General features: G+C 43.7%; 1 protein-coding gene across 2 annotated transcripts; it reads right to left on the reverse strand.

Moving 5' to 3' along the window:
• Positions 1-297: 297 nt before the first annotated feature.
• On the reverse strand, positions 298-46992 carry runx3 (RUNX family transcription factor 3). Of its 2 annotated transcripts, XM_071471156.1 has the most exons (8): positions 46752-46992; positions 46295-46405; positions 27647-27888; positions 26719-26875; positions 25008-25112; positions 12358-12504; positions 6343-6417; positions 298-914 (listed from the first exon to the last, which is right to left on the reverse strand). In XM_071471156.1, exons 2-8 carry the CDS (start codon positions 46350-46352, stop codon positions 433-435), a joined length of 1266 nt encoding a protein of 421 aa, XP_071327257.1. In that variant the 5' UTR covers positions 46353-46405; positions 46752-46992; the 3' UTR covers positions 298-432. The 2 variants fall into 2 exon arrangements, with proteins under 2 accessions (XP_071327257.1, XP_071327258.1); XM_071471157.1 differs by lacking the exon at positions 12358-12504 and having other exon boundaries at positions 46752-46889.
• Between the last annotated feature and the right edge of the window lie 25097 nt (positions 46993-72089).

Here is a 72089-nt window from a genome sequence, read left to right on the forward strand (position 1 = left end):
CTTGCATTGATTAGACCTCCACTGTTCTTTGTTCTTTTGTCTCTGGTGAGTACCTGTTCACATCAGACAAATGATCCTGAAACATTACTATGGCTTCTCTGGTTTTGCTCTCACGTCTATTTACAGTCTCAGCTGAACATCATCTCAATTTATATGGCTTTAATAGTCCCTTAAGAGTACATGTTTTCGCACAGTGCAGGAGTTCACTCAAAATTTACAAAAAACATGGAAGTCTTGGGAGAGCCGGTAAAACACAAAAGTCTTTAAAGCGAGTGCTTGAGAAATAAAAGACAAACATGCAGCATTTCTCTTTTTTTGTTTGTTTTTTTTCTTTCAGTGTTCAGCTTTTTTTTCTTTTTTTTTGTTCATCCTCCTCTTTACTTTTCCTCCCTCACTTCTCCCACACCCTCTGATTGTCTAGCTGTCAGTCAGTCAGTAAGGCCTCCAGACGGACTCATCCAAGCGGCCTGAAGCGCTCATGGCCGTGGGTGAGTTGCTGTGGCTGCCGTCGGCCTCCACGCCCTCGCTCTGGGTGTTCAACCCAGGGTTCATCAGGCTGTTGGTCCCTCCGGTGCCCCCGGCCCCCGAGCAGGACAGCAGACGGGTGGGGGAACGCTCGCCCCCGGTGTTCCCTGGCGCCACCATGGAGAACTGGTAGGATCCAGAGCCTGTGCCGTAATACAGGTAGGAGTTGGACTGGAAGTTCTGGGTCTGGTTGTTTGAGTAGGGTGGCGGCAGGTAGGTGTGGTATCTAGAAGAGGCTGACATGCTGAGGCCACTGATGCCAGTGCTGGAGGTGTTGGCGGAGTAAGGGAAGGCCCCGGGGTAATGCATGCGGGGGTCTGAGAAGCGAGGGTCAGTCAGCGGCGACAGAGATGGGAAGGTGGTTCTCTGTTGGAAGAGATCTGTAGTCCCTGTTGGCAGAAACAAAGACACAAAAGGTTGGAGAAAGTCAACAAACATTCAGCCATGAATGAAAACTGCTGTTATGATTATGAAACAAGGGGTTCAGAGATTTCTCATTTTCTGTTAGTCCAAAAAACAACCCACATCTCAACAAGAGCAAGCGTCTCCAAAACCCCAATTCTGAGCTCAGATTTCTTGCGATATGCCTGTCCATGGAAATGTTTGCTCAAAGTAATGAACTGAGACATTTTTTTGCTTAATAACAGTCATCAAGCACTGACAGCACATCATCCCACAGCCCCGTGCACAAGACTGAAGTTATGAGAAGGCCCCCTCACCCCAGCCCTCCTACCACTCCTTCAAAAAAGAGAGCAATGCACAGTATTCTGTCTCTCTCAGAGCAATGAAAAGAAGCATTGTCAGTGGTGAGGGGTGCTTTGTATAAACACCGATGGCTTTCTGCGCCGTTGTGCAACTCATCATAAATCATACTTGGGCGACAGAGACGGACTGTCACAATCACAGACAGAAAAGGACAATGAAAGGAAAGAGGTATGGAAAGGAAGAGAGAGAAAAGTGTGTTTCTGTGTGAATATCCTCTAATGTGTATCACAGTCCAGGACCTGTCAGAATTAACTGCTAAGTGTAATCTCACAGGTAACAGAGTACAGTTGGACCCAGCTGTTAGGACTTCAGTTTCACTGCACACTCTCTAATTTATTCAGCTGACAAAAGGGAAATAGAAATATTGCTCGAAGGTTTGACTTGGCAGTTTGCTTCTCTGAGATTTGGGGCCGCTACTGTCACCAACTTAGTTCCTTAAGTCAAACACCATATTGCCCCTCTCACTTAGCTGAAGAGTATTATTGGCTGATCTCACATCCTGAGCTTCGGATATGAACACGTTCACAGTCCTGCAGTCATGTAGGACTTCTGAGCACTGCCTGCTTGGACTGTGGTGCAGGGACAGTTATGTTCCATGTTTCTGCTGTATTATACAGTATAGGTTGGTGCAATGGTGCTGGCAGGTTTATATTTCATTGTACGCACAAGGACCACCTGTCCGCTTGTAGGCTACCTTTAGGTTTCCCACCCCTCCCGTGTCATTCCATATTTGAAGTTAAAATGCTGCGTCCCTATTGTAATGTTGAGTAAAACCAAACTAGTCACAGCTTACAAGTGGATTGGAGAAGTCCATCAGTTAGCAGTAGACTGACAAGCTTTGAGAAAATACATGTGTGGTTGCTTTTTATACGTAAAAGTAACATCACAGTGTGGTGCACCAACGGCTCACTTGGTAGCAAACAGTTCTTAAAGACTTATGTTTAACTGCAATGGACTGGGATTGAGTCTAACCTGAGGCCCTTTTCTGCACGTTCTCTACTTTCCTAAATCAGCAGTACACTGCATTTTTTGTTACCCTTGATATTTTTGGGGTATAAGCACATGAAAGAGTGTGTATGGGCATTTTAAAATCTCCAAATCTCCGTTAGATTCATTTAGCAAAATAAACAAACAAAATCATAACATAAATGTATGCACAGTGCGTACAGGATTACAGCTGCTGGCGCCACTGGGTTGGGATTAGTAGAAGGTCTCATATCAGTTTTATATGTATTAAGCCATTTAGGTTGTGCTTAGCAAACCTCTAAGATATTTACCCTCCCCAATGAAGCTTCTGTAGCTTATACACATGTCACCAAAGAGCAACAGTCAGGGAAATCACACACTAACATCATAGTTGTTTTGCCTCCACAAACGTTGCATTATAATGCTCAGGTAGAAGTCTTGGCTCACGGGTTAAGCATGTTGAGTCTTTGCGCTCATGACACTCAGATATTTTGGAAAAAGCTAAGGTGGCTAACGGCCAGACTGAAGTATTCTCCAACTGTAAACGCCCTTTAATCTGGTTGTTCTCTGCAATGATTAGGCAGACTTCCTCATACCTGGTGTCAGCATACAGTATGCTCCATCCACACCTGCCACTTGTACACACACTCATACACCCACACACACCTCAGTCCATGGTTATTTGTTTGTCCGCATGTGGCTTTCATGGGTCCAATGTGCCCACATGACTGCAAGTGTAAAATGTGGATTTGGATGGCAGAGAAAAGAGAGCTTGTATTTGTGAAATAGCAAGCGGTTGCACGCCACAGCCCTGAGGGGGGAGAATGCCAAACTTGCGTGCCACGGTCTTGTTCAAATGTCTTTTCCCTATGTCTGGAGAACCGGGTCCATTTTCAGCTACAAAATCTGTTCCTTTGCAATTTCCATGGCCCCTGCAAGACTCTCGTTTTTTTTTCAACAACACATTTCTGCAGTTGAATTTCCTCTTCTTTTTGGGATGAGGGAGTTTGGTGGTGGGGGGGCTGTTTCTTTTTCCAGAGTCTACCAGGCACTGGAGTCAGGCTCCATATCTGATTTCACGCGAGGAAAATCCAAGCCTTCAGCTGCTGTTGATTCGGGTGAAGTGGAGTCGGCCCACTAATTCCTACCGGACTCCCAAAAAGCCTTTGCTCTCTCTCTCTCTCTCTCTCACAATCTCTTCCTCTCTCTCTCTCTCTCTCTCTCTCTCTCTCTCTCTCTCATTCTGTCTCTGTCCCTTCTTCTCTCTGTCTGTGCTAAATTTAGGCTTCAGGGTGAAGCAGGGGAGGGGATGTGTGGCGTGGGCACTTGATGTCTCTGGCTGCTGCGGCCCACCCCGCTCATGATCTGCATTTAATTGGAGTCGGTGGAAACGTGTTGGCTAAACTGCGGTGGGGATCGACTCCTGTGTTCTGTCAGCGGAAACTGGACTGGACACTTATCACAACACCTTAATGGGCTTGTGCAGTACCAGCCTCTTGGCTGTGAGCCAGAGGAAGCCTGCTACCACCATCACCTCTCTACAGTACAGTAGCTCCCTCTGGAGGAGAGGGCTAAACAAACTGTTCTGTAATTGAGAAGTAAAGTTTTGCAGTCTGCTTTTTCTCCCTCTTAACCATGTTGCATACCTTACTGCATCCCCACCCTCCCCCACCCAGTATAAGTACAGGCTTCACTGTTGTGGCTGTGGTAACAGTGGTGTATCTTTGGCAGAGAGGGTCTTCCTAACTGAGCCTAGTAGTAGCTGCCTGTAACCTCTGCGGCCTAAAACCACACATGATCTCCATTAGTCTCATCTGAAACGTGTTGGTTAAATTGCAGGGACAGGAGAGGGGATGGACCCCAGAGGGCTAGCTGGCACAGTCTGCCGTCTGTGATGTTCCCAGTCTATGAAGCGGGTAGCTGGGAATCAGGGTTTTTATAGAGAACATAGTGTTCCCGTACTCTCTCTTTCTCCTTTCTCCTCTAGCTCTGAAGCCTAGCGCCACACACTTAATTCTGCGGCACCAAGGGTGGAGTCCTCCTCCTCCTTTTTGCTTAGCTCAAGCAGTCCACTAGTCCACAGTCAAGCGTGTAACCCAGATATGACGGGAGGTTTGCCTCATTTGCTTATGGGAGAAACTGATTTTGGTTGTTAACATAAGGGCAAGTTTGAGGCGGCCACGTCTGTGTGTGTAATTGTGCGCAGAGCTATGTGTGTGTGTATGCGTGTGTGTCCACATGTGGTGGCTGGCAATGGGGAGATGCAAATCCAGGCGCTCACCTGTGAAATGTTTACTCAGGCTTGATGCAAACTGTGACGGCCAGCGCCCAGGGAATGGTGTCTCAGGCAAATAAGTGGAGGGAAGGAAAAAGGAGAGAGCAAGCCCCAGGCTCATCCAGCTACACGTAAAAACAAACTGTGCTGTGCAGTGAGATTGTTTTCTAATCTTCTCCCTCATAACATCCCCAAAGAGACTCTGCTGTGCCGTGCTATGGATTTTATAACTGCTGTCAGAGGTAGAGTGTGTCTGTTTGATTTGCTGACTGGTTTGGGTGGTTTGAACGGATGTCATGGGATGCCATGAGGATGAGTTGTCACTGTTGATAACAGGGTGATGATGACGAGGCAGCTTAATACCAGGGCAGAGCTGCTGCTGCTGCACAATCCAAAGAACAGGAGACCCAAATGAACACAAATGATCTCCAGGTGTTTATTTAAGCACAGAGGCTTTGGGGCCGGAACATCATGTCGAATGCAAATGATAATCACCTCTGTTCTGTGGCACCATGGTCAACAGCCCCAAAGCCTCATCCATGTTCGGCACTTTATCATGTGAGCGCGGAGGATTTTGCATGTTCCAAACTTGTGACGTGCAATACAAGCAAGGCTGAAGGAGGTTTGTGATTACAAAAAACCTGAGATTTTCCTAATGCATCAACAAAGGTGACATGATTAATAAGTTTGTTAAGTAAATCCTCGTCTATGAGAGATTTGGTACTTCCTTGTAAAGCCACTGATGGGATGTGTTTTGCTGACCATAGAGCATGTTATTGTTATTGTAAGGCTAAAGGTAAATGAATACAAGTATCATTATCAGTCATTGTGCTTTTTCCCATCTCTTTTTATTGTTGCAATGGACTGGAATTTCAAGTTTAGGCTTTAAGATCTCAAACATGTTCCCTTATTAACGATCACTGTCACTCACATCATCTTGAATGTCTTGTGCTGCAGTAAATCACTGGCTAGAAAAGGCCTTACTCACTACTCAGACATTTCTGTTCTTCAGCTTCAGGCATCATATCCTATCTGATGAATTGTAGAAAAGAGAGCAAGATCAGCGAGCCAGATCTAAGTCTTTTCTTCTTTCTTCTCTGTGTGTGTGTGTCCTCATCACAGTGTGAGTGGATGACTCAGCGTGTCTGGTGTGGTGTGGTGGTTTCTGGGTAGGGGATGGGTAGGAGACTGTGGGGGCTGTTAGACAGCAGCAAAGATCCAAATCACCAAGAAACAAATGAAAGAAAGAGGGAGAGGGAGGGACAGAAGAAGAGGAAGAAGAAGGCAGGCAGAGTGGTGGCGTCCTAGGAATGTTCTGGGATGTAGTAGGGCCCTACGGGCAAAACGAAACAGACTCCAAAATTGTCACAGCGAATGGCACACCCTGAGTTATGCCTGCCTTTCCAGCTTCTCCACTTCAACATTGTTTGGTTCAAAGGCTGTTGGCATGTCTATTAATTAAAATAAATGTGTTTGCGAATCTTCAGTTTGTTCTGAGAAGTTATTAAAGATGTATCATATGATACAGGTGTGAACTATCTTTGGCAGTCCAAACTACTTCAATTATCTCCCCTGTATTTTTCATACCTGTATCTAACTCCATTAATTACTAGTGACCTCACCCATCATGCTGCTTGTTGATTGGGCCTCACATTGTGATTACGTCTTGACAACTAACAAACACCCTTAGAAACTATTTTTTAATTCTCATTTACATCAAATTAATTCACATGAAATTTAAAGTGAAAGCACAGTTACAAAGAACACCATGGCACAGTAAAGGTAAGAGGAAGGACATTGAAATGTCTCACCTGGCCATGGTCTCAGATCCTCCTCCACCTTGCATGTCTTCAGAGCGGGGGTGTCCATTTGCTCCGGCCACAGGGCTGTTGCAAGACAAAATGTGAACAGCAGGTGAGCACTTGGATCTACATATTTTAAAGAAGTCACTGGAGATGTGCAGGAGAGTGCAGGAATGCAAAATTTTGTTCAATGCAGAGAAACGTGTGGGTTGTGTATGTGTACGAGTGAGGTGAAATCTAAAGTTGGCTCCAAAAAAATCCCTCCACGACAGACTTGTCAAAACTGTCTTGACATCTGGCGGTTTGGAGATGTGTCTTCCTGTCACAGGTTGGCCTCTGCTGACTGAGCAGTGAAGACTGGGAAGAGGAGGGGTGGGTTTCTCACCACAGTGAGACCAGGCTTGGAAAAACATGCTTGATGGGTGCATGGGAGATATTTTTGGGTCTTTCAGGCGAGACACCGGAGAGGCAGCGGAGACCTGTGAAGCACAGGACACTCACTAGCCTGTCCAACCAAGCTGTCAGGAAGTGAGGGAGGGTCAAGGACCTACTGGCCCAACGCGTGGGACCCTGCTTCACACTCAACGGCCACACCACAGGAGGCCTGACACAAACAGAGGCTGTTTGCTCTAGGTCTGAGACGGGGCAGTTGTTACAAGACAACTTGCACGGAGCCCTGTGGACACGGGCAGTCTCAGTACATGGGTTGTACAGTGTTACATATCCTTAAAAGTTTTTTTTTCCTCAAATGCATGTAAATATTTTCATTATAAAGACAGAACCCTGCGTAGCATTTAACTCATGGTGCTCTACTTTTAATGACAGCAGCAGTCAGCCATGTGTTATCACTATGACTCTACCTACCGCTGTTGAGATACCGCAATATAGTAAACTCCTAACCTCCTGTAGAGGCAATTAGGATGGAGAAGGATGCCAGGAGCAGAGAGGGGGGTGGTGCCGGGCTGTTCACCTATAGCCGAACTGGTCTCAGCATGTGTAACATCTTTGCTTCCCCTGGAGCTCCTCCACTTCCTTTGCAAAGGCCCAAATCAGCACTCAGTCAACGAGAGGTCCCGCACTATGCCTCACAATGGCAAATTCTTACACATAAATGGCCTTATTCAGAAAGGCTTGCAAGCAGCTGGTACGATTCGCTCAAAAAAATAAACATTTCCTTCAAATATTTTGATTGGCCAGCAGACAACGTCAATACCAGAGGCACAGATTACCCCTGTTAATAAGAGGACCAACCCCCTGGGTGGAGCTGAGGAGTGGGGAAGGAAGGGGCTGAGATGGGAAGAAGTGGCGACTGCGTCACTAATAAGTAGCTTTGGGGTGGTGCCAGTGCAGTTTTGGGGAGGACACAAATAAACACATGCACTGCTTTGAAAGTGCATGTGTAGATGAAAGGGATGGCTGAGAAGATGTTTGAGCCAAAATGGCGTCCATCCTCGTGACCGGATCCAGCAACGCCTCTGAGACATGTAACGCGCCTGCCGTAATGAAGCGTGTCATTGAGACACAGTGAATGCCGGTCCTTGTGCTGGCTTCCTGCTCCGCTCAGGCCTTAGGCGTCGCAACGGGGAGAGAATGTGAGAGAGCAAGCAAGAGAGAAAGAAAGACGCCAGCAAAGGAAGGAGAGAGAAAGAGAGCGTGTTAGAGAGGGGAGGAACACGGCCTTGGCTCAGCTATGTGGGACATTTGATATGTCTTTTGAGCCCTCACTTATAACGTGAGCAAAAACAAACACATGGGCTGAAAAATCCTATGTTCTCTTTGAGAGCTTGTCGTCCTCCCACCCTTCCCCTCTCTCCAGACTCAATAGAGACTGTTCATGGCACACATGTAGTTTCTGTAATTGCTGAAATGTAAAACTCAGCCTGACTCTGATGTGAAATTATAACTTACACAAACAGTTGAGTCTGGTAAAAAACTTGCTCTCACTTCTCTTTTTTTTTTTTCTTTTTTTCCACTAAGGAGGCGGCTTCAAAAAGATTCTTTTTTTTGTTGGAGAACAGAAACATTTTCAGTTTGAATTATTCATCTCAGGGTCACAAAAAGAGAGTAACCACAAGTGAAGCTTTCAGGCACCATAACAAATAAACTCTGTGGCAGCCATTGACATATTATGTAAATAGTGGAGTGAAGAAGTAAAACAGAGTGTCTAAAGGACTGGTCCAGATTCCTGCTCGTTTTGGTTGTATTGGCCTCAGAGGGCCAGCTTCCTGCTTGGGTTTGGCAGAAATCAGCATGAAACCCAACTAGCGTGACGGCTATACTCAAAAGTCCACACCACAGCTACCTGACGGTGCTAATTTCCTGTCTTACTCTCGCTTCTAATTGGCTGATCATGTCATCCTGGATGTGTGAATTAGTGTGAGCGGCAGTAGCAGCGCGCTGCCTCGAACCTGGGGGGCCGGCCCGCTTGTTTATGTGGAGTAAACAGTGTGGTCACTGTGGACGAGGCAGGAGGGGCATGGCTGCGTTGGGCTGGTCCTCCATCAAACAGGACTTTCTCACGTTAAAGTCCAGTCCAGAGGCCGCAGCCTGAACATACTGAACAAGAGGGCCACAGCTGCAGCAGATGTGTGCCAGTTGTGCAGGAGGAAGCCAGAGATACCAACATTTGTGTTGCTGTCATCAACAGTAAAAGTTTGCTCCTGTTTGAATAGAATTTGCAAGATAAATGTTGAGTACATTTAAAAATGAGGTGTGATTTATTATATCTGCAAGATTCTACTCGTGTTTTTTACTAACATCACCACACAGGTCACACATTCAGACAGACAGACAGACAGGCACATGTGCACACACACATTCACAAAGACACACACACACGCACACACAGTTTTGGGCCCTCATCAAAGCGTTGAGCACTTGACTTGATGGCGGAACGTTATGCTAGTATCTGATATTCATCTTCAGAGAGGAACACACAGGTGTTGGAACAAATAACATGTTAAATGATACCACCTCAAAAGTGCCAGGACTTTCTTTTTGGATGATTAAATTGCTGCTGGATTTCTCTCCCCCCTCCCCATCTCTCTCACTGTTAAAACACATTTAAGTTAAAAGGGCCGCTTTCGTCTCGGCTGTCTGTTAGAGGCTGTGCCAGGGGCTTGTTGAGTTTTGTCTGCATTTAAAATGGAGCAAGGTAAAACTGGAATCTGTTTTCCGCTTTACACTTTGAGGGAAATCTAATTTTCTATCAGCTGTTTGCTTTTCTTAAAGCTGGGGAGAAGTATGTATAGATTATAAGTGCAATGGCACAGTTAGATGTTAGAGGATGAACTACAATCTGTATCAGAGAAAGGAAAAAAAAAACTGCCACCCACAGATACATATAGTGTACACATGTACCTCACTTGAGGTTTTGAAAACCTGAATAACAATTTAGTACTTGATTGTTTAAGTGTCATATTTGCTTGACTGCACTAGTTCAACCACGCATTTTCAACCACACACACACACACACACACACACACACATACACACATCACTCCCTCCGCCCTCTCTGAAAATCATTCCACATGTCTAGCAGGCTTACCTGTGGCCACTGAAGAACAAAAACAAGCTGCAAATGCAGCGTCTGCCAGCGTGCAGGAATCCTGTCACTGCATGCACTGTAATGAGCTCTTAATTACCCTGTCTGTCTGGGCCACTAACACAGAACTTGCAACGCTAGCACGGAATTGTGTATGTGTCTGTGTGTATGTTTTGTGTTTTCAATGTGCCTGTGTTGCAATCGTCTGTGTGTGTGTGTGTGTGTTTGTGTGTGTGTGTGTGTGCATGTGTGTGTGTGTGTGTGTGTGATTTAAGAATCCAGGGTAGCGTTGAGCAGACGTCTTAAGAGGTGTCCTGTTGACAACAGGACTGAGACAGTGTTTCATGGCTCAGACAAACACAATGAAGCAAGGCGGCTTTAGGAGGAGATGACACTGTATTTTCTTATTTAGCCGTCTTCAGGGGGAAATGCAAGGTTCCAGCCCTGGATAATGGAAAACATCTTTTGTAACAGTGAGACGGGAATCCACTTAATTATAACGTGTTGATGGGCGATCTATCACCCGGCAATTCCCAAACAAACAGGCCCTGGGATTTAAAGTATCTGCAAAATACAACAGTGTCTGGCATGGCTGCCAGAAGCAGATACGTGTGTGCTGTTGATATGTAAACATCTCGCTGTGTCTCTGAACGGGATTTATTACAACAAAGTCTATTTTTGTTTGGGCTTTGCTTGTAATACTGCTGTGTTGTTGTCTGTGCATGATTCATACACATACAGGAGCGCTCTGTGTGATCTGCGCACTGACATACATCTCCAGTCTGACACTCAGACACTCCAACAGATAGATGAGGAGGGAGGGAGACAGGCCCTCTGCTCTGTTATTTAATTATTTTACCACTCTTGCCCTGCGGTATGCCGTCATGATGGTAATACCACAGATTAAGGTGTGTGGTTTTTACAGCCTTTCCCCTCCTCTTTCTCACTCACACACACTTCTTATAGACGGCCTCCAGTCACTGGCAGCTGTAACGTGAAGCTCAAGGCCTCCACAGCCGCTGACAGTTCCAACTGATGTTAATATGTTGTGTCTGCTCACAGTGCATATACTGTACGTGTGTGAGTTGCAACATCGCAGCCCTTTGAAGCCTGACAAGCCTATGACGCTCTAATTCCTGCCCTAATCCTGTGCGAGGCAGACGAGAGCAGAGCAAAGAGCTGCTCTTCATCTGCTGTCTGGACCAAGTCTGTACACCTCACCCCCCCCCTGTTTTCAAGTCAGGCCTCAGAAACCTAAAGCTCCCAGTAAAAGCTTAGCTGCAGGGGGCTTTTTATTGGCAGACAACGTACAGAGCTCATGCCAAACTCTAAACCATCAGAAAATTATCATCACAGTGGCTGTATTGTGTTGAAGCTCCACACTGTTTATTTTCAGCGTAACCAGTCGATGGTGTTTCTAAAATGGCTGACATGTTTTCTGCTCAGTACAGGCTGTGCGAGGGAACAGAATCAACGTCAACACTAAGTAAGGACGTGGGGGAGCAGGCTGAAAGACCCCGTGTTCTCCACAGTCAGCTGTTAGATAGGACTATACTGGTGACTCAGCGCTGGCTAAGCTAAGCACAAGGCCAAACACTGGTGTATGACTGTGATACGCACTGATAGAGTTCCACCCACACACGGCCCAGCGCTCCCAAACAAGCCCTCCTGTACACAGCAACATGCTGATACAAAGGTAATGAGGTTCATTAGCTAGCATGAGAACTAGAGAGTAGGCGGGAGAGGTGTGTGTGTGCATGTGTGTGCGCATGTGCGTGTGTATGTGTGTGTGTTTAGTCTGCATGCAGACATGGCATCCTGTTAAAGAGGCTCTGACATATGATGAAGAGTGAACACTCATCCTCACTCCAACCGTCACCCACGCAGATGTCCACAGCACACACATATGCTTGAAACAACCCCCTCCCCTCCATCGCACCACCTCAGTCTGAGTCTCAGTCTGAGAGTGACGTGATTGCCAAGGTAGCGGGCGGCTGTTACATTCCTGAGGCTGTAGTGTGCGGTGTGCGGAGGCCAGCTTCAGCACCCAGGCCAAGCTTGGTTGGCAGCACCCGCCATGCCACCTGGCCACAGAATCAACCCTGCACTCTGTGGGGCCTGGACCCACCAAGGCAGGGCATCCGGGGACAGAGCTGACATGAGCTTCCCTTCGGACGGCCAACACATATAACAGCTCGCAGATTAGTGGAACAGAACTCAAAAGCCCCCCGTGGAGGAAACGCACATGAAGGGCACTTGGCTTAGTTTAATGCTGGGCGAATGGCATGTGGTGTGTTGATGTGCAACAGATTTGTGTTACAGATTACTTACCCACTGGCCAAATAAAACTAAGTATGTTTGTTTTGTTAAAGTAGGTATTTATTCCTAAGTGATGGCAAATAATGTGAGTTGAATTTACACTGTTGTGGTGATTGTGTGGATGTTGGTTGTTTGCGGTTGTGTGGGTCAGTGGTCCTCACCTTGTGTGGTGCTGAGGTGGGATTGGTGGATGGGGCGGGGATTATTGTTCACTGGGCCTATTCGCATAGTCCGCTGGTAGCGCTCGATCTCTGACAGCCTGTCCGAGAACTGCATCTTCTGGGGGTCTTCTATCTTCACTCTGTGCCCTGAAACAAGCGACATGAGGAGGACGGGTAAGAGAGAAATCAAGGTCTTGCCAATTTACCACCTACACAACCAGGAAAATGGCACAAAATGGCACTTTATATTTCCAGAGTTGTACAAAAACAGCAAAAACAACAAGAGTCCTTTTGGAAAGTCTCTCCTTTTCCCTAATTTAATTAATGGAGCTGGGCAGTTAGACATGTTGTGGCAAAACAACATCTCTTTGCTTGTCTGAAGTGTAATTAATGTGAAATTAACTTGGACTGTGAAGCCCATCAATATCCTCCGCTGTAATTCAAACACACTCACACAGGATGAAATTATATAAGGGAAGAGAGAGACACTGTCGCCATGTTTTCAGCTTCCAAATACAAAAATATTATTAGAATGTCAGCAGACCTTGAAATACATTGGCTAGACGCTAAGTGTTACCAAAGCTGCACCTGCTGCCGCGTCACCCACAGATAACGACGGCGTAAGTGGTTGAAAATAATTGCTTGAGGAATGTTGTTTTCCCCGAACTGAAAGTCTAGGAAATAATCAACTATAAATTGTTAAATAAGGCATTTCTGTGAACTGATGGAGTTAAGTGTTATCTTGCTTGAAAAAACAAGAATTTATGAGTAGATCTACCCCCATCACACACACCCACACATATTCAGGTCTGACTGACAGAGCACTTAGTCAGAAGGAAACACCCAGACAAGGCTACCAAACCATATAGTCATCAGTGCTAAACACAACAGAGAGAAAGCGAAAGACTGAAACAACTTCTGTAGGTGTGTTTGTGCGTGTTGATGTGTGTGCAGGCGGTGAGAATTAACTGTGAAGCAGATCTGCTGCATCTCATTTATCCAGGCTCAGAAAACGAACAAACGCACTTAGAGCCCTGATCACATCTCCCTGATGTCCCGTTCAAGGAGACGGTTAAAAAAAAGAAAAACCTCTGATCATTCCTTTTATGCAGACACTCACATGTACAAATACACATGTTCACATGCACACATATGTGCACACGCTCCACATGTGAACACACCTTAAATGTCAGCAGTGAGTCCGGATGAGGGCTTTGCCTCTAATGGGAGGAAGAGATTTTAATGTAACTATCAATGCACCAAAACTGTGTGTGAACCAGCATGTATACATTCTGTGGTTTTCTCCCTGGCATCTCTACAGAGTAGCCTAATGTGAAGTAATGGCTGGATTTGAATATTTTATCACTATATAAAGGGGGCAAGGCAGACGGACCAATATGGATTTTGCCCGTCCTTTCTCTCCACTGACCCATGGGCAATATATCTTCCCTCAGAGGCTGACCCATGGGTAAACTTTCCTCTCGTTTACCGCTCTGTCCATTTGTTTGTGCCCACCACCACCTCCCCTCCATCCACTCTTTACAAACTATATAGAAATATCCAGCTTCAACACGCCCAACACACAGATACAAACAGGCTATGCAGGCGCACATAGATAAACAGATAATGTCTGAACACAGGCAGGCACTGAAATCAAACTCCCTACTGTTCAAAGTCAACGTGCAGCACTGAATACTTAGACCCTTTTTTTTAAAATTCACACACACTGATCAACCGTTACGTTGCACTTTACTTGTGTGAGAAAGAAAGAGACTCAGTCATGACTAATACGTCTGAGCAGAGACAGCAGCTCTGTTGCTGCTCCCCAGCTGTTTGTTTTCCCGAGCATTAGGACGTGGGACGAGGTGTGTGTGTGTGATTCCACCCACTGGCCCACCAGTTTGCTCCGTGCTGTTGCTCAGGAACATGTCCTGGGCAGACACACACCCCCTCACACACTCTGTAATATCTTTTTTATTCACACTCACATGCACGCGGCCAGTCTGCCTTCTCTTTAAACCGTGATGGAAGGAATGAAGGCCAGCGTTTTTACGCTCACACACACACACACACACACACACACACACACACAGACAGAGCGCCAGGTCCCGGCTCCATCAGCCACATAGACACTGTGGCTACTGTCTGTTCCAGGCCAGAGCAGGGGCGGCCAGGGGAAGCAGCCCTCCAAATATAGCCCCTATATGTGTCCTTGTGTAGTTATTAAGAGATTTACACCACCTCAAACGGCTGAGGTCAGGGAAATGATACATCCCACTGCTCTCTGGTTGGAAAAAAAGACAGACAGGCAGGAAAAAAATGATAATTGGTCAGTTTTTCTGTGGCCAGTGGTGGTCTAAGATGAATTGGCTGGCTCTTTAGGGATGAAAGTGATCATTCAACTGCCCACAAACACACACACACACACACACACACACACGCAAGCCTAACTGTGGATCCCGTGGCCTAGGTCCAGCTGGCAAGGACACGCTGCGTTTGGCGACACACTGTTCATAGCGTCCAGTAGGGGGTTTAGTGGCCTGTGAGAAGGTGATTTTTAGGGTAGCAGAGGCTTCATTAGAACAAGGCCTGGAGCTCATTAACCCGGGACCCACAGTCACTGAGAGGTACCTAAAAAAAACAACAACAAAAAAAAAACTTTCTTTTCTTCTTCTCCTCTCTTTTTCCCTCTGCCTTCTACCACTGCTGCACACTCACACTTAATCCCATTCTTTTGTTTTGATTTGTAACAGTAGCTCCTAAAGAAGTCAACTTTTTTTCTTTTAACTTGCATCTGTGTCAATTTTGCAAGTCACTTTTTTCTTTTAAAACTGTGTGGCTACAATAGGAATAGTGAGAAGAAAGTTAAGAAGCTTGTTATAGTCATACTGAATGAAAAGGGAGCTATTATTTTTCCTATTTAAAAAAATTAAAATTCCTGTTTAGTGTCACTCTCACTTGGATATTGGCCATACTGAGTTAAACTGTTTATTTACCATGAACATATACCTTAACCTTTCTGTGTGTGGTTTAAATCATGTGATAGTCCTACTTTAAACGTGATTTCTGCTCTGCACTGAAAGAAAACAATTCCTCACAGAAAAAAGTTTTAATGACAGTTTAAATCATCAGTCAGAGCCAGGGAAACAGGACCTGTATCCTCCGGTTAAACCTTGTATTAATATGCTCTGTTTGGCCAGTTGACCCTGGCTGTAGCCGCAGTGTGTCCGCTCAGACCGCCAACATTTGACTTCTATCTACTCTACAGGGCCGGGGGCCAGAGGGGTGCGAGCGCTCCACACCAGCCCCTTTTCAGAGGGGTTTCTGTGGTCAGATGAATATTTAATGTGTCAGGGTGCACTTAGGAGAGAATGCCCTTGTTTTTCTCCCTATGATATCATAACCACAAGATAGAGCTGGGAGATGGGGGCCAATGCACACATGAGGCCTAAACAGCAGCGCTCAATACGCACCCAGACTCGAAATGGATGCTAAAGGTTGTAGATTTACTAGCCTCCTCTCAGAGTAGCGGTCGCATCATCTGAAAGCATTATGGAAGTCTGTGAAGAACGAATAAAATGCTTGATATAAAATGTCTGGTATTAACGATGTACTGAAAGGCGATGGCTGTGTTTTGAAGAAATGGGTGTGCCGTTCTCAGCCCTGCTTTGTTTTCTGCAAGTGTGTGTGTGTGCGTGTCTTTTTATTTCCTGATAATGTTTTATCTCTGCTGCAGAATAACTTGAGTTGTTGCTTTGCTCTTTTGCCCCAATGCTTTGAAGCACATGGAAATGGGTTCAAGTGTAAGTGATTTGAAAAGCATGAAGTTTTTTTTTTTTTTTTTTTTTTCACGATTGCACCCGCTCTAAAGCCAGACCACATAAACAACAAACTACACTGAGCCTTGCCCAGCCTTCCATCCACAAAGCCCGTATCAGGTCAACACAGAGACAGTGTTTGCTCAGTAAGGTGACAGCCAGGCCTTAAACACCGACGCCACAGCTAAATGATCACACAGTATGACCTGGTGCCTTCCTTCATCCCACACTTTTTCTCTACTTCTTTCATTCTCAGTCTGTTTGTCTCTGTCTCTAAGAAAGAAACATATGTTCCCGTCCAAAGGGAGACACATTAGACACAAGCTCTTTTTAGTGAAGGGCTGGGTGCTTTTTCAGGGGCAAAGTGAAACTCTATCTGGATGGCAAAGGGCAATACGTGCTTTGGCCGCGGCCCAAGTCTGCTCTGAATATATTTGAAGTGTAAATATTTGTATTTGACGTATAAATGGACTTGATAGGCCCCTGATAACAGACCAGAATTGATTTGGAGTGCATGTATCGCACTTAACACTGAAAACTATGTCTGGACTGTAAAGTCTGTGTAAGTATGGTATAGAATTACATACAAAAAATGTCTGGGCAGAGTAAGGAACATTTCTGACTCTAATATGAGGGCTACAAAACAGCAGCTGATTCTGATATTTTTCTTTTCACTTTTAGCTTCTTTGCTGTGCTGTTTTAATTCAGTTACCACAACCTTTCCCTTCAGTTCAGGGAAACCCATGCTGCATGTGTTCACATAGTGAAAGCTAAGTGTTGAAAAGATGTGAACTCAAGAGTGACATCCTCCTAAAACACAGTGCGATATGGGGCGACAGTTGAACATATGTTGCAGCGAGGCCTACTTGCCTACATGCAAACTTCCTGCCCCTAACAGACACTGAGGACGTTTCAACATCTGTTGAGCAAAGCCTTGTACACCTGTCTTCCTCTTCCTCCTCTCTAGCGGACCTGAACCCCCTGTGTTTTTGTTCCCACCCTGATTCTTTCCACCATGCTCTCTTATACTTCCCTTTTCAGTCTATTACTGGCATCACTGCACATCTCAAAAAGCATCTCTGCAGCAAATGTATTTGGCACAGTGTTTCCCATGGCCACCAATCACATAGTTGGGTATTTACAGTGGGGCAAATCAAAGTTCTTGTTTTGAGGCTGACCCTGAAGGATGTGGGTTTTACCCTTGGCTGGTGATTGTGGCTGTCTCGTCTGGGCCTACTTGAGTGGATGCTAGCCACACACAGACATTACACTACTTTACACTCATTTACATAACACTCGTAATACTTTCAGTATGAATGCATTCCTTTTTACAACTATATCATTACCATGAATTGGATGCACAAACTGTTTATTTCTTTGTAAATAAACCAGGTGTGAGTTAAAGTGTTATTCATCAATATGGCATTTTTTTAATTTTTTTTTTCTTCTGTGGAAACAATATTTATATCTAAGCTTTCAGGAGGAGGTCACCAAAAGTTTTGGCAGTCTTTATCTGTAGTACACCCTCTGTGGCAACAGCTGCGGGATCATCTGGTCCCTCAGGCACATGCATCAGCCTCTCTGGGGACATCAGCAGTGTGAAAATCCCCCTCTGAGGCCTGAAAACAAGCTGCTCACAGCGGAAGTTGCTACATGAGACTGTTTGAGCAAAGAGCACAGCCTTCCTTTTCTGATAAGGGGATAAAGCTATTTGCGTGTCTGTTTGTGTGTGTGTGTGTGTGTGTGTGTGTGTGTGTGGAACAGAAGTAGTGGCACACAAGGGCAGCCCTACAGCCAGGCAGGTTGAGACAGGCAAGGAGAAGGAAGGGGTGCCAAAACGAGGCCCAATGCACCCGGATTCTCTAACAATACATCAAGGCCCGTAGAACGTTAAGAGCAATCATCTCTCCTTTGTCCCACCATTTCTATACTCTGTGTGTGTGTGTATGTGTGTATGTGTGCGTAACTGTGTAACTCGGGAGTTGAGGCATGTTGGGGGTGATATGAGCAGGGCTGTTTTCAGGCCGTTTTGGCTGCTTGCCTGCAGACTTCGTAGATTTCCCAGTGCTGCTGCTTCTGCTTTGGCCTTGTTGAGCATAGAAGTCTATTTGGCTGCAGTGACAGATCATATTAAAGCAATAAGCTGCTTTGAGTGTGTTATTTTAGGTCTAATGCTGAATGGGGTTGTTGTGCATGTCTCTTTCTCTGTGTGTGTGTGTGTATACGTGGTAGTCAGGTTTTTCTAAGCAGCGAGATGCTGGGGGAAAGGTGGGGGCCCTAACAAGGCTGTGGGAAAGGAAAGCAAGCTGCCGCTGTCACATACATCAATGCAGCACCAGCAGATGTGTTAAACGGCTTCGTGTTCACACCTCTGTGCACACTATCTCACTCACAATAATGTGCAACAAGCATACATTTGCCCCTAAACACGCACACACAGTTCCACAGAATAACAATTGATATTCCAGGTGGGTCAAAATAAATGTGTGAAATGTCAAATGTGTGAATTTTCCACTGTGTAGACATGCAAATATTTCACTTTCAGTAGCTTCTCTAAGGTTATCAAGCTGTTAGTGGACTGCTGCAGTTATGTTGAGCGTTACAAAGACTGACCTCCTCTTTTCTGTGATGTTTCCAGCCTATTTTGAAGAGCCAAGGTTTCCCTCTGTGTTTACCCACAGGATTACAACCTTCTCTGCTTCTGGAAGCAAAAGAAAGATTTTGCTACACCTATTATTTGCTCACTGTTCCTAACCATTAAGGCCTGAAGAAATAAATATCCAAACCGCATGGTGGTGGTACACAGCGTCTTTTCCAGTAACCAGCAGGTGCCTTCTTCCCACAAACCGCCCCCCACTCCGCCCCTGTCCCCACTGCCCAAACACAGAAAACGGTTTATTGTCATAATGCAGCGGGGGAGAAAACATTCCTCCACTCATGGGCCATTTATTTTTCTAAATGCAGATCGGAACTTTTATTGAATTACGGCTGAAAGGTTGTAATGGCTCCCTCCTGTATGGGTCAGTGTAAATAAGGAAGAGTGAGCACATACAGAGTGGGCATTTTACTTCCCTTCATAGGTAGGTAAACAGGAAAGACGCTTGGCTGGTGAATTTAGAGGGGAGTGGGTAGGCAGAAGGTGGAGAGACAGAGCAGGGGAGAGCTGAGTAGCGACATTGGCCGAGCCTCTCAGTTGATTCTTAAACAATGTTTTCTCCTTACATCATCAGAGTGAATTAAAAGCGCTGTCTGGGGCGTCTGTAAATGATTCGGTAATTCCTACTGTGTCTTGCTGTCCTATTTGGCGTCAGCAAATATAGGGTGGAAATTTTTGTCTGAGTGAGAAAAGAAAGGGCATTTCACCCCGAGGCTATTGTGCGCCTGTCTCCAACAGTCATCAGCTGGCCCGAGGAGACGACGTCGCACTGTTTCAAAATGTGAGACAATGTTCTTCTTTTTTCCTGTTTTTAGCAGAAACTTGTGCAGTGACGCTGCAGCAACATGCCGAAGAGCAAACAGGCAATGAGAAGAGAGAAAAAGTGCCTGTATTAGACTAATGGCTATATTTTCTTTGTTTATATCTCAGTTTAGTCGTGGTATTTAGACTCATTAGCTCTGCCTTCACAGGAAAGCTTAAGTAAAAGAGCCTAAGCAGGATTACCAACAGCTGTGTGCATGTGTGTGTCTGTCTCTGTTTGTGTGTGTGTATGTGTGTGTGTGTGTGTGTGGCTCTCAAAGGGAGTTGGCCTCAAAGCTTCTAGATGTGGTTAAGGTGGCAACAGTGGTCAAAGAGCTTCCATGTAAGTCCTTTATTTACCTCCCACGGCAAAATTTGATTATGTTACAGATGCTTTCATGTCTGTGCTATCACACTTTAATGACTCTGACAGCAGCTGACCTGCAGTCCCTCACTCCAACACAAAATCATCAAAACATCTTACAGAATAATTAACAGTGGAGTGATTTTGGCTGTGTGTAATGCGTAGACCATGATCCTGCATGTCTACTGGAGGACGCTGTCCTCATCTGTCACAAATCACAAGCCTCAGACCTCAGAATGTGGTAAATGTTTTGTCCCAACACCCAAGTTCCTCTCTGAAATCAGTCCAGTCCCATTCAGTTTGCACTGCTGCATTCCAGTGGATTTATCAGTTGACCAATATTTGCTCTACTTCTAATCAATGGAGGCAAAAGTGACGCGTCTGGAGTTACCCCAGGGAGGAGGAACGTCACAGTCGGCAGCCTCCAGTCCCTGCAGACGCCAAAGACTGTCATTTCTCCAGAGAAGACATAAAATCTCGCCTTTATCTGTTCCCATCTGTCTGTGAGGGGTACTGAGGCGACTGTCTTCTCTGCTACATCATAAAGTAGGTGGTCATGAGTTTGATTGTTGAGGCTAGCCACAATTTGTGTGTGAGTGTGATTATGTGCGTAGGCCACTATGTCTCCAGGTTATACATCTGGGAGTCATGGTGAGCCATTAGCAGTCAGGAAAGCACCCAGTGTCAGACATGCCACTGTTATTCCCCTCCCCTGGCACTGATACACCTGTAGGCCTTTCTTTCAAAGACACCCATCTCCATTTTCAAACATCAAAGTTGCCTTTGAGAAGAGCAATTCGCACCGAGGGTGAGCCTTTCATGTGATTTGTGGAGCATGGGCGTGGCCCGTGGGGCCGACTTAAAGAGATGGACGCACCTGGCAGGTGCATGAGCCGAGCACCCACACACGCAAATATATACACAACAACGTGCATGCTATCTTTTTGTTTACTTTACAGAGAGACTGCAATATCACAGGAAAAATAACACAGCAAATGTCATTGTTTGTCTATTTGCATACTTTGTACAGTCTGTGTGCCAAATGCAAATAGACTCAACCCGCCAACTCCAACAAGCACCCCCATTGCTATGACGCCCCCCCCCCTCCTCCTCCCCACCTCCCCCTCCACGCCTGCCATTCTCCTCCTGGAGCTCTGTGAACACACCCAGTCGAGCAAATAGAAGCAACAAAACACGACAGCACTTGTGTGATTTTTGGTGGATGCGTGGGCCTATTGGTGGGAAAGTGTGTGAGCTCTATCTGAATGTATGCAATTATTAGATGTGCCCTCTTAACTGAATTAAAAATGTAGTTTTCTGATTGGCTGGTCAGTCTGTCCACAGGTATTCCCAAAAATCACTTTATTCCCTCAATATCATTCATGCACAAATTATATTTTAAGTCTTAATCTTTTATTTTTAATTTTCATATATTTTCTGCAGACCTGCATAAATTCTATCTGTTGGTAGAAATATTATTTTTATATATTCACAGAATTGACTTTGAGTGAATTTTTTTTATTTACTTGTTCACACATTCAAATACTGTCATCCTCCCCATGCTGTACAAATTATTTCTGAACAGTATTTCCAAGCTCAAAATATTTCCGACCCTTTTTCGATCTGTGCGATGAGTTCATCTGTTCTTCCTGGCGACCGATTTGTTTCAGGTCAAGAGATACAGAAATACAAATGGCCCCTCCCTCATGGGTAAATAGGCAGCGGCTGATGTCATTTATAAGTGAGAGAGTGAGAAGGGCACCAAAAATAAAGTTGTGGGATTAATTGAGAATAACCCTGCGGGGTGCATCAAGTGTGTGAGCGGTGTTGCAGAGGCATCTGATACCAGCAACAAACAGGGAGGGTCTTGACACTTAAGTCATCTGCTCTCCTTTTTTATTTCTTCTTTCTTTTTTTCTTTTTTCTATGCATTTCTAACTCGGCATGCTCTCTCTTGCTGTTAGATGTGGCATATTGTTAAAGCTTCTGCTCAGACAGAAGTTAGATGGTTTTCATGACCGTTGTAACAGTTGTGCTTCCAGTTCGGCCTTGACAGAAGTTTAATAATAAAGAATGATAGACAGAACGGGGGGTGGGGGTGGAAGGGGTATTGTGACGAATGCCGGATGTGTGATGAGGAAATCAGCAGCAAGGGAGACAAAAATACTTAGCTGAACATTTAGCCTACTTTCTGTTTAGGGACAGAATGCTGTCAGAGAGTGTTATGTCCATTTATGTGTGTGTGTGTGTGTGTGTGTGTGTGTGTGTGTGTGTGTGTGTGTTTGTGTGTGTGTGTGTGTGTGTGTGGGCATGTAAAAAGTGTACAGGTGCTTGCTCATCTATATGTCTTTGTTTATGACTCAGATGTTTTCAGAAAGCACTGTGTTCTTTGTTACATTGCCGTAGGCGAGCCATCGCTGCAGTCCTGTCCATCAGGTTCTCCTGACTGGATCAGTAAACATTAATAAAACCTCCTCCCCGTCAGTGCCAGCTCCTGCCGCTGCTCGGCTGGCAGCCATGCAAATGCAGGCCCTGCACAAACAGCCTGTAAAGCCCTGTGCAGGCCAGCCCAGCAGCCTGCCAGCCTGCGGACAGGTGAACACAGCACAGCCAAGTCTGGCTTCAGGCTGTCTGCACTCTATGAATGCTAAAGCTGAGATGTTCAGGCATCATTGTGTGGCATTGTTCATGTAAAATAGGAGGGGATCAAAGCAGTTTTGGAATATATAACTGTCTCTGAGGATGAGATTGCTAATGAAAAAATGCTGTTAGTTTTATGTGTTGGCAAAAGTGCCTCTGTGCTTTGGCTCCAAACCTACAGCCGATATAATGTGGTGCCTTGTGGTTAGAGAAGAATCTGATTATTTTTATGGTCCTAATAATGTCTGAATGGTAGTGTGTGTTCCTGTGCTTTGACTGTGCCGCGTCATGACTGATATTATGCTCTTAGAATGTGCCTCTTGTTAAAATATGAGAGGTCCTTTATCTCATCTCAAGCAGGACTATATCTCAAGTGATTTCTATTTTGGGTCCTTCAAGACACTAAATTGGCCTGAAAACTAATCTCAGTCTCAGATCTGACAACTCATTCAAACCAATTTAATGAGCAATATAAATATGCTGTTTCAAAATGATTCATTTAATTAATTGTCATTATCTGTTTGAATTTCCTGGTTGATGCTGGATTTGTTTTCGCCACAGAGTAACTGGATGTGTTATTCATGCTTCAGATAAGCTTTGACTCAGTATTTCAACCATTTCAACATTAAAAGGAGGTTAATCTGAAGGAGCCTCTAGTTAGTTCACACTGAAATCATATTGAGATCTGTTCTTTAAAATCAAGCTTTGCAGAAGTTTATTTTCTGTCATTCTACGAGTTCCCTCTCAGCACTGTGTAATAGAGTTTAATGGAGCCCTAAATTCCTCCTGCCCTATATTAAACAGTGTCACTTTATAGCACCCAGCACGCAGCGCCAGTGTAAAAGTAGCACGGCCACTCTGACGCCTCAGCTGAAGCTGTAACATGTTGACAGACAGACAGGAGACAGTCTTAATGTACACAGTTATTTCCAGCAGATGCACATGAGAACGCATTAATACACAGGCACACACTTTTTTTTTCTTTAAGCAATCAAATTAAAACTGTTCACACACAGAGACGTGTACAGTGTTTATTATCTAGTTCCTCACTCCTTTGCAGTCACTGTTCTCTTTTATACCTCTGCAAATAGCCTGGCCGAGGGGGGGGGTTGTGCCCCTTTCTCTGTGCCCCTCTGCTCCCTCTCTGCCAACCATTCCCTCCTCGTGTGGCACTTGCTACCACTCTCTCTTTCCCTGCTGTGGTCTGTTTTGACTGGGTTAAATCCTCCCTGTCCCAAATATCCCCCTCCACCACCAGCTACCCACCCATTCAGAGACCTCTAAAACCCTGCACTCTACAACCATTATAAACACCATCCCTCCATAGGTAGGCCATGAAATCTTATCCATCTCATCTATCCCACCTTGAGCTCACAAAAAAGATTCATGCATGTGCGCAGCACTCAGCGACTGACTCTTCTTGAGTAACACTACTCTTCGCCGTCTCTCACACCAGCAGCTTTAAACCACATGAGAATAGAGCTGCGGCTGGATGGTGGCGCTAACGGCTTCAGCACGCGAGCCTCCATGCCAGGGCTAACAGTGGCCAGAGTCTGCCCTGTGTTAAATCAATGAGCCACTTATGTGGTCGGGCAGGTAGGACCCCTCTGACCAGCACTGGGGAAGGTAGGGGTAAGGGGTGGGTGAGGAGGAGGAGGACTCCACTGAGCCGAGCCACCTGCGGCTTGGAGACTCACTCAGCTCCTCTTAGTGGTCTAGGGTTATGCCTTAATATGCTTTTCAATTTCCTCTGACTAGGCCCATCTCTGTGCCCACGCTGCACACGCACATACACACGCACACATACATGCACAAACTTGCACCACTGTACTTGTGAGGACAATATACTGCACTCCATTCAATCTCTAAAGGCTTACCATAACCACTGCATGCCTAACCCCTGTCTTCATCTAGTCTTAATTCTAATCTTAACACCAAAACCAAATCTTAACCTCAATATAAATCTAGTGGAAACCTTATTTTTGCACATGTGATCTTGTGAACAGATTTTTACCCCCACAATGTGATGGATAAATCGCCCACATACACACACACACACACACACACACACACACACGGATCAGACTTTTTCACACTGTTACATTTTAAAATGTCACTTGCATATACGACAGTTGTTGTAGCTTGTGGAGATACTGTCACCCCCGCTTTCACAACCAGGAATAGCTGCTCTGACTGGGTGGCTCTGCAGCGCTCACACCACACTACAATGCATTTTAGCAAAAACAAGAGTAATGTTGGTGTGTGTGTGTGTGTGTGTGTGTGTGTGTGTGAGAGAGAGAGAGAGTGAGAAAGGTGTGTGTGTGTGTGTGTGTGTGTGTGTGTGTGTGTGTGTGTGTGTGCATCTACTTACTGCGCGGTTCCCTGGGTCCGTCCACGGTGACTTTGATTGCGCGGTGGTAGGTGGCCACTTGCGGCGGACCCGTGAAGACGGTGATGGTCAGGGTGAAGCTCTTTCCTGCAGCACAGCAACATGTCCATGAGATTTATGGAGGACATTTCTCTCTATGAGTGGGCCTTTTCGAATTATCTGTGAAACATTTTTCTTCTTTTTGTTTGTAACAATACCTCACTTGTTCAAGCTCAAATCATCACCGGCTTTTGTCCCGCTCCAGCCTTTGATTTAAAAAAAAAAAAAAAAAAAAAAAGAGGCTGGAGACCACCTCTTTTGATGGCCTGACTGCGGGTATGATTTAGATTATTGAGAGAATGTGTTCCAGATTATTCGAAAGGGCTTACAGCAATAGTTTATTGTTCAACAAGACAGGATCTTGCTCCCATCTGCATCAAAGTCCGTGCAGGGGAAGGAAGGCTGCATCAAGCAGCGGGTCCGGTGCTCGTCCCCAGCAGCTCTGAGAAAGGCACCGCTTGTTCAAAAGAGACTGCGTGGGAAGAGACGGGGGAAAAAAAGAGGAGGAATCCTCGGGTGGGGTAATTGACTACAGAAATGAAAGGTACGGGCTACTTTTTAATTCTAAGACGAGACCAATTTTCCATTCATCAGGTCACAGCTTAATTTAACATTAAAAGGGAAATAAGAAAAAGCCGGGGAAAGGCCACAAAAGGCACTGAAGGGAATGACCGAAATGTCTCTTCTAGATGATGATGCCTGTGAGTAATCAGGCGTTATAGTTATTTTTAGTTAAGGATATTTGGTTATTGTTGAAAAAACGAGCAGTTTTGATTTACTTAATATAGTACAATAATGCAACAGGCCCATCCATTAACCACAACATCCTGCAAACAGGCCTGTGCTCTGTGATTTTTTTTTATTTTCTTTTTCATTTATTTATTTATTTTTTACAGCAATTATACGCAATGCATATAAGAAAATAGTGCGTTTTAGGCTGCGAGCTTTCTGGTGGCGGGGATTGCTTTTGACAGATTGCCCCCGGGGAATGAATTATAGAAGGCGGCTTTTCATCCACCCCTCACATTCACACCACGTGGATAATTATTTGTAGACTTATTTCCTTGGATTGGGAAAGTTAAACTACACACATCGAAACCGTGCGCCGTGACGCAGGCCAGATGTTTCGGATGACACCCATGGACGTCGGTTGGCAAAGTGTGGGCACTCACCGAACCCACACCTAAGTGATTCCACATTTGTGGTTTTTATGTTTGTAACAGGCAAAAGAGATCAGACAAAAACTGACAGAAAACTATTTGAAAGCTGCATTTTAAGGAACATAATGGAGACCACTTTCCTGTGTGTGCGTCTGTGCAATATATCTGGTGACCTAGATGTTTAACAATATTTCACATTCACTGAAACATAATTATACGCAGCCAGTTGTCACTTAAACCCACAAATACGAATTATTATTATTATTATTGTTATTGTTGTTGTTGTTGTTGTTGTTATTATTATTATTATAAACGTGTTTCCATGTTGCTGACATCACAAACAGAGACTTTGCCTTTCTCTTATTGTGCACGCGCGCGCGCGTGTGTGCAAGCTTGTACATGTGTGTAAAGTTTGTGTGTAATGTTCGTGATTAGTGTTTGTGTGTAATGCTTGTGTGTATGTGGTGAGAAAGAGGCAGAGAGCTTCAGCTCACCTCGTCCGCTCCTGCCCACGAAGCGCAGGTCGTTGAAGCGGGCCACCTGGTTCTTCATGACGGCCGAGGCGTTCCTCAGCTCGGCCGAGTAGTTCTCGTCGTTCCCGGCCATCACGGTGACCAGAGTCCCGTCGGGAACATCACCGAGAGCCACGACCTGTGCCCGGGAGACAGCGAGCGGTCACTTCGGGTCACCAAACCAAATGTACACAACTGCGCGCGTAAAACCGCATCCTGCTGCCATAATGTTAAACACGAATATAGTTACAGTTTCACCACAAAGTCAACAATAAAGCAAATTATACAGCTGGGAGATTACCTAAAGCAGGCACCTCTATCGTAGCTTGTGAACATTTAAATCTAAACCTGACAAACACTGGTGTGACATAGCCTACAGTTCATTTCCTCCTCTGTTACTGTTATTTATTTTCCTTATGTTCTCATCGGATCTGACCCAAACACATGATTTACCCCAAACGAGGCTTAATGTTGACAAAAGACACAAATATTTACCTATAAAGCATCCAGATAAAATATAGTTCAGAAAAATCTAATAATAAAAAACTATTTGCTGAGACCTCTTATTATTTCAGACCTCTTCTCTGTGATCATTTCTGGTCCGATTTAGGATGTTCTTATTCTGGATAGTGCACTTTAAAGCTAAGAACATCCAAGCTTATCTGTGTGTTTTTAATAATTTAATTTCCTACACATCTGCACTATGCACAAAGCAAAAAGCACAGCTTCCAGAGCACACTCTTATTTATAAATAAATGCAATTAAATTACCTCCTCAAAATGTATCTGCATGTTCTTAAATCGGTTTTTAAAAGTTTTTTTTCTCGTGCATTTCCTTCAGTTAGAAAACCACACTGTGTGTAATTAAGATGAAAATATAATAAAAGATCATTAGAAGCCATGTGTCTTGCCTTGAAAGCCACGGGCAGCGTCTTGTTGCACCTCCAGTGAGACGGGAGGACCGAGCAGAGGAAGTTGGGGCTGTCGGTCCGGACCAGCTCGCCTGCGTGGTCCGCCAAGACGTCCACCACGTTCCTGGTGTCCGGCCTTGACCTGAGGGGCCCCGGGGTGGCCATGGCCCCGTTGCCGTCACCAATCTTACTGCAGGGGAAGGACGTGGAAGGCGGCGTGAACCGTCTGGTTGTGGGCGGCTCTACGGGAATATGCATCACAACAGTTTGGGTCAGTGCCACCTGACTGGGTTGTATCAGAAGAGAAGGACTCTTTGGGAAAAAAAAAGCAGTTTTTTTTTTTTTTTTTTTGTTCTTTTCCTCCAAACGCTGGTGGCCTCAGGAGTCCAGTGTGTGAGCGGGAGGATGGAGGCGAGAGCGCACTGAGTGAAGAGAGCCTCGCTACCTGAACAGAGACAGTCAACTGATGACTGTGTGCTAGATCATCTGCACAGGATGTGTGAGAACGAACATCAGGGCGCTCTGTCTTTCACTAACTTCAGACTGAAGCGCACAAACAAAAGCTCTCCGCTCTCTCGGAGCTGAATCTGTCTGATACCGCACACTTGATGGACAATGCCAGCCGCGTGTGCACAGTGGATCAACACCGCGGACCACTCGCTTTCACTTTGGAGTCGCAGAGCAGTCAGTGAATCCCCTAAACAGTGCACTGATGCGTCGACAGTGGTCAGATAATCCACTCGATGCAAAAAGTTAGGCAATCCCGCTCACTGCCTCACTCCGCTAAAGTTTTTTTTTTTTTTTTACAAGGTGATCGCGACTGAAGAGTCAGAGTTTGCCAGACGCCTCTTCAGACCTCACCAGCCTCCGGTGGAAAAAAACCGTAAAACTAAATTTCTCAAACCCGAAAATCTACAGTCAAACTGCAGCTGAAGTATATCAGTGTCCTTTCCGTGCGTAGAACTTGTTGCAACTTTATCCTCGTTGGATCTTCCCACCAAAAAAAAAAAAACCAAGTTACTCTGGGATAAAAGGGATCGTCCTGTCGCTCCAGTTGGATTTCCTCTCAGGTTATCCTTTATCGCAGGAATACAGGGCGCAAAGAAGGAGCCGTGAGGCTGAACGCAGTGCAGAGTGCCGCGATATTATTTTACCCGAGTCATTTTAGTGTTTAGTGGTTGGGAGTGTGGAGATGATTTCCACCAATGAATCTGCTGGGTTGGGCTTTCACCAGGCCAATCAAACTCTCCGGTGCTCCTTCTGCAGCCCTGTGCTGCTGTCACACACCAGCTGAATTATTAATACAGATCTGTGCTTCTCTCTCTGCTCGACTTTTAATATATAGACACGGGAGGGAGAAATGAGGAGGCATTCTGATATATAAGGGGAATGTTTTTGTCGAAGGGGCACTTGGTTTAATAGAAATGCCAAGAAAAGAATGATTTGGATTAAATTGATTTTACATTATAGCCAATAATCACAACGCACTGCTGGTGAGATGAAGCAACTATAAACGCGTTGGACATTTATTCTGATGGACATTAAGATGTAAAATAAATCTTTTGTGACAGGTTTTTGTCCAAAACAACCCGTGTTTGGAGATTATGAATTATTAGTCTGACAGGGACGATATTAAATCATGTAGTAATATAGGCCTATAAGATAAGAGATCTGCACCTTTCTCTCAGTCACGTTGGTTTATCACAGCACCTCCTCTGACCTATTTCTATCAGGGCTGTTTATCATTTATCTACAGGAGGATTTAGGCTGCAGAGGCCTGTGGTTTTACTCTTATTTATTCATTTTGAAAAGCTATTACATCTGGCGGCTTCACACCTTCTCTCCAGGTAGATGCATTTTTCATAAAGTGAAATTATGGGTTTAAGAGAGATTCGTATCACTTTAATTGGCTGAATTGAATTAAATAAGAAAATTAAAGTTTTCTTCCACATCAAACGACGCAACAGAGCAATAAGTGCGTGTGCCAGAGGCTGAATTCATTAGCAGCCTGAGAGGTTGAGGGTAACATCGGCACACACCCTGCAAACCCTCCGCCGTGCTGCTTTTCCGACACTAGTTGGCGCATTTGCCTTTTCAATCGCTGTCAGACAGTCTCAGGCAGACATCACATCTGCAGAGAGAAGCAAACTTTTATGTGGGCTCTCACACCGTTGGAAATCTGAATTAACTTCGACTTCAGTTCAGTCTGTTAAAACAAATACGTTTGTGAGGGTTTTTTTGTTTTGTTTTGTTTGTTTTTTGTTTTTTTGTTTTTTTTGTTTGTCGTTGAAAGGCGCACCGGAGATTTTTTTTTCTCATCCTTAATTTGAGTTTTTACCTGAATCACAATCAACTTAATGATTATTAGAAATAAAATGATTATAAAAGCAATGACAGTTATTCGTTTGATAAGCGCACATTGAAGCCATGTGATGGATTACAGTTAATATTTCCGTCTCTAATTAAAGCATTTACAGATTTCATTTATTCAGTGTTTTCTGTCTTTTACTGTAAATGCATGAGTCATTTCTTAAAATCCTGTATACAAGTTAAGCTCGTTGAGTCTGGTGAGCACAGTTAGAGTTTATCATCGTTTAGGATAATTAATATTATTTGTTTTAATGCTTTGCGATTCTACTGATGCAGAAGATGAATTTAAAAAGTCTGCCAACTTTGATTTAAAGAAAACAAAAATAAATAAAATGACGAAAAACATTATAAAACAATTAATGACACAATATCATTAAAATTGGCAATAAAAGAAATGTTGAAAAAGTCGTGCATTGTTCATTGAAGCGCATTTTAATATGCATTCAATCAATAGATGTTTCATTTGAATAATAGCACATTTTATTTTGGTGTGTGTGGTGGTTTTTAAGTTGTTTACTTGCATGAGAATAAATTCATTGCAGTTAAGTAGCGCGAAGAGTCATCGGTAGCTTCAGACTTTCCCACAGTTTCCCTCCCAGCGCACTGATCCAAGTCAGAGAGACGGAGGAAGGTGCAGTTGAAAGATTTCAAAAATTCAAAATAAAAAATAATGGAGGATTTCTTTATCTGGAAGTCTCCAAATAAGGTGTGAATATTTGAGGGATCAAACCCGGCCACTGTCTGTGGTGGTGCTAACACCAGCAGGAAAAAAAATCTATACACTTTATACATCAGCAGCTACCTGAATGATCTGCTCTGGCAAAGTGTTGCTAAAAAATACTTCTATAAATCAAATCTACATAAAATATCTCCTGGTTTGCTCTTCTCGGTTTTTTTTTTTTAGTTTCATTTTTATTCTTTTATTTTTGTTTTTTGGGAGTGCCTCTTCTGAGGTTACAGAGATATGAACCTATATCTTGTTTAACACTCTGATGCTTCCTGTTTGTGTTTCAGTGGGGTGTGGGGTCTAAATGAGGTTAACAGTAAAATTAAAGACAAAAATCCTACACGGTTACAAGGTTCCCAGGGAAAGACCATCTCATATGTGTCAGTTCTGGTGTTTTTGACTTGAAAATGCAAATCAGAGAATCTTATTTCACCCTCAGATCACTCCATGTAACAGCAGCAGCTCAATCTCTACAACCCTAACTACAAAAAAAAAAAAAAATCATCTCTGATCAGATCACCTATCATGGGGCCTCTATTTTGAGTAATGCTCAACTGGGACAATGACAATGCCAGTGATATTTTAGTCGTCCTCCTGCCCTAGTTCATTATTAATATGTGACCACACGCCCCAGCTATACCCTGCCCAGCTGTAATGTGTGCTCCGGGCGCCTGTCACATTTAGACCTCCACATTTCAACATGCAGTTTCTACAGTTTCAGCCGCACAGGCAGTGAAGACAGAGCCCATCGTGCCCCTGAACGATTTTTAATGATCCGGGTGGGTTGAGCCTGAAATCAAGACTAAACTCCTGGAGGATATGTGAAACCCCCGGACCCACTTCAAATAGGCCTCAGCATATACGATTCTTACCATTCAAGAATGAAAAGAAAAGAGATCTTTAAATAAATCAAGAAATCACATCATTGTTTTCTGATGGGTTAAAACTTGTGACTGAGAGGTTGTCTTCATCACCGTATTCCTGACCTGAATCATAATGTATGCTCTTAGCAAAATAAGAATTCACCAGAAAATGGTTGTCGGTCATAAAGAAACCAGGAAGTCCCTCTACAGCACCACAGTCAATCACATCTGCACAGGTCGTTTATGACACTGGAGAAACCTAAATAATTCACAAAATGAAGATGAACTAATTATAAGATTCCTTGCAGTGTTTATCGGGGGCGAGTTACGATGGTTCCTTTTCTGCATGTATAAAACCAAAGGAATCCCCGTTTACTTTTGGTGTTGTGTAATGAGTCAGACTGTGAAGACTGAGACTAAGAGTGTGATCCCCATTAGCAGAGAAACCAGTGGAAGCCTTTGGGGTCTGTAAACGTATACCTGACTGTAGATGCCACCCACACTGCACACTATCACTTTGAAGATGGGGACAGTCTCAGATACGTGGAGCTCCCTTTAAAGTTTTTCATTTTTTTAATTTTTTTTTTTTTACTGAATATGATCTATTAGCCTGTGTAAACTCCCAGGCTATTTTCAGACATGCACACATAAGCCCTTGGATGGGTAGCTATTCATTTGGAAAAGGGGGCTATGGGGGCAATTAGAAATAGTTTGAGGTTCAGCGATGACATAAGACAAAGATTTCTATCTTTAGAGAAGCTGTGGCGGTCACACATTTCTGTACATTCACAAATTACAGGGCAGGCTTTGGCCCTCAACCCACCGAATGCATTCCTTCCGAAAAGTGTCTGCTCGAATTTCAGCCGGGGGTTTCTGCTCAGTGGAAATATGAGTGTTCTGAATGGACGACTTCTATGAAATGGAGTTTTATTCCTCTCGGATTAAATTAGCTCTACTTTGGGGCTTGGGGTATTTTTTTGTATGACTGATGAATTCTGCGGTGGCTGTGGAACGCCGGGCTTGTTTACCGTTCCCTCCCTTTTTTTGAAACATAGCTCACTATGAAATGGACTTTTTCTGCTTGATATGACAAGAGTGTCTGTGATTAGACTTCCAAGCATGATGTAAGTCACCAAAGCCATTTGTGCCAGTCCCCTCAAAGCCAAATCATATTGTAGCGTCGGAGTGTTTATATACACAAGTATATGGAGAAACTTTTAAACAACAGTGAGTGGGTACAGACTGTTTGGGTTTTGGGCTCTTGCTGCTCTGATGGCTGATTCTCTCTCAAATTTTGATTACATAATGTGTCAGCACATCACAATTGGTGGTCATTTTTGTCCATTTTGATGTTCAGACGAGAAAATAGGAAACACATTGAACAATTTTGATCACATAAATTCTGAAGTTATTTTTTCTCCACCATGACTGTCTGTGTTAGTTTTAATGATCACTGGAATTCATTTGTGCACGCAAACTTTGTTTTAGCTCTTAATGACACTAAAACACTTTTTTATTTAAATTCCTATGGTTTACTTCTATAGGACTTAGATATCCAGTAACTCATGAAAGTGTCAGGTCCTAATTTCAGATCCTTGAAGGCATTTAGAGTATACATTATCCTAAAAGTGATGAAGAGGATGGTGACATTTCCAAACCCAGCTGCTAATTACTATGTTAGCGCGATGAGCTGAGATGCAGCAGTCACCAGAGGAGACAATGAGCACATTCATTTCATGCATCTTTAATACTCTGCTTTCATTTTATAAAAGGTGCAGAGCGGAGCCAAGGGCTTATTAAAGCCCTCTGAATCAATTGAGCACGATAATGGCTGTTGGGGGACGACTCCAACTATGTTTTTATTTCTGTCTGCTGAATGTAAATGGACTTCTTAAAGACTGCATTCATTTTCAAACATGCAGCATGGATTTGTCTATTTGACATTTCATTTCATACTGAATACATTATGGGATGAGTTTGGTAGTGGTGCCACTCGATGATTCCCAATCTGCTAGAGTACAGTTTTGTATTTATTGTATTCTCTTTTTCTGTATTCACTTTAATTTGACTAAATTTCAGAAGGAAATATTAAACTTTTACCTTACTACATTTATTTGACTGATATTGCTACTAGTTATTAAAAAAAATGTCTATAAATTACAATGCATTGTGAAAGATTAAACCAGTGGTTCTCAGTCTTTTCGGCTTTTGAAGTCAGTGTCTGAGGTCAGGTGTCTTATTATTAATTTCACCAAAAAGGCAGTTCCCCTCTAAACTTCTCAGATGGTTTCGTGTAGACAACAATTCAAGGCCCAAAGAAGTCAAATTATCCAATATTTCAAAAGCAAAGATTGCAGAATAGTCAACAACAACAAATACAAATTTTGTGTAGTAGAATTGTCTCACAACCTTCAGGTCTATCTTGTGACCCTTTGGAGTAAACTAATCGATGTAGAGCAGTTAAAACTAGCTCCGAATGGACAAGCCACAACCGTAAAATACGACTTGTGCATTAATGTTTTAGTCTTAACAATCTAATAACGTCATACATTGTTTATCAGTCACAGGTGCAAATCTTCTGCAGAAAGAGTAGCCAGCTTATGACACTTTAAAGCGCCACTATTTCACTTTTGAAAGACGAAATAACACAGACCTTGTCTTGTCAATGAAAATTTGAATTAACCATCAATAAAATACACTAGCTCTTAAATCAGCACAGTCAGGGGTTTTGCTGCTACGACCTTTTTTGGTCTGGTATGACCTGAAGCATATTAGTGAATGTTAGCAATTTTTCACTATCGCTGTGTAACTGACAGTACTGAGTCAGTATGCTGAATGTTTTGACTCTTCTCTATCGGTGCTGCTACACTATGGTTTAGTATGTACTGCCATCTTGTAAAGGTCACCACTTGTGCTAACAGAGGCTGCTGCTCAGCAAACGTTACTTAGTTTACTGATAATATTTTTATATAATTTTAAATGCAGAACCTTTATTTATAATGGAGAACTTTTACTTTGGGTACTACTTTTACTTTTACTCAAGAAAAGGATCTTTGTACTTCTTTCACCACTGCTCTACAGGGGGCTGCTGCAGATCAGGTTTGGTGTGTGAGCATAATGTGACAGCTTGACTAAACATCCCATAATATTAAAAAATAATTAGAAATCAAGACTCACTTCAGTCTTGTTAACAATGACCTCAAAAGTTAGCACAGTGACACACTGTGATAGATTCACTGTGATTGGGGGTTCAATGTGGTCGGGCCCCCTCCCTGGCCTTTCAGTGGCAGTTCAATAGCACACACCACACCCGAGGCAGGCAGGGGGGAACTCGCCGTAAACCCCAGTGTCACGGTCGCTCCGCCCTCACATCATCCGTCGGGTACACTCACCCAACGATGACAGTCAGCAGCCTGTGATGTGGTTCGCAGGCCTGTTTATTCTTTGGAAACCCACTAAAAGTAGCATTGGATGGTAAGCTCACCAAAAGGCCCCAGTGCTATTATAGGAGCACTTTGGGTTGAGTTTTGATCTGGTGGGATTGTAAATAAGGCCCTGCCTTGCTGCGGAGTACCACTTTTGGGCTATATTGTTTAGTGTGACCTGAAGGAAGCTTTCTGATATTCAGGGTGATTTGTAACCTGGAGCAAAATGTAAAGTCCAAAATTGATATGGCTTGTGGAGTTTAGGGTTGTGTACTTCATGAGGACATCAGTGTATGTTTTTCATAATGTTGATGATGATGGACAAAGGCCTACAAAATGTGCCCTGCTCTACTTTTCTTCATTTCACTGAAGGACAGATTGTATTTTTTTCCAGGGTCTTTATTTACCCCTGAAAGTCAGTATAACTTTTAAATCTAAATGAGTCCCATAAATACGTCAACTCCCCCATTTTTTTCAGTTGTGGTTTTTAGTGTGACCTATAATCATTTCTCATCTTTCTTTGTCTCTGTGTCTGACTGTCTATTTGTGTGTAACGACACACACACACACAGATCCACATACACACACAAATGCACAGTGTTTCTCTTTTTCTGGCGAGAGCTTCTGATGCAAGGACGGCAATCTGTAATCTGTAGTAATTGCATGTTGCAGAAAAACATTTTTCCGCTGTGGTAATCGCTGCAATATGTGCAGTTGTGTTGCCAAAGTGACAGCACCCCCACCCCCTACAGACACACACATACACACACAGAAGCACACATACACAGAGTATCCTGACTCACTCTGACTTTAGCAAAACGTCCAGCAAAAGTTTTGGAGACTGCTCCTCAGGATGACTGAGGGACAGAGACAAACTGTTGCATTGTTACAGACTTGCTACCACTAAGCAGTACACACACTCACACACCTGTGGTGCTGTCATGCTGCATTCACCTTGTGCAAAAGATTTACAGTTCCTGCCAGTGACAGTTTAACTGCCATGCAGCCACGGTGCCAGAGCCCTGCCAGAGCCCAGCTGCCACACACAGATCACTACACGAATCTTTCACAGGAGCCACATCAATTCACTCTCTGTGCTCCGTTTTTACAGCTATCTCACACTGCAAGCAGGTGATAAAATTACCCAGAGCACTAATTCCTTAATAATACTTAGATATATTTGTCCCAGAAAATTAAGAGTTCCTTCTGATTAGTGCAAGTTGCACCCACATTAACTGTAAGGAGTGTACTGACGGTCTGTGGCTGAACCATTGATGCATATTTATCAAACCATTGTCTACCATTTCATCACTCTGACACCAGCATCTACTCTACTCTGTTTGACTGCGGCGCAGGTTTGTGAGGTCATCACTACTGTGAGACTGAGGGTGAACTATGGTGTGTGTTGAAGAAGATAGCACGTTTTACTTTCTCACCGCCACAGTAAATAAGCTCTCTCTCTCTCTCTCTCTCTCTCTCTCTCTCTCTCTCTCTCTCTCTCCAGCTCAGCAGCGCCACACATTTATGATATCATTACCCACTGCGTCATCACACCCCTATGCTCTACAGAGCCCCAATCTATGTCAGCCCAGTTGGGCTTTCTTACGTTGCACTTGTCTACGTGTAACCACACACACACCTAGAATAAGGACAAGTAATGCTCAGAGACATTTATAGATACACGGCACAGACACCAAGACTGCAACCAGACTGTGTGTGCAAACCTTTTCCTCTCTGGGCTGCTACTCTGACTGCTGAAGCCATCCAACCTCCCAGCAGTTGAACTTCACTCTGTCTCTAATGGAGTCTCTCTGTCAGATCAAACAGCTCCCACTGACGAGGAGAGGAGACAGATCGCAGCGCTGGAAGCCGTTCAGTCTGACGGCCCGAACACGTTTGACTGGCAACGCAGTCTGTGTCTACTCTTCCATCGCTAGAGATCCCACACAAATATAGTAGCGCCACCAGAGAGGGGAAGAGGGGGTGAAGAGCAGGGAGGGGGTAAGTGAGCCCGAGCCTGTCGGCTCAGAAAATAAGTTGTGAGGCGTCCCTCTCACACAAAAGCAAAGCCCCATAGCTCAGTCTTTTCTCAAAATGAAATCGCATGTGAGCTGAATATTAGGAAGTGCGCATGGCTTCCAGCAACCACCAAGCCATTATAGCAGAGCCTGTAAACCACATTTTCACCAGCAGACAATGCCCCTTTGTGCTTGTTGTGTGGCTGTCCCCTCTCGCTGGGACCCAAAGAGAAGCCGGGCACATTGAAACACTGTGAAGATTAGAGTGAAGATGTGACGATGAGTGATGAAGAGGAGGTGTCAATTTTAGATCTCTGGTTAATTAGTGACAGTCGTGTCAGGAGGGGCAAGCAGGACAGTCTGCCCTCATTTAGCCCCATAGTGAGCGGGACCTTTGATGTGGTTGCATATGGAATGCTGTTGTTCATTCCACCCTGCAACAAAAGCCACATGTTTTTATTTTTTGAGACTAGGTCGCTGTTACTGTGAAGGAACACGGTGAGGTATGCAACGTATGAAATGAATGACACAAACGTTAACCAACACTCAGTCCAGGGACTCAGTGCCAAGCAGGCACTGGGCCAAATGTATTGTTCTTAGCTGCATTATGTATTCATATTTTTTTTGTTTTAAGGAGTCATCCCTGTTGTTTGTGCGTGAATGATGTTACTGCACACACACATTGAAGCATAGCTTTGTGTGAACACACACAAATACACACACATTTCAAACTTTTCAACTATTGTGATCAGTGTTTGTCCCTCTCGGCTCCTTTCATCACTGTTAAGGGACTCTTTCAGCAGGGGTCATTCCAGGTTCTGTCACACTCGTTCAAGTGCAAATGGACTTCAAAGAGCCCCCAAATATTGAATTTGCATTTATTTCCCTCTTCAGAGGGGTTCGGCCTCCCGAGCACCATCTGACTCACCGCAAAATCCAACCAGATTCGAGCAGGAACCCAGCGCTGGTTTCCTGACAAGTGTCCGTGCCACTTTCCTTTGCAGACGTGAGACAACTCTTGGAAAGTGCTCAGCTGGCCCTCGGGGCTTTTCATCGTAAGGAAACAAGGGTGTGGCGACTCTCAGCCTGCAAGCCAAGGAGCTCAGGAGAGCACTTGACACATAATATTGTCATCCCTCATAAATCCAATCGTTTGCACATTAAGTGATTATTGTCAATCATTCCAATTGATTTCAAATTAAATCAAAAGAAAATTAATCATCCCCATATGTCACTGAGACTTTCTGCAGCAACTGGTGAGAGTTGCTGTGTTGCATGCAACTCTGTTTCTGTGATGTCTGTGGGCTTGACTCCCAGTTCTAGATTAAGCAAACCTAATTGGAGGCTAAAACTTATTTTCAATGGAGTCCCTCCATTCAAATCATTGCTTGAGTCAAGGACTTGGCTTAATTGGAGTCCGGGAAACCACCCGTGTGTCCGAAGTGACTGAATGTTTCCTCTCATCATCTCCATCGCTAATCAGTAGTGGCGTTGCCCATGTACAGTTAGCACCCTGGCCACGTGGAGCTAGCATAGTAAAGCAGGACTTTTCCCTCCTTGACTCAGAGCCTGAGGCGTTCATTGAGGCTTTGCTGTAACTGCACACTAATCCCCTGATTGCTGTGTTTAGGCCCAGCACGTCGCTGCTCCACGTCAAGGCGGCCACGGCTAACGACGAGCTAATGACACAACGATGACAAGGAGCGTTTGTAAACCCAATCAGAAGCCTGGAGTCTGGCTGCCTGGTGATTAGGTTAATCAAACTCTATACCGACTGAATGACTGGCTCGCTGTCTGCCTCTTATGTCATCACGCTGATTAAAGGGGAAAAGTTGTGCTCAAGTCTGTCAGGCACTTCTAACACAAACGTCTTTCTGCCAGGTTGGCAGTGTTAGCACAGCTAGCTGTCATGCTATAAAGTGGAGACTTGGGGGGGACTCCCTGTTTAATTGAGGACTAACTTAATTTCAGTGTTATTTTACTTTCACAAGACCAAAGGCGTGAGGATGCTTTTTTAGCCCATGCTTCTGCTGCAAACAAATTTCTCTAACAACTCACATCTAACGCCACATTTCAAGCCTCTTTAACATGGGAAGACCATTTTTAGGTCACACTTTTTGCTTTGTGGACTGTGAATTCAACAAGGTTGTAGCTCTCAGTCCTGTCAGTACAACAGTAACCACAGCACAGGATGGTCGATACAGTTTTTTTTTAAGCACAAGATACAAATTGACGCTTTATAAAATCAAGAAAGCAGTCACTGATATTTTTCAGTTAAGTCCTCTGCTGTTTAGTCACCATGTGTGTAATTCTGCTGGACTAAGGCATCAGGAGACCATATGTTAGTCCTGACCAGCTATTACGGTGAGGTCAGACAGCATTTACAGGGAAAAAGCGTCACGGTCATCATGTTGACATGCACTGCTCCTTTCTGACTCAGCATGGGGAAAAACTCGGGCGGTGGACTTCTGAGTGTGTCTGTGTGCGTGTAGCCTGTATGTGCCGGCAGCAGTGTGTGCATGTATACCACACAGTTCCCTGTGCGTTTGAGCTCGTGATGGTAGCACATGCAGCCGTGAGAACGGTATTTGCAGCAGACAGAGTGACCTCTCAGCAGACAGATTGTGGAGAATAGATGGAAGGGACACTTCTGCTGCACAGCTGAGGGGGAATCCCTGGCATAGTGTTTCCTACTGAGCCAATACAGAAGTGAGCAGCTGCAGAGAAAGCTTGCTAAAGTTTACTTGAGGGCAAAACCTGATGCAATACAGTGATAATAGGTCGTTTTTATTTCATAAAAAATACAATTTTATTTTTTGAATATTTTACTTGAAGAAGATAAGCATTTTGGGAAATGTACTTATTTGGGACAAAAAGGTATCAACTAATTTTTGGGTTTATGGGGGCTGTGTGAGAGATTATTTCTTGGCCAGGCACAGTCATTTCCTGTATTCTTGTCGTCATCATGTGGTTAAGATGTCACTCCATGAAACAGTGAGAAACATAACTCCTGTGAAACTGCAAATTGTCATTTATGCTCTTCTTTTGTGTGAAATAGTGAGCTTTTGAGGTGCTGGTGGCAAATTTTGTTACCCTTGGACAGAGCGAGGCTAGATGTTTACCACTGTTTGCAGGCTTTATGCTAAGCTAACTTGCTGGTTCATTTTTAACCAACAGATACTGTAAGAGAGTGATCAGCCTCTTCTAACTCCTCTAAAAGCAAATAAGTATTTTTTTAAACATGATATAACTATTCTTTCACTTTTCTGTTAGTCACAACAGAAATGATGGCGCTGAGCTCCCACTGCAGAGCTGAGTAGAAAAGCACAATTAGGTGGCCCATTACCAATGCAGTTAGCAGCACTGTCAGTTATTTGTACCCCCCAATGAATAATCTGAGAGAAAACTAAAATCCCATTTTTGAAATGCTGCCTCCGCAAAAAAATCTATTCCCTGTGGTTAAAGTTGTGTTTAAGGGGAGGGAAGAAGCAACCTAAAAACATGTTTTATTGCAGCAATGACAACCAACTGTATGTAAACAATTTGAGAAAAAACAAATTCTGGGAAAATAGAGGAAAATAGAGAATCAGAAAACATTTCATAGCCTGCAGCTTCTCACATCCTATCATTATCTGCATTTTTCCTCCACCATAATTAAGTTTTTTCTTTATTGCTTATGGGAAGAGGGATAGGCTATAAGGATGCTTTGAGCATGATTAAAGTTGCTCATAATGAAGTGAAGATTCAGTCTGGAGGATGAATTTTTTTGTCTGTGAAAAACATTCCTTTTAATCCTTTGATGGTGACAGAATGAGTTCCTCTAGGCCTTAGATCTTTGCTAAACTTTCACACATGATAAAATAAAATCCTCCATTCCTCCTGTATTCCATCTTATGTATTTAAAAAAAAAAGAGCTGCTGTCTGCTGATATGTTTCTGAACATGTGGGATCTCCATAAGTTTGAGTCATTTTATGTGCTGCCGACCAGACCCATGCCCGCCCATTAAAGTAATTTGTGGGTTAGAATGCAACTGTAATGTTAAAAACAAAAGTGCACAGCAATCGACGTTGTGCTTAGTCACAGGCAGTTTTTGGCTTTTCCTTCTTACTGCAACAGAAAGGATGTTGTTGACAACATCTGTTTAACGATACAGGGAGGGGTCTAAACAATAAGTCTTCTTCATCTGAGTCAAACTCAGGTCATAGCTCTCTCTAATTGTAGCCAGAGTCACTGAAAACAAACTAAACGTGTGCTGAAGCAAATGTTTTATTTCAAGTTTTACTTTGAATTGTTTATCCCATTTCCAAATCGAATTGCTGAAGGTTGCAACCAAATTCCATATCCCAGTGTAATTGCTGCATAAATTTAGGTTAATAATCCATAAATTAGCTTAAAATAATACTTGAGCTTTTTCTACAACCCCAGCCTTACCATGTAATAAGCTGTGGGGCTGGCCTGTGGTTTAGGGCGTAGGTTTAAAACAAAATTAAGAAACAGAAAATTGCGAGAAAGAGTTTTCCTTAATTTAGTCGTCCACCATGCAGGACGGATGAGATCATGAAGAGTCTAATAACAGTGATGTGGGTTTAATCATTTTAACGTAAGGGTTTAGATGAAATATTATCAGCTCCTAAGTGAAGCAAATGAACCGTTAAGAAATGAGTCATAGAAACAGAAGAGTCTCATCCGGTGTGGGCATTACTTTTTGAAAATAAAGCTAAAGAATTTTATATCGGGATCATTTCCACATTGTTATATTTATTATACAATTATACAAATATTTTGAAAGTCTGCATATTTTCCTGTCAACATGCAGTTTGTTCTTGTTTTGATTTCATTTTCACATAGATGCTCCCATTTGAAGAAGTTGGTCCAGACACTGTAAATTCCTTTGACATCCCTCAGTTGCATCATATCTGTACATTTGTGTCTCTTGTACCAGTTATTATCTAACCACCACAATAATCATGTAGGACTACAGTGCATGTTCACTCCTTTTCATCTGAGGATGACCTCACTGAACGTGTTCAGCATACATCCACTGAGTTCACTGCCCTCACAGCTGCCATGCACAATCAGATCAGAGTTTAACACGCAGACTAACTCTGGATGAACTGTGTTAAAGGGCACTGAGACACCAAAGCCCAGTGTTCTTCCTGCCTGCTTGGCTAGACCCCAGACTCAGATCACATTCTCTCCTCACTGGATGCCGCTTCAGAGCCCATGCACCTCCAGTTTACTCTCGAGAAGAATTACAGAAACCCCCTCCAGGAATGTTTGTTGATACAAGTTGCTCAACCTTTCAGGACACTTTTTTCTCCTAGTCAGAGAAACCTTTACAGCATAAATCCATATTATCAGATTGGCTGAAAAGAATCTGGCCCCTGTGGTTGCTTGCCGACCACCAGAAAATTGTATTTACTACTACACTTAGCACGACTTTAACCTTGACCAACGCAACGACGAGCACAGTGGTTTGAGCCCAAAGTGTACAAGGGCGGAGGCAGGTTTGGGATTAGTCGACCACATAATCTGCACACCCCTCCGCATGCTCTACCTGGAAGCCTTTTTACTGGCAACCCCTGAAAGTGTTCCCCATAAAGTTGTGTTGACAGACAGTGAAAACGGCAAGACAGACCCAAAAGTAAATAAGTACCTCCAAAAACGTTTACAGCCCTAATCAAGTCCAGAGCGTTTCTTCTATCCAATGTGCCTTCAGAGTTTTATAAATAGATATTATACTCAGCTAAATTGGAGACAGGATTTCGCCACTCTGTGGCTGTCATGCGTTTTCTATTATTTGCTTTCACTTTACAATATTGAAACTCTTAATATCTGGTTACAGATTTCAGCCCGCTCAGCCACTCTCCATGTTTTGGCGTCACTGTGGGGCCTCACACTCAGCAGGATTTTGAAAGGGATCCAATCAAGCATGTTAATTTAAGAGAGGAGGAAAAAAATCTTCACCATATGACTTTGTTATTAATAAATTCACCAGAGGCCAGCCATGTGTTCTGTTAAATTTATAGTCTTTTTCTTTTTTGAGCTACTGTATAGTGCCTTTTTATTTGTCAGTGGTATTGAGCTTAAAGTTCGTCTTGAGTTTTATCCTCTGTGAATGATTCATTTTAGCTCTGCATGCATCAAAGTGTCTTTTTCTCACACTGTGCATGTGTCTCTCAGGGCTTTTCCCTCCCCAACACTTGTAGAACAAACCAGACCACCTCCCAGAATCCTCCAAAATAACCCCGCTACAACTGTGGTGAGGCATGGCACGTTTCTCACACACAAGCCTTCACTTCCATTCATGCAGCGCAATAAGCCAAACATATAAAACCATTCCCACCCTAATAAACTGGGGCCTTTTTCTCTGCCACAAAGGGAGCTGGCTCCCAAAAGCGTAACACTCTAAAAAACGGACCCCTGTATAAAACAGCCTGGAGGCAACATGGCGGCCCTTCCAAGTGGAGGGAAATGCAGTGACAGAAACCAAGCCAAGGATATGACCCATCAAACAGCCCCAATCACAGCTGCAATAAACCAGGTACCCCACCTGATGCAAACATTGCCAAAATGTCAGGATCGGAAAACCCAGTAAAGTTTATACAACTCTGCTTCTCAGGGGGAAAGTCCGGTGTTTTTTTTTTTGTTTTTTTTCTTTTTGGAGCTTGTTGCTTTTTTTTTTTGCTTTTTTTTTTTTGTCTCAGAAATGTTGCTTTCTGATTAAATAGTGCCTCTGTGTGAGGGTTAGCAGGTGTAGCCTCATTGTGGTTATTATCAGTGGAGTGCAGCAACACCAGGAGTCTACATCAGATTAACGCGCCTCGTTGATGCAAAACTCTCCATCTCTCTCTATCTCCCTCACAACAACACAAATAACCGTCAGACTGTTATAATGTCTGCTGTCCTGTAAACTGAGTTAGACGCCATGAGAATGACAGCTGCTCTGTCTGCTCTCTCTGTGACTTGGTGTGCATGTGTCATATGTTTTACGTGTGTGTGTGTGTGTGTGTGTTTCGGTGTGTTTGTGTGTCTCCCTGAACTTTAGCGGAGAACTGAGGTTTCTGAGGTGAGGCGTCCTCTCGTTTCTCACGCGAAGTGCATCTGATGTTGCACATCACATGCTTACATGCATTCTCTGTCTGCACTGTGAAATGTGTAAGAGATACCAATATAACACCTACAGACTGATAGTGTTTGTATTGCACTAATATAGATAGTGTCTTTTTTTCCTTTATCTCAAATGAAATGATAAGGTAATATAACAAGGAAAGATGTTAAAGATCTAAATCTCTTTATTTCCAACTAACAATTCAGTTTTGTTTTTTTTTTTTACCAATTCAGAAACTTAATGAGTCTTGTTTCTTTTTGTCTCAAATGAATGACATGTTGCTTTCAGCTGTATTTCCTGACTTCTGAGGAGATGAATACATTATTTCCATAAGCTTCATGTCGCACAGTATTAAAGTCAGAGCTCGGGAAGCCAGACATTTAACAGTCTCCTTGATTTTCTGTAACCGTTCCTCTTAATTTCAGTTTGATTTGAGTCTAAAAAAGAGATCCTTGGCCAAATTGCTTTTCCTGTGTAATGCAAGTTGTTAAACTAACCACTCGGGTATTTTGCTTACATGAGGTAGTCCCGATTTGAAATGCTTTCAGATTGAACTGGAGGATTTAATGACTCTTGGCCTTTGTTCTCTTGCAGTTTGGTTTCAGTCTCCTGACAGAATGAATTGTAAAAGGATATTGCATATTCACTAATGATTTCCAATGGATGATTACAGCTTTAAATGCTTGTCTCTCTTTTCCCCTCTTGACCTGCCGTCTTGCATCCCTTCTCACTGCTCTGGTGGGGGCTCAAAATCAAAATCAGGCACCCAAAATCGCATTAAGTTAAAATGTCTCCAAAGCCTGATAGATAGCATGCATGAAACCTGAAGTCAGTGACACTCTGATCTGTAAACAGTGAGGAGATAAAGGGATGCAGATCCAGCGGTTATAGAGAAGAAAAGGGAGGAAAAGCCTGAGCCTTGTCAGGAGGAAATTATAAATGCCTGGGTGTCTGTAGAAGCTGTGAGAACACTGGAACATCATCCCCTGTCACTGTGGTTGCTCTGAGGATATCAGAGGACTGTTCTCATGTGAGACACAGATGTACTGACTGTGTGTGTGTGTTTGACTGTCTGTGTCTGACTGTGTGTGTGTGTGTGACTGTCTGTGTCTGACTGTGTGTGTGTGTGTGACTGTCTGTGTCTGACTGTGTGTGTGAGAGGCTCCAGAGATTTTAAGATATACTCTGCAAACAATTAGGAGCTGGTAGTGCTTCTCCTGTGGCTGTCTCTAATTAACACTGCAACGAGGCCTTAATTGGGAAGGAGATTTAGTTTTTTTCTGCTGCCTGTCGGTGGCTGTCTCAGTGGTTGTGTGAGGAACAGTGGGAACAACTGAGTCCATCAGATTAACAACTCCTCTGCAAAGACCGACTACTTGATGTTTGTGTTTTTCATCACTTACAGGAATAAACACAAGTATTCAATTTAAAATCAGGTAGAACTTTTAACCTTCCTCCACTTCTCGTTCACTCAAGAGCTTCACTGTTTGCAAGTAAAAGCCGTCTGATTGGAATTACCATGGCAACAAATGGTTTCTTCATTGAGGCTAGCGTTTAGCGTCTCCAAGTATAGTGCACTCACCTCACCACACAGACCAAAAGTACCTCCTGGAAGTAAAGCAGAGTGAGAGAGCCTAATATGTTTTTTTTTCTTTGCTCTTTTATTGTATTGCCATGTTCCAGTAAAGGGCCCAGTCACATGGAGCCTTGAGCTCATATTCTCACAGAGAGAGCGGCGAGTTTCACTTGATAATGAATGTCTGTGGTGAGAATCCCATTATGGCGCCACTCCATCAAGCCTACAGGAGCGGAGAGGCAGAGGCCCTTAAAGGCCATATCAGTCAACTAGATGAGGGCTACCGTGCAAATCAGCTCCTCTGTAAACCTCCCTCAGCACACGTCTGAGAGTGTGTGGACAGAGAGATAAATGCATTCACACTCCACAAGAAGCACCCAGAGCTCGCATTTGAACATGTTAATGTCAGTGCTTTTTTTTTTTCAAAAGAAACAAGTTGTCCAACTGACAAATCGGCACCTTGAAAGCAACTGGACAGAACGCGGGATGGTGGTGGGAGGGAGGGAGGGGGTGAGTGGAGTGGAAATAGGGGGAGTGAAGGGAGGATCGGCACTCACCTCTGAGCAGGCTGCTGCTGTAGTTGGAGAAGGAGTCAAAGATGCTGTTGGATGCCATGACAGAGAAGCCAGAACGGCGTGGAGCCCTCACTGCAGTCGATCTCCACCAACCTTGCACAGGAAGAAAGGTGGATTGAGACACAGAGACCAAAGAGTGCGAGTGGAGAGAAGAGAGCAAAGGAAGGAGAGCACGAGAAGACAAAACTCCTGGAGCTCTGAGTCTGTTTGCAACCAAGAATCTAGGGTTTGTGACTACCGCAGGAATCTCAAGCCACAAGCCTGCAGAGAGAGCAGCAGCATGTGTTAGCAGCAGCACCAGGAGACGTTTGAGAGAGAAGTGGAGAGAGAGAAGGGTCATAGGGAGAAAGAGAAGGAAACGCAGAAAGAGTTCAGAGAGAAGCAGCTTACAAAGAGGCAGCAAGAGAATTTGTGTGTCCAGGTGTTGAGGTGGACTCACCAGGGCTGGAGATGAGAGGGGGCCCACCTAACAAAACCTGGGTGGTGGAAGCAGGCCGGCGTGGAGGGCTGGGTTTGTGGTCCTCTGTCACGCAGTGGGCTGAAGGTCTGAGGTTAGCCAGCTAGCTTGATAGCGTGGTCTGTCTTTCTATATCTCTCACGATGGTGGTAGCCTGACTGGAGCATCAGCACTAGTAAAAGGCTAAAAGCCACATCTGCATCCTCCTCGCCATCCTCCACACAGAGACACACACACACACACACACACTCCCCTCTGTGAGTGGTGGAACTCACGTCACATGTCACGTGAGGTCACCGGGCCTCTCCCTCCCACCTTCTCACCCTCCCTCCTCTCTTCTCCTATCGTCTTTGCTCTGGTTTCTCTGCTTTGGTTTTTACTTTCCGTGCTTCTCCTTCCCTGAATCGCCGACTTCACTCTCACTTTTCATTGGTCGTCCAAGTTTTGGAAACATTCTATTTTCTTTTGAGTTCAAACCAGGCAGCGGCCTGCGCCACTGTGGCTCACTGAGGTTTACAGAGAGCACTGAAACCACTGCGGAAGAACTGGAGAAGCATTAAAATGTATTAAGCCCGAACACAAACACAAGGGAGAGCAAAAGACAGGAGCGAATGAGATGAAGAGAAAGAGAAATGAAAGATAGCTGTGGCTTTGCCACTGCTGGGAGACAGGAAAGTGTTGTGTCTCTGACTGATGAACAACACTGAGCGTGTTATTCTTGACTGTGTATGTATGTCCTGTGCTAGTTTTATGTTTGTCTGACTCACAGCACATCTGTGTTTGTAAGAACCGGTGGTTTTGGGCCTGCAAAACCTCCACCCTCACTTACCACTTGATAGTATCATAATCTTAGTCTTATTAGAAGCAGTGCTGCCAGTTTCTCGGATCTACTTGTGTCGTCTCTTTCTTCTCATCTTTCATCTTGCATCCCTCACTCAGTTTTTCTTACTTGCTTATTTTTGTAGTAGATTTTAGCTAACCTGAGCATAAATACATCCCCTAATGAATGCATATATTTCAGTTCAAGGTCACAGCTTTGCCTGAGAAAGCATTTACATTTACATTTTTTTTACTTTTTTATTTTCATTTTTTTTACCTGAGCTTCCTTGTGCACTATGATTTGCGGGCTTGTTGCGTGGTGTAGTCTCTTTCCCCCTCTGAAGGTGCAAAGCGATTTAACCTGATTGTGGTTTTCACACTTTTTCATTTTCTAGGTTAAATTTAAGAATGGAAAAGTTTTCACTGATGTGGCTACTTGTACTATTTGTACAGTATCAGCCTGAGATGTGATTTGAGACCAATATTATTTTTTCTTATCTGTAGTTTTTCTGCTGTTTATTTAGAAGTTTCTTCTGCAGTTATGTGGAAAACAGGAAATGATTCATAATGTTCAGATTCAAACAGAAAAGATGTGACGAGTGGTGTGACAGATGCGCAGTAACAGAGAAAGATTAGCTGTTTTCTGTGGTACTGTTAACATGACAATCTTGCAGTACGACATGTGTATGTGTGTGTCTCTGCCTGTTCCTGTGTGTGTGTGAGCACAAATCACTGGCATTTGCGAACCTGTGGTATCCACACTTCCTCTCTCCTTTCTCCTATCTGTCAGTGACACACTGACCATGTCTGGCCACGGGACAACAGACCCAAACCACCGTCTGGTCACCCATGTGACCCAGTTGCTTTCCCTGAAAATCTGTGTGTGTGTGTGTGTGCAGCTGCATGAATGTCTCTATTCTGTTTCTGTTTCACACTGCTTTGTGTATGAATGTCAGCCCACGTTGTCCTCTGCTAATTGCTGGACAAAACTGCTGCATGGACCACAGGCTGTGTTTGTATGTGTATATACAGTACCATGTTCTGAGTGTGTGTGTGTGAGTGTGTGTGTGTGTGAGAGAGAGAGAGAGAGCTTGTCGCTCTTCCTGGTAGCCCGCACTGCCCTGTAAATGAGCAGTTGCCGTTGAGTTAGGCGGCAGCGCGGCTAAATGACACGGCGTGTCGGCAAGTGTGGCCGAATGCTGAGGCCACAGCCGCGGCCCCAGGGCTTTTATCAGTCCGTCCACACGGCCACTACAGGCCTCTGACTTAACCTCACACACAGCGAGGCTTCCTCTTCTAACACCTCTGCTGCCTCCCGACATGGCCTGGGCCCTGGCCTGCCAGCCCAGGGACAGATTACAGTTGTGTGTGTCTCTGCTGAATGTGAGGTACTGCTGTCACACAGGCCCACAGGGAAACACTGCTCTCTGCAAGGCCAGAGACGTGAAGGCTGAACCTTTGTGTTGAATTATTCTTCCGATTCTTCAGCGTAAGAAAAAAATTGGAAGCTGTAAACATATGCAGCTTTGTTTTTTTTTCTGTGCTTTTCCTCAGGTCTGGTACATTTGAGGTGGAAGGTCTCTGCAGAGTTCTGGTCTCATCTGTGTTTGTTTAGAAGCGGGGATGCTCCAGAGTGCAGAGTGCTGGTTTCATAGCGCAGGGGTTTGTGGTTGTTTCAGTTTATAATCATTTTACGTGCATGTATTTATGCAAGTGAGACCTGTTGCTGGTAATAATTCATGTTGTTTTGTTTTTCAGATTTCATTTAAGTGAGAAATATATTTCTCCTGTAGTTGTTTTCACAGTGAAAGACTGTTTCAGATTATTGACAATTTCCTTATTTTTGTCCACTTATGAAAAGGGAGACATTGCATCTGGATTTTCAATGAGGAATAGAGAAAAGCAAAACAAATATAGGACCATCCCACAGCATTGTGCAAGAGCGGGAATTGGCTCTATTGTAGTGCAGTCCAAACTGACATTTGAAGAAAGCTCTGGAGTCAAGGCCTTTTCCTTAGTCCTCAGTCCGCTCTGTGTTTTTTTCTTCTTTGTCTAGGTAAACATCTGCTTCATGTTTTGAAATCTATCTCATGGCTTTGCACTGCCCATGACCGTGAGGGGAAAATAGTCTGAGGATTATTGTGGCCATCTTTCACTCAATTCTTTTTTTCCCCTGCCCAGGCCTTGTTTATCAAGCCCCTGTATTTAAGCTTAATATAACTCCTGTTTTGCTGAGAAAACTGTGGTGGTTTAATCACTGTCAGTGGTCCTACGCCTCTCGGGTGTGGCTCGCGAGGCAAAAAGGACCCAGTGCGGTCGTGCGTCCAGCTGCAAAGGGGCTTATTTTGTGGTCTAAAAATTGCAGGCTTCCCCATATGTTCCCCATAAACGTGGAATGCAGCGTGGGACTTGAGGAGGCCTTTATAATGAAGTGGCCGTCATTGCATCAAACACCATGGTCCTGCCTGCCTCTCGGATAGGCTATGGGAGCCTGTTTTAAGGCCGCGTACACTGGTCCTACGTGCTGACTGCTCACTCACACCTCATACTGGCCATTTCCTTCTAATTATATTACACTGCTCATTCCATTGACTGATATTCCTGTCCACCTCCAGTACAGCATACCCATAGTCTATTTTTAACACATGCACAGATTTGATGCACAAAAAGAGTCCTCGCCCACTGCACAGGGCAGTTTATCCATAACTCACACTGATACAAGGCCCTTGTAACAGAGTGAGTTCGTCTTTTCTTTCTTTGTAGAGTCACTGGCATCTCCAAGGAGGAAAGAGGCATGACACGGTGTCAGAAGCAAAATGTAAAAATTCCCAACTTGTCACATTTTAAATAAACAGCAGCTGAAACTGTTATTCTAAAGAAATCTGAGTTCTTAGAAAGTTGCAGCTGTATAAAGAAAATAAATGTTCACTGTGACCAGCTCAGCATTAATCTGTGTGTGTGTGTGTGTGTGTGTGTGTGTGTGTGTGTGTGTGTGTGTGTGTGTGTGTGTGTGTGTGTATCTACATGTGTGCGTCTGTGTTGTTGTTGTCATTGTAAACGAGGCACTCCCAGATGCAGTGGTTTTAGCGTGCAGTATCACAGTTGGAAGTGATCACTGGGCCCATTATTTATTTATTGGCTCCAGCAGACATGGAGACTCTGGTAACCACACAGAGAGGAGGGGAGTGGGGGCGCCATGTCGCCACACACTGAGCTGACAGTATCCCACAGTTCCCGAGAAGCGCTACATGAATACAGTAACCTGTGGCAGGACTGAGACAACAGAAAGAGAACAGAGAGTCTGTGATGGAGCCGTAACAGTAGGAGAGCAGTGTCACTGCAGCGTGGATATTTATGGAGAAAGTCGACACTGCAGGGATCACTGTCAGGAACGATGATTGTAAAGATAATCTGTGTGAGGACAGAAGAGATTGAAGATCATGAGTAAATGCACAACAACATTACGTCTGTGAGGTGAGCTGTGTGAACCTCTGGCACCTGCTGCAGCTGCTGTAAGACACATTTACCATGTGTACAGGTAGTAAACCCTCCATCCAACCCCCCTCACTCAAGCTCTTCCTGTTATTCAGAAACGGTGCCAACACAAAGACCGTGCATCCAGCTTCCTTCACAGCACGTCGATTCAAAACCCTCACGACCTCTGGAAATGAGCTGTTTAAGCTAATCCGTCAATTTATGGCTGTCAAATAGTTCCTCCTGTGTAGCTTGTGAAATACAAAATAAATACATTTTGTCATCACATCACATCAGTCACACAATCAGTCATCACTGATAAAGATTTAAATGTTCTTATTAAATCTGTTTAAAAAAATTATATTTACCAGAAATGTAGTTGTAGCTGAAAAATGGATTTACTATAAATATTTCTCTCTTCTCTTCTCTATGGACATAACAGTGGTGCATATGAAGTAAGTTCATTTAATCCCTGTTAAAAGAGAAGCTTTTTATTCCTTCATTTATCATGCTAAATCTGTGAAAACAAACAAACTGAGTATGTATATAACAATTTATAAGCTATTGCTATAAAACTGTGAATGAGGTTAGTTAAGGATATTCAGGTTTTTTTTTTATCTGATTTTGTGGTGTTTAAAATGATTAGTCAGGATGACGTAACTGAAGCTGAGAAAAAAATAAATAAATAAAAGTTGTTTCAACTGAATAATTCAAGAGTTGAGTCACAAACATATCCTCTATATATCCTCTAAGTCCTTCTATTTACTCCAATCAAACCTACTAGACATTATATTTATTTATAAATGTTGGCAGCAATAATTTGTTTAATCATAAATAAAGCATCATACAGAGTATATATAGTTTTCTTATCTTAGACAGAGGAAATGTGTCTGTTTTTAGAACAGTATTTCTGAAATTTGGTGTCAGATTGACTCTTGGATCCTCTGAGTTGCTGTGGGATTTAGCCTTTACATCTATATCCCAAGATCAGATTTTTTAGATAAGTTCTAAAAGGTGCTGGTTATAAGAAACAACATGAGTAATATGTCAAACGTCCATCATATTTTTCTCTAAATTTTACTAAATCCGTTGAAGAAGATGAGTAATAAAACAAACCGAACACTCCACCAAGTGCTCTCACATTTTATCATGTTTTGGTTCACAATGCTTATCACATTGTGTGTTTTGTGAACCACTTGTCTTCACCAGAGTGGTAAATTTACACTCCGCTTTGAGGTACGCAGAGGCACCACATCATGGCAACAGAGCAGCTGGAGGGTGAAGTGCTGCAGCCTCATATAAAAGCACCCGTAAACCCGAGACCTCAGTTACCCCAAATGCCCCAACGCTCAGCACACACACAGCTCAGCCCCAGCCAGACCAGAATAGAGCAGACCATGGTCTTGCCACAAACCCAACTGATCCCACTGACCTCAGTGCATCATCAGGATCTTCTGAGCTAACACAGGTGGAATGCTGCAACGTTGCAATGTGTTGTTTTTTTTTTCCTTTTTCTTTGCGCTATTTGATCTTTGCCAGTGATGTGAAACTCAAATTGAAATGCATATTCTCTGCATAGCTGAGAGTTTCACTTTGTAGAGGTACAGTTAGTATCTCAGAGTGTCACTCTCACAATGTTTTATTACCTGTGCGTGCATTCATGCATGTGTTTGTGTCTATGTGTGTGCATACACACTTCCTGTGGTCCAGACATGGGTTTTGGATGTGACAGACGAGCTTGCAAATATGCTAGTTTGTGTGGGGCAGGATGTTCCTCTATAGCAGATGCACAGTGGTTTACTGAGGCGCTGTGTGCGTGTGAGCATGTGTCACTGCATTGCTGCCTGAAACAGTAACTTCAGTCCAGCAACTTGTTGAGGAAATATGTCCAGTGTCGACGCACTTCTATTCACAGTGGCACAGTAAAAAGTGTACTGTAAGCTGAGCTTGGTTGCCTAGTTACAGTTGTGAGAGACAGATCAAGATCATTTACTTAAGTAAAAATTGCAGTATCATACAGTACAATACAGAGGCTTTATCAGCAACATGTAGGGTGCTCACTGTATCAAAACAAACGTTTTTATTGTGCAGGCAGAATTCACAATTTCATTGTTAAATTATTAAATGTAATAAGATGTAATTGTTATTACTGCTGCATTTATGTGTAAGCAGCATTTTATTATTGTAGCTAGTTAATGTTACACACTGTTGGGTAGTTTAATCAGTCAAGCAGTCTATTGGGTTAAGCTGACAGTAGCTGGTAGTCCTGTGTGTGAAGCAGTAGTTTGTAAAACCACAGTGACTGCAGCTTTGTAGATTTCACCTCCAGCATGTGAGAAATAACATGAGCGTTTGCAGCAAGATGACGCATGACCGTGTGTGAGAGACTGCTCAATACAGCTGCTTTTAACCAAATTAGCAGAGTGGTTAATCATTTCCTCTGCTCATCTGAAAATTAAACAAACAAATTGTCTTGAATATTTATATTATTTATGATTTCCAGCACAAGACTAACCTTCACGTAATTATCATAATTAATAAGCAGTTTCTTTTTAATCATCACTCTCAGGTGTGTCTTTTTGAAGTTATATAGTCATTATAACTCAATCTACTACTGATGTTTTTCATTAAAAAAAACAAACTAATACATGTCATAGTGACTTCAAGCTGCTGCCGTTAGATTTGGCCACAGGAAAATGCATAAGCATTATGGGAAGTAAACAAGTTAGTTTATGCACAAACAAGATATTTATCTTCATTATAACTTCATTATCAGCAGCTTAGAAAAGAGTCACATGGTCAAATCAAAGAGAACATGTTTGTCTTAGGAAGAATTTTGTTTCAAAGTGTAGTGGGCAGCATCGAAACCATATACCTCACATCACTCTGCCCCTGATTTCCCTGTGTGTGTGTTTGTGTGTGTGCAACTGTGACCTGCTTTCATATGACAGCCCACACATTTCACATTTCTCGGTGGGTTTTACTGACCTAGAATGAAGGAAGGGGGCTCGGGAAAATGCATGGCTGTGTTTGCGTGTGTGCTTGTGGCTGTGTGTGTCCGTGTAACTGTAAATGTAGGCATATGTGCATAAGCCTTTTATAGTCTTTTGAAAGCCAGTAACATAATAGCGCACACCATTTTTCTCCAACATGTCGTTTTCACTTTCTCTTTCTCCCCTCCCTCACACTGCCTTTCTTTCATTTGTCTCTCTTTTTGACAAATAGGAGCAACGTCCATTAGGATGCTTTATGAGGTGATGGTGACACAGGGCACTCTTGACGGCTCCTTACACTGTCTCGACTCCCCAAGCACACACGCACACACACACTCTCTCGCTCTCTCTATAAGTATCCCTGTCTCTCTTGGCCTCCCCGTTCATCCTCTGTGCTCTTTAATATCAGAGCTCATTGCTCTTTGTCATCCACTGCAACGCATGCCTGCGCTGTCTCCGTGTGTGTGTGTGTGTGTGTGTGTGTGTAGCTCAATCCCTCAGCTCTGGCGGGCCCTCCTCACAATTCAAAAACCAGGCTCAGCAGGCGCTACACATGTCTGATCTATGATCCAGGGCTGGCTTTTATTCTGAGGGAGACATACAGTGTTTCCTTTGTGGAGGGGGGGGGGTGTGTGCTTGTGTGTGTGTGGGTGGTGGGGTGGTGTGGGGGGGTCCTAATGAAGGCCACTCAGGGCGGCCTCTCCCCTGGCGTCTAATGCATCCCAGGCCCCCTGGCTGGCAGGCTGGATGACTGGTGGGGCTCAAGGGTGCAGACCAGCAGAGGAGGTGTACTGCATAAAGCTGCTTCACTCAGCCCCCCCATGAATCTCTCTCTCAGACCGAGGGTTGATATGGAAGCGACTTCTCAGGCATCTGTAAAGAGTGGTTTTATTTACAGGAGAAAATGCAGATCAAATGGAAACATTTATTAATTTTACAAGAAAATAGTTATTTATAAAATATATTGTTGCACCATACATTCTGCACCACCACTATGCAATGGTTGCAGTTTACATGAAGAAATGTCTCACGGTGTCTCTTTAAGGTCACAAACTTCCCCTTAAAATTGACAAGAAATGTCTCTTACTGTATTCCTGACTTTCAGCGTGGAGACGTCACCAAAAAAAATTCTTAGGACAATGGGAATTTCCACCAGCTCTGTGGCCGCAGACACACACACAGACAGACCCACAGTAGAGACTCTATTGATGAAGTGTGTGATATTCTTTATTTTTTAAACAAATCTTGTCTGTGCCAAAGCCTGATATAGCTTATTCCACTGTGTTACTGAGCTGCATTGTTGTGCAAGACTATTAAAAACATATCAGAGACCCACAGCGTTGCACTGGGTGACATGTTCCTTCATAACAATGTAGTAATTGATTTTAAATAAATCCCACACACACCACCCTGCTGCTGTAAATACACACTAAATCCACAGTTGAAAATAGTCCCAAAATAATTCACTATTTACTAATGTCTGAGTAAATTTAGTTATGATCTACAGTGCCCAGATGTTTTGGGAAATTACCGTATTTGCCACAATATAGAGCAACCTTGATTTCCCCTTTTCCAACAGCTGTTTCTGAGACAAACACTTTAATGCTCATCCTGGTGGGAAAGTTTCCCTGGGATATCTTTAATCTATGGAAGGTCCTCATCATTGAATCTCCTTCTCTTCCACGTATGAGACATTAGCTATATTAATACATAAAACCTACTTTTGTGTATGTTGTCAATCAGTCACAGTCACTCTCTCCTGTCCGGCTCTTGAAGCAGTCAGTATTATTTCCTCTGACAGTTAGATTTTCTCACTCCCCTTTTGAGCTCATCATCCATCACAGGTGTATTTTGTGGCTGTTTTACAGATTTTCTTGCTGGTTCATTTCTGCCAAAAAGACGTCAGAAGATGCTGTGAACTTGTTTTTAGTCATCATGAATTTATTCCTTCATGGCAGCAAAACACGTTATACCAGCCTTCAGAAACTCCTGCGGGTTACAGTCAGCTCACAAAACACTTTCAGAGCTGACTAAGTCTGAAAGACTCACTATAAATGGCTTTGGAAAAAAAAAAAAAAAAAAAAAAAACACTCGCTAGCCTAGCAACTTTAAACCTGCAAACAACCCATAATGCAACATTTTCTGTAAATGGCCATGTACATAGGTACCGTCCATTCAACAAAAAGTTCTAATGTTTTTTAACACCTAATTTTCCAGTCCTCAAATATAAGTTGACCCCAACTTTTTTAAACATAATTTACAAAAAACTACCTTTAAAAAAATCAAATACATATTTGTGACCTGTTTTTAAATCTTTACATCCTTCCTAGAAATCATTGTTGTGAGATGTGGAATAATTTATTGTTGGTTTGGGTCTCTTCATGGGATTTGTTGACAATAATAAACATGTTGCATATTGCCAGATTTATCCTTTGAAACTAAAGGTACCTCAAAATTCAGTTTGAAATGAAATTGATTTTTTTTCCAAAATAATAATACTACAAATAGATATTGGCAGTACTCACAACAGAATCTGCTATAGATAATGTGCTCTCCAAATGAGATAACTGTGGAGGATGTGGTTTCTTCTTTGACATTATGTATAACTTAGAAACAGATACATTTTTCTAAATTACCAGTGAATTGACAGAGATCCTGTGTTTTACCAGAGTGGTTACTGGACAACTAAACAACATATTTTACTGTTGAAGCTGTAGTTTAGGATTACATAAAATCATATGCACTTTGTTATAATTGCACATGCAAACACACACACAAACACACACACAAACACACACACACACACACACACACACACACACACACATACACAAAGTAAAACAACAAACTGTAGTTGTGAGACAGAGGACTCCACTGAGTTTAATGATGTCGTCACATCTGTTGGGTTTCAGAACCAATCAGGTGCAGACCAACATGGAAACGAGAAAGTTGTCTCTGTGTGGTTTTAACACTTTTAACACTTTGAACATTAGACAAACGAACTAGAGGGCTATTATAAAAATGCAGTAAATTGAGTGTGTGTGTGTGTGTGTGTGTGTGTGTGTGTGTGTGTGTGTGTGTGTGTACTTGTACTTGCTACATAGTAAGGACCAAAAAAAGTATTTTACCAACAACGTGAGGACATTTTGGGAAAGTGAGGACATTTTGGCTGGTCCTCACTTTTTGAGACACCTTCAAATCACATGTTGAGGGTTAAGACTTGGTTTTAGAGTTATGGTTAGAATTAGGTTTAGGTTAAGGTCAGGGTCAGGGTTAGGGTTAGGCACTCAGGTGTGATGGTTAAGGTTAGGGTAAGGCGCTAGGGAATGCATTATGTCAATGAGTGTCCTCACAAAGATAGAAGTACAAGTATGTGTGTGTGTGTGTGTGAGAGAGAGAGAGTGTGTGTGAGTGTTTGAGTCATTATCTCAACACTGGCAAATATTTCCACTGTATCTACTGAATATATCTTACCATCCATCAAGACTAGCTTGTGTCTAGTTTGTGTTTGCAAACGCCTCTGTATGCCTGTCTGTTATCTCAGACGGGCATGCAGTGTGTAGTGTGGCACTACGCTCAGTGTGTGCATATACTAATGCATCCTAATCTAAATTATACAACACATGCTATAAAATAAATACATGTTAATATATGTTTATGTTTTAATCTTATCCAGTGTATATTCAGTACACATGTAAATATGCATATATAGAGTTGGATGTAAAGGAGATATATGTAGCATGTTTAGGTTTGTTTCATGTACATGTAACACATGGTAGTACTTTAGTACGATCTCTCAGTTTTGAAGACAACACTTCTGTTGTGTTCCCACGCTCATTGCTGAAAATAGGTCTAGAGGCTGTTGAGTTTATCTGCAACACACATGCACATACACACAAACATGTACACACACACACACACACACACACACACACACACACAAACACACACACTGACACAGAAACTATGTGACTCCTGCTGTAATCTATGCATTCTTCCACCTATATACATTATATGGCACAGCTTTGAAAGAAGCAGGTGTTTTTTTCATCTTCTCCCTTAGAAGACTTAAAAAAAACCAAAGTGTGCATCTTTTGCTCCTCATGTGCAGATTTTTGCGTGTGTGTTTGTGTGTGTGTGTGTGTCTACTGTCTGTCTGGGAGCGGGTGTATAGCCAGGTGCTTGCTGACATACTGGGGCTTTGTGGTTGTGGTCGGTGGCTTGCTTGCTGTGCAGACAACCGAGAAGGAACTGTCTCTTCTTTTTCTGTATTTCTATGTGTGTGCGCTTGTGTGAGAATATAACTTGAATGTAAATTCTATTCTATATCGTTCAGTGTTCCGTGACGAGCCCTGGGGGGGCGGGGGTTTGGTTTCCGCTGTAGTGAGTGCTACTTGAGTGCATGTGAGTTTGGTGCAGTCTTCCCATTTGTGTTTTCAATTTTGTTAAAAGTGAACCTCTGTTCATAAATTTCCTAATACATGTTTGAGCTGCGAACGTGTCAGATGCAACAGTTCACACTACAGACACAGCACAGCATCAGCTGTTTCATTTTCTGTCTGCAGGCTCCATGGTGAACTTCTGTGTTTGTCATTTTCAATTGTAACTGGAACTGTATTTATGCTCCAGCAGGCAGTTTTAGAGGCAGCGGCTGATAGATCAGAGGATATAGAAGCATTGGCTTTATCAAAGGCCCCGTTCCAACCCACATGAGTGTCTTATTGCGGGCTCACTACAAAGGGAAACAATGGTTGGAGTGGGAGTAGATAGCGCTCTGCCATTCCCGCAGCCTTGGCTCAGGACCCATGGTGGCACAGCATCGCATCATGCCCGAGGTGAATATGGCTGTGGCCTATAAACTTGAAAGCAGCAGCGCAGGTCTGTGGGCACATGACATTGATGTGCTATGGTAAAGTTTGGCTAACCAAGACTGAGACGCTGTGTAAAGAGCTGCTTTTATCATGTAGTAAAACTCTGGTAGAAAATATTGATTTGACTGATCAGGAATGATTTTGAGTCACGTGTCATGTGTCTGATGAGTGGCTCTGTCTGGGATTTGAATTACCTCTTTTTTTGTCCCTTGGTAAATTTAGGCTGATGAGTGATGCACTACCACACCCAGGACAACATCTAATTACATCTCACCCAAACCTTTTGATTTAACACAAGGCATATTTTGTATGATTTTACAGACACAATTTTGAGCTCTGCATATTCATAATAATACTTTCTAAAGCAGTCTAACACCTCTGTGTACAGAGAGAGACCGAGAACGAGGCTGACGTTGCCACAGAACAGGACATAAGTTGCCACATTCTCACGGTGTTGGTTAGCCAAACCTCTTTACCCAGAACTCTTGGCTAGGTTCTGCTAAGTTGAGTCATCTCAGCACAGCTAAAGGCTTTAGCTTCACCCACACACAAACCACCGCGTACTATCTGAGTCACAGAGATGAAGACCTTAAACCTGCACACATACACATTAAATACACAGATTTAGCTGTTGTCAAAGTCCTGATTTGACCTCATGCACTTGCTCATTGGTTGATTGGAAAATGTAATTTTCCTTTCAGTTAAAAAAATAAACCATTACTACCTTTACTACATTACTAACCATTCTGCAAACCAACCCACACATACACATTTTTCCACTTCAACGTCAACCTATTAGACATCACCTGATATCTCAGTGAGCTGACACTGTTGTGATTCATGTACATATGGAAATGACTTGGCCTGTTGCATCACTGGCAGTGTGTGTGCCACTGCTTCTCACTGAGGATGCTGTCAGAGTTTACAAAAGGTAGCACGCATTAAAAACAATGTTTGTTTGGTTGTTTGGTTTTATTCCAAAGAGAATAAAGAAGTGGATGAATAAATAGTTTTTAAATAAATACATTTGAGACAAACACGAAAATGATTTGCAAAAAGCTCCAGCACCACTTGTTCTTTTTTAGACACATCACTTCCTTGGATGTGTTAGGCCATGAATCATCTTAGTTTTTGAGCTGTTGCCAGTAATGCTATGCTAAGTATAGCCGAGTCTAATAAACAAAATGAGCTGTTGACCAGTGAAGTGACTGGACTGCAATGAGGTCTTACAATACAGAAATTATCACCCCGTTCCACCCGCTAAATGAATGATCTCCTGCCTGTTGGCTCTAAAACTGAGACACTAACAGTCTTCTTTATATCAGTAGCCCTAACTCTTGAAAATAATTCCAAATGAAAAATTTGGAAATTTTGTCTGAAATCGTTTGTGCCTTAGGCTGCTGTCCTACTAGTGATACAGCTGCTTTATGCAAAAACAAACAAAAAAATAATAATAATAATAAAAAAATAGAGAATATGCATTTTAATTTTCAGTTTGACATCATTTGAAACTTGAATCCTCTTTCAAAATGAGCCATAATGTAAAATACATTATGGCTTATTTGCTGGAATGTCAGGGACCTTGAAACTTTGGCTCATAAAACAGAAATAAGTTGAAGGATACAGTTTCTTTTCTGAAGTGATTTTAAAGTTTGTTGAAAGGTTTCAGTGTGTGTGAATGTGTTCTAGGTTTGTTTGTTATGTGCTGAGTGCAGACCTGCCTGCTGTACTTGAGTGAAATCAGAGACAGGTTGGCATCGGGAAGACTTGCCTTGGCACAGCTCAGGCCGCAGACGGGTTCCGGTATGAGTTTACAGTATAGTTTGCTCCTCTGTGGCTTGACAACTCTGTGCTCTGAGAGAGACTTAACCATGTGACAGACATGCTATGCACTTTCCCACAGCCACTGAGAAGTTAAGGCTACTTTTATGGTTGCCTAGCATTTACATTTGGCTAGCTACTTGGCACCCTGATTGCTGCAACTTCGTGTTTTTTTTCTCTCTGAAAGAGAGCACAAACCTTATCATGTGCTTAAAACAACAGAGCTGTGGTTGTCTCATCTTTCTGGCAGCCAGTTTTGACACTTAAAGTGACTAAAGGTCAAAGTTGATGAGTGTGGGCATATTTGCGATTGCTTTATCTGGCAGTGCCCTTTTCATATTCAAGATATAAGCACTGTCACTCCCTCCACTGAGAACCTGTGGCCTTTGATTGGTAAGAATTAATTAGAGATCAAATCTAACTCAATATTTTTTATTGTTTGGTTTCCGTCAGGCTCCACAAGAATAGTGTGATGACTCATGGCTTACATGAGCTTTGTCAAAGCCAACGGTCAACAGCCTGTAGAAGAGAGGCAGATATGAATCAACACATCTCATCTCATCCAACACTTGTGGTTGTCACAACTTTGACAGCTGGATGTTTCCATTATGCTAATGAGGAAAGTAGACCTGCTTCCAAACCCACGTCTGTGATCAGATCAAGCTCAGCAACAACCCTGTCTACACTCACACAAGAGGCAGTTTGAGCCAGATCACAAATGTCGATGGTACTGCCTTATTCTATAATAATTACTTATTAATGTGTTGCTTATAATTCTGCATTATATTAGAAGCAGTCTGCTTCAATTTTCTCACACGTTTTTCCTGCATGTTAGCTGAGAGATGTTAGTTTCACTTTGGTCAGGAATGAATCATCACAGTAGCACATCACACTGGCTGTATCAGCATTAATATCATATTTTTCAGACAGACTTTTTTTTTTTTTTTTTATGAAGTGGGGATGTCACTGAGACTGGCTGTTCAGTCGCTGTGTGTTGTGTCTGCGCGTCTCTCCAGCCTTCCCTAAATCAAGAAGGCAGAAGTGAGAAACGGTTGAGAAGTACGACCAGCGTCTTCCTGTTATGTGTGCGTGAAACCCCAGACGGCTGTCTAACTTGCTCGCACGCAAACGCCGGCTCGGGAACCATGGCAACGGCAGGTCCCCACACACAGAAGACGGAAGTGAGCCGGCGCGCTGAGGAAGTTATTGGTTTTTTGATGGCCATCGCAGTGGTTTCATGAGAAAGACTGTGACTCGGCCCTTGTGTTGCGCTGACGGTCAGCAGGCGTGGGAATGTAATCTTCATAATGACAGTGATGACACCTATGACCAGACACCACATCTGTTAAACTGATAACCTCAAACATGTGAATTAGAGCAGGAGTCAGCATCAGAAGTGAGATCAGATTAAAGTATAGATTTGTCAGTCTCCAGCTCCAGAGATGGTTCTTGATAAATTTCCAGCAGCATGATCTGCAGCATTGCCCTCACTAACATGCAGGCTTTTCTCAGAAACGCATTATTGGTGCAAACTGCGTAGCAGTCCTGCATTGTGTGATATTTCCTCAGAAAATGACGTGAGAGCAACCAGCTCTGCCGTCACTGTCCGTCTGCTGCCATGGCAACAGCGGCATAGGGCTCACCTGGTCTCAGCAAACCACAGCAACCTCACCCTGTCTTTAACTCCTTTCTCACTCTGTAGTTTTGTGTGCATGTTGAGGTTGGAAGTGTGTGTGTGTGTGTGTGTGTGTGTGCGTGTGTGTGCGTGTGGGGGGGGGCGGTTATCAAACAGATTTTCAGTAGCAGAAGTATTTGTTTGATAAATTCACCAGAACTGTCTTCAGCCAGAAAGTGACGCTCACAACCACTGAGATTCGACACTGGCTGTGAGGCCAGCCGGAGTGGTTTGTGTGGAGTCAGGCTGCAATGATTTGATACCTCCCATCGTCTTGTTACTCAGACCTTCAATGAGGTTTTAATGGTGAGCTTTCATTTGCTCATCAGTAGGTTGCCTAATGCCAAATGATCATTATCAAATATTGTGTAAATAGGCTCCACGTAGCTGCAGACTCACTCCTGCAAATTCTCGTGGTCGTCTGTCTCATGCCTGGTGTCTCCGAGACAGAATATCTTACAACACTGATGAAATTTCATCTTTCTTTTTTATTTTTTTCTTTCTTCTGCAGATATTAAAGACAATCTGTTTCAGTTTGTGTTCAACATATGTTCTTACAGTTGTTAGGTATGACTGTAAGAATGTTACAGGGTAGATTTTGAGTGTTACAGTGTAGTTTTTGAGTGTTACAGTATATTTTTTTGAGTATTATGGTATAGTTTTTGAGTGTTACAGTGTGGTTTTTGAGTGTTATAATATATCTTTTGAGTATGTTGAATGCAGCTGTGGTTTCACCCAAGAGACAAATCTGTGCACCTGCATGGACAATGAGTCATCAGTAACCAGCAGCACCCCTACACCCTTTTCCTTTCTACATGTGTATTAATTATTTTAATGGAGACCATATTAACTTACTGAGCACAGGAGCTGTTTCATGTCGCAGCCACAGCAGCAGCAGCAGCAGCAGCAGCAGCAGCAGCAGTGTCTGGCTGTGCATGTGGCTGTTTCCTCCCATATCCCATATAGCCACACCTGCCACAGCCTGGCTTCTGCTTGGCCTCAAGCCTCATGTGAGTTGCGCCTAGGTTGACCAAGCATGCCACCAAGCACCCTTGGGGGCAGGGTTCCCCTCAGCCAGAACCCCACAACCCCCAGGCCTCAGACTCCCCAACAGCCAAAGATGCAGTCAGTCTGAGGCGACTGGGGGAGAAACCACCCTCGCCTCTAACTCGGTTCTGTGGTGCTCAGACACCAGAGGCTGAACTGGGACAATGACAAAACTGGAAGCAAATCAAATGGAAACAAGCACCTAATGCTAACTGCAGTGCATTTGTGTGTGCATGACTGAGAGAGAGCAAAAGAGAGAGAGGAGTGGTGAAGGAGAGAAAGAGGAGGGGAGAAGTTTATGGGCTGCTAAATGCCAGACTCACCACAGGTGGGAGCTCCTCGGTCGACCCCATTAAAACCAAGCAAAATGGAGGGTCTGTTCAACTACTCTGTGACTTGACCTCCAACAATGCTGCTGGCCGTGGCTACAACAGACACAGAAAAACAAGTCAGCAATAAGAAAGTACACTTTATCTGTTTTATCAGTTTGTTGACACAGTTGTAAATGCCATGTGGTTTGGTTAGAGGGGGGACAGGCTGCAAGGGTCTTTTGGGAAGTCCCCTGCTGTCAGAGATGTGAACTTGCTCATGAAGGTTGCTCGCAGGAACATGTTCCAAATGCAAGCTTACCACAGGTGACTCACTCATTCACTGAATAAGGGAAAACCAAAGGTTGCTGACGTGCGTAAGAAATACATTTTTCTTGGACTTTTGGAGTTGGAGAATTCCCCTCAAAAAGTACATCTGTTAACCTGAAAAGCCAATCAAGTCCACTTACGATTCAATGCAAGCTTGCACATTTAGTGAAGAATTTGTTTATCGTGTGAAATCTCCCGGACAGAAGTATTTCTTTTTAGAAATGCTACTTTTCTTAATTACGGTTCCATATTTGTCGTATATTTTAAAGATTCTTTCATTCACATTGTGGCTGAATCTTTTCAATGCCTGTGATTTTGTGGTAAGGTAGGCAGATCCTATTGAGATCCATTACATTGTCCAGTAAAAGGCCACTCCAGTGCAGCCTGGTTTTAGGGCCCTGGTTAAAAACACAAAACCAAGTCAGGCTTTTAGGGTTGCTGCAGAGGAAAACCACCACTCCACGACAATAAATATTTTACCTTGCTACCGGCAGTCCAGCAGCATTTAGTGACCACAGGCAGTGTTAAGTGTTCCTGACCAGAGGCGAAGGCGGCACTTAACAAATGATAATGCCCACTATCTGTCAGTGCTCTGGGCTGCCACTGCTGCCTGAGAGCTCCATGGTGGCTGGGGCCAGACCACTCTACGCCCACCACTGACCTGCCAGCTAACCACACACTCCACAGCCTCCAGCACGCACACACCTCTACTTCCTGCTGGGAAGAGGGACTTTGTCATCAGTCAAATGACAGCTGCCACTCTGGTGGCTGGTCGACCTTCTGACCCCAACCATCAGTAGAGAATGACACTGGCCTGACCTCCTTAAGAGGCCTTTTACAGTAGGTAACCATGAACACATTCAAGGAAATCGAGGTGGAGCAGAAGTTGACGTGGGATTACTTTAATCTTCTTATGACGATTTAAATTGAAACGAGGTTCAAGATATTTAGCCTGACCGCACACCTAAATTTGAAACTGAAAACATCCCTACCTCAAGAAACAAAATGAGAATATGCAAATAAAGCCCACCACAAACGCTTTACACAACAGCAACTCTGTACTTATTTCCTCAAATCTATGGAAAAGTCAGCTTTATTAGATTAGAGCAGGAGCAAATCAAATCTGCTGCAAGTGTGTTTCAGAGGTGGTTTGGACGTACAGTATGGGCCGGAGTGATGCTGGGAAGAGACAGGACGGCCATTTATAACGTTTGCGTGATTGGATTTCCCACCCACTGGGACTTCCAATGTGAGCTAATTGTCGACTGGCAGCGTGCGAGATGCCCTCAGCCCACTCTGATGGTTTCACATGACATGTGGAGAAGGGGGTGGGGGTCCAGGTGCGGTGGGTGAACTGGACATGTGAAATGATGCTTATCATTCAAAGGTCAGCTCAGAAATAGCTGTAAACATGGGGCTCTCAGTGAGGAGCAGTATGTAAATTTAGTTTTTTTGTGGTATTTCGAAAGCAATGATTTGTTTAACGGCAGGCTGCACACTGTAGCTTTACTGCCTCATTCTGGAAACAGCAGGCAGCATCACCTGTGCTGTCGTGTGACTGTTTAGTCCAAGAAATGAAGCTCAATTTACAAAAGTGCAACTACAACACATCTCACTTTCCTCTAACCTTGAGCCCGAAGAGCAGCCAAAAAAGCTGTGAGAGCAGACCAAGTAGTGAGTGAGGGGAAAAGAGGAAAAAAAGGTGAAAGAGTAGCCAGCAGGCCCTCTGTGTGGTCCTCCTTGAGAGTGTGCTCTATTTAACTCTCGCCAAAGTGTTTTAAAGTGTTACAAGTGCATTAGTGCCGTGGGTCACGCCTTTGCTTGGCTAACCTCTGACCCCCAGCCCCTCCAGCAGCTCCGGGCAAGAGAGAGCTCATGTTAAGGGGTTAGGCCCCACTGTTTAGGGAGGGAGTTGCCCCAGGGAAGTGGAGGGGTGGCTGCAGAGGAGAGGGCTGGGCGGGGGCCTGTAATGATCTCCTCATGGATCTTTAATGGCTCCCCTCCGTTAGTGTTAGTGTTCGCACTGTGGGGACACTGAATGATTCAGCAGGCTAAAACTGTGATCACACACAGACATGTTCACAGATATGCACCCCTCGTTCCCCCCACCCCCTCAACCCCCGAACACATACACTGACACATGGTTGCACAAGCACACAAACAAATTAACACACACAGTCACACACATACACAAATATGTATACTTATCGAGCACTTTATTAGGAACACCTGTACACCTGCTTATTAATGCAGTTACCTGTCAGCCAATCATGTGGCAACAGTGCAATGTATAAAATCATGCAGACACAGGTCAGCTAATGTTTACATCAAACATCAGAATGGGGGGAAAAGGTGATCTCAGTGACTGTGGTATGAGCTTGAGATGAGCTGTTTATTTCTGAAACTGCTGATCTGCTGAGAATTTACACACACGAGACAAGAGTCTCTAGAGTTTAGTCAGAAATGTGCAAAAAACAAAAAACATCCAGTGACCAGAAGGAAATTTCTTGTTGATGAGAGAGGTCAGAGGAGAATGGTCTGACTGGTTGTAGCTGATAGAAATGATTTGTTAACTAAGTCAGGATCTGGAGTCAACAGCATGAATCCATGGACCCAACCTGCCTTGTGTCAACAGTCCATGTTGGTGGTGGTGGTGTAAATGTATAAGGACTCTTGACTCACTTTGGGGCCCTTAATACAAATCAGTCGTTATCACACTGCCAGAGTCTTTCTGAGTAATGTTGCTGAACGTGTGCTTCCACAGTTTACCGTCTTCTGATGGCTACCTCCAGCATGATGATGCACCATGTCACAGAGCAAAAGTTGTCTCAAACTGGTTTCATGAGCATGACAGTGAGTTCAGTGAACTTCAGAGGCCTCCACGGTCACCAGATCTGAATCCAGTAGATCACCTTTGGGATGTGGTAGAACAGGAGACTGGCAGATGTGCAGATGACAGACATGCAGAAATGATGTGATGTCATCATGTCAACATGAGCAGAATCTCAAAGAGGTGTTTCCAACATCTTGTGGAGTCCATGCCACAAAGAACTGAGGCTGTCTTGAGAGCAAATGTAGGCCCTACCCAGTATTAGTGTGGTGAGTGTACACAGTACTTACATTTCTAACACTGTGGACCATTGTCTCTCTTATTCATCATTCTTCCTCTTGGTGATTTCATACAGCACCAAAATAACATCTGGGTAGATTTCCAAGAATAGTTGACACAGTGACTTTGCAGAATGTGCAGGTTACAATCACACAGTGAGCAATGTTTAAAGACATAACATCCTTGGATGACTACATCATGTTGCTTGCACAAAGGCCAAAGATAGTCAAAGTGCATATCTCTGTTATTTTTCAATATCTCACTGATCAGCATTTACTTCTCAGATAACACTCTGGGACTTAAGTTTCTGTGCTGATTTTCTTTTTGTACATCTCATGTGTATCGGCTGTTATCTCTTTATCAATCAGATAAGCGGCAAAATGTCTTACTCATCAAGCTGTGAACATGATGAAATGTGTCACATTTCAACGCCTGTGTTTTTTATTTGTCAGTGGTTTGCTTTGTGTGTGTGTGTGCATGTGTGAGTTCAAAGTGACCATGCCACCTAGTGGTACTCCAGCCACAGCATGGGGTATGCTTAGACTTACTCTTAAACAACTCCACAATCAAACTGCACAACAAAGTCACATTGACTGAAGATGAAGGTAAAGACCTCTGACAGGCTGCAGAGTTGATAGCAGGGGTTGAACGCTCGACAGAAGTTTACAGCCTGAGTGATCAGGCCCATGACGACTCCTCTGTTTCCTCCTCTACTCTTGATCCTCAAACCAAAACCTCTCAGCATATGAAAATACTGTCAGGACCCACAGACCGTAACCACCCTTGTAAAACACACACATTCCCTGACCCCTGTGTCATTAGGAACTGTGTGAGAGAGCGGCCTCCACTCAGACCAGCTGTGTGAGTCTTAAGGCCTGCAGCCTCTGAAGCAGCGCTGGGCCGCCTGTGTTAATTGTAGGCAGTAGAGACGCAGGTTATCCCCACTGTCTGGGCCTCACAACGTGCACCAGATGCCTGACCTTCATTAGTCAGGCCACAGCCGACTCATAGGTCCTAATTCTGTCCTGCTCGCCAGAGGAAACCCACCATGATTTTTAATGAGCAAGCTGTCGTGATATTTAGAGCCCCAAATATGTCACTCTCTCTCCTCGCTCAGCGTGTTTCCTGCTGCACCAACACAAGAGCTGAACACTTCCACTGTTTGGCTGCTTTATATGTGTCAGAGTTATATTAGAAACTTGTTACATATCTTGTAGTTTAATATCTGTGGAAAAGCCTCGTGTGTACACACCAGGGTTTAGTATAAGGCTGCTTTCATGACGCTGCTCACTGTAGCATAAATGCAGCATTGTCTCCCTTCAGTGCTGTCTGTGTAAAAGCTGCACTCACTGTTCACTGCTCAGTATCAGCAGCAGCAGCAGCAGCAGCAGCAGCAGGGAAGTCTGTGTGTTTTTCTGTGTATAAACCCTGATTGGACATGTCACTGATGGCTGATGGGGGGTCCCTGGGCACTAAATGCCCCATCACCTCCCTGGGCGAGCTTCATCTGTCTTTCTCTCGTTCACTCTCGCTTTCCCTCTTCTTCTTCTTCAGCCCCTTAAGAGGCCCGCTGCAGTTTTCACTGTAGACCCAGGGGTCAGATGGAAAACATACACTCATAAACAGCATCTATTATTCATGCCTTACAGCCCGGTGATCCACTCACAGCACGCACTGGCTGGAACAGCTGTCCAGCCACTCTAGTCACTGACAGACAGATAGGATCTGTCTAACAGCAACATGTTCAAGTACGTTCAAGTTAATATATGACGGCTTTAACAACTGCAGTTATCGCTGCGACTCACTGACATAAACACATCTGTGTTGCATCTGTGTTCAAATAAAGGCAGTTGTACACACTTTTGACAGCGAGCACATTTTCATAAAGCTGATGATGATCACTTGTTGTACATACAATGTTTGTATTGTTGCCTTTTTCTAATCAACTCGCTCAAAACATTGGGCACAAAAATGAGTCATTTGAGTATTATGAAATCCTCTGTTGATGTCTAACAGGGGCAATTAGGACTTTTCCAGCACTGTGATTGTGTCATTTGACAATGTTAGCAGTTTTGTGTGTAAGTGTGGGCCCAGCTTGGCCCAGACCTGACAGTGTGTTAATGTACTAATCCATTAGGGTCCCCAAAGGCCTTGTGATTACACACAGTGCTAATACACACATTGCCGCTTTTCTTCAGAGACTTTTGCTGATGGTATCAGCGGCAGCTTGGGTGGGTTTGGTGTGTGTGTGTGTGTGTGTGACTGTTGGAGGTGGACGGGTGGGGCAGATGGATGTTTGTGCCTGTATGTGTGCATTTGCTTTCGTTTAGGTCAGAGGAGAGAGTGATGCTCGTACCCCCTTTGACACCCCACCCCCACAGGCTCCTGCAATAACCCCTCTAACCCCTTTTTTCCTCCCGACCCCACCCAACCTTCACAGCGATCTCAGCGGTTAGTGACTCCCGCTAACGACCTCTAATGATTTTAATCGTCCACAATCAGGCACAGGAGTCATGAATCTCTGGACGAGAGACAGAGAGACAAGACAGACAGAGAAGGAGAGGGAGTGCGTTTTCTTTGGCGGGGCAGCACAGCAACAGAAGGGTGGTCATATGGAGGGTAGGAGCCTGGCACAATTACCTTCATGAGTCCATGGGAACATGACTCCCAACTTTAAAGCAGGGAGACGGGAATCACAGCGCCGTTCTGGCTCAAGCGAGCTTGATTTGTTGGCTGCCTGCTGTGATATCTGTTACAGGAGAATCTCAAGTCTTCATCATGTAATTTGACAGGCAGTTTCCAACTCATCACCGTAACCCTGCATAGGGACTGGCCTGCCGGTGATTTCAGTGATCCGCCTTGATGATTTTAAGTTTTGGTTGCGGTTCACTAACAGAGGGACAGAACAATAGAGATAGACAGATAGATCTACAGGATGTCAGTAGATGTGAATGAAACAAGTAGACATCCTGCCTCAGTCTGTGTGAGCCATCAGCAACACCTACACCCAAAAAAAGCATGCAAATATATAAACACAAATTCATATGCAGACTAAATATAAACATCCCTGCCTACAGACATTCTTTTTCACTTTTCACTTCTCCAAAACCCTCAAAAATACAGTACATCCACATCCTCCCTTATGATAAAAATATAACTTGCAACATTGACTGATTCTCAGTGGAGCTCCACATTGGGAACACAGTGAGGTTGTTTGCGGCTGCCGAGGGAGCCAGAGAGGAGGGGAGTTGGGGGCGGAGGGTGCGGCGATTTGAGCAGGGCCCTGCCAGAGCCGCATGAAGAGAGACCACCCAGGGTGGCGTCAGGAGCTTGGCAGGGGTTCAGGGAGGTTGGTCGGCGGGCCGGCTGGCAGCCCGTACCCAAGGCTGAGGCAGCAGGCGGCAGCAGGCACTCTGAGGCCCTGCCAGAGTGGACGGAGATATTCAGCTCAGCCCACAAAGGCCACTTCAGCCTCCCACAGCATAACACAGCAGAGCCACAGTGATAGGGAGAGTGTGTGTGTGGGTGTGTGTCCGTCCATGTAGGTCGGGGAGAGTCTGGGGCAAGTTCAGGGAGATATTTTTAGTGTCTAGTTTCCCCAGATATAAGAGACCAGCCATATGGAAATTAAGAGGTTAAACCAGAAAATGTTTATTCATGAGAAGTCTAACATCAGCAGTCTAGTATCTATCTTAAGATGTTCTTGCTCTGCGAAAGAGTACTGTACATTTACACTTAGTCTTAGGAAACAGTCCCTTCTTCCTGTGCACAGCTACTGGTATAAGCACAGTAAATGTTAACCAGTTCCTCTCCACTGGCCTCCCACTGGTCGATTAGGCTGCAAAACAAGGACGTTCCCCTTGTGTTTATCTCTTCCAATGGGGCCAGTCATTTCATCGCAGCACTTACAGCTTATAAACTCCTTGACAAATCACATTACTATTCAGCTTCTCTCAGCAGTTTACTACCTTGCTGCCAAAGTATCATTTATCACCCTGTAATTCACTTTACTAGGTAAATTCACTTTGGCAGGTCTGTTGGGTCTGTCTGCTGCAGAGGACGTTAGAGGAGAGGGGATGCTGTTTGAATTATAAACACATTTAGAAATGTTTTGTAAAATCCAGCATGAAAATAATTGTTGAACAACAAACAGTGCCAGGGAACAGTGTTGCTGTTGTCAGGTCATCTGAGGTCTGTACTATGAAGCAGGATTTAAGGTTCGAGAGGTAACTTCAGTTTTAACTCTGGGTTTTCAGGGTTACAACGATGGTTCACATCTCACATCACCAAATTCCCAACCTGATAACGAGCTGGTTAATTTTAACAGATCAGATCAAAACCTGACAACAGCCCAAATACTGACCAATCACATCTCTGGAAAAACCTAAGTAATCAGTAACAAGTAATAAAGAGCAACAGATATTTTTATAGAGGGTTGAAGCTTTCCATGTCTCCACTCTGGTTTTAAAAGAGCAACAAACAGAGGGAGCGTTTATCCCACTAAGTAACTACATAATTACTGTTGTAGCTTCATTTTAATTGAACAAAGATTCTTTAATCCCAACAGAACTCCTGACAGTGTTGGTGCTTTTACTCTTCCTCCATCACTGCAGCTCTGAATAACATGAGGAGACTTTATGACGATTAGTGGAAATAAAAAGTAAACCGTCTGATGTACTTTATGAGGAAAATTATCCACACATGGTTAAATATTTCCTAGGATTATAAATGAATGTTTCAGTCAGATTGACTCATCAGACATTAACCTCTTTTCTTCTCATCTCTCTGCTTCAGTCTGACATTACTTTAACTTGTTTTCCTTTATCACGAGTTCATTATAGTTTGTTCATCATCAGGCAAAAGAGCAAAAATA

Source organism: Trachinotus anak, unplaced genomic scaffold, assembly GCF_046630095.1.
Source record: "Trachinotus anak isolate AG129_WGS33_773 ecotype Australia unplaced genomic scaffold, CSIRO_AGI_Tana_v1 ptg000033l, whole genome shotgun sequence".
In the NCBI taxonomy this organism is placed as follows: domain Eukaryota; kingdom Metazoa; phylum Chordata; class Actinopteri; order Carangiformes; family Carangidae; genus Trachinotus; species Trachinotus anak.

Coding starts and splice junctions, on each gene's coding strand:
- runx3 (XM_071471156.1), bottom strand. CDS start 46,352: ATGGCATCCAACAGCATCTTTGACTCCTTCTCCAACTACAGCAGCAGC. Junction 25,113..26,718: donor CGTGGGCAGGAGCGGACGAG/GTGAGCTGAAGC, acceptor GCTGTGCTGCAG/GAAAGAGCTTCACCCTGACC. Junction 12,505..25,007: donor CGGACCCAGGGAACCGCGCA/GTAAGTAGATGC, acceptor CGCTTGTTTCAG/GGCACAGAGTGAAGATAGAA.